General features: G+C 36.4%; 4 protein-coding genes across 4 annotated transcripts; 3 read left to right on the forward strand and 1 right to left on the reverse strand.

Annotated features, from left to right (window-relative positions):
- Positions 1–5,494: 5,494 nt before the first annotated feature.
- Positions 5,495–9,218, forward strand: LOC308635546 (uncharacterized protein C12orf71 homolog; the record flags this gene model as incomplete). The annotated part of the gene is made up of 4 exons (XM_081269954.1): positions 5,495–5,620; positions 6,910–6,971; positions 7,868–8,546; positions 8,958–9,218. 4 exons carry the CDS (start codon positions 5,495–5,497, stop codon positions 9,216–9,218), a joined length of 1,128 nt encoding a protein of 375 aa, XP_081126080.1.
- Positions 9,219–18,739: 9,521 nt separating this feature from the next.
- Positions 18,740–45,077, forward strand: SPATA22 (spermatogenesis associated 22; the record flags this gene model as incomplete). Its single annotated transcript, XM_081272776.1, has 8 exons — positions 18,740–18,847; positions 20,568–20,696; positions 23,820–23,874; positions 23,995–24,090; positions 29,301–29,637; positions 31,798–31,924; positions 41,854–41,951; positions 44,886–45,077. Exons 1-8 carry the CDS (start codon positions 18,805–18,807, stop codon positions 45,075–45,077), a joined length of 1,077 nt encoding a protein of 358 aa, XP_081128902.1. The 5' UTR covers positions 18,740–18,804.
- A 9,086-nt stretch (positions 45,078–54,163) lies between these two features.
- LOC308636952 (olfactory receptor 1468-like) lies at positions 54,164–55,102 on the forward strand (the record flags this gene model as incomplete). Its single annotated transcript, XM_081272818.1, has 1 exon — positions 54,164–55,102. The coding sequence occupies one exon, from the start codon at positions 54,164–54,166 to the stop codon at positions 55,100–55,102; it is 939 nt and encodes a 312-aa protein (XP_081128944.1).
- A 7,198-nt stretch (positions 55,103–62,300) lies between these two features.
- On the reverse strand, positions 62,301–64,022 carry LOC308635547 (etoposide-induced protein 2.4 homolog; the record flags this gene model as incomplete). Its single annotated transcript, XM_081269955.1, has 3 exons — positions 62,301–63,540; positions 63,589–63,757; positions 63,960–64,022. The coding sequence occupies 3 exons, from the start codon at positions 64,020–64,022 to the stop codon at positions 62,816–62,818; spliced, it is 957 nt and encodes a 318-aa protein (XP_081126081.1). The 3' UTR covers positions 62,301–62,815.
- Between the last annotated feature and the right edge of the window lie 8,067 nt (positions 64,023–72,089).

Raw genomic sequence — 72,089 nt, forward strand, 5'->3', positions numbered from 1 at the left:
CCCCTCCTTCTTTTACTACCGCCCTGTGTGACTTTCATTGTTCACATTTTGAGAAGCTTATGAGTGTTTAGTCTTAGGGTCTTCCTTTCCTCAATTTCAACCTCCTTATCTCCTTCCTCCCTTCCACAGACATTGAGCACATAGAATCCTCACTAGCTTAATGTAACCAAAAAAGATATGTGGATCTTTGGGGTCAAGGGGCTATTTATTGAAGAGTTAAAGACAGGAAACTATTACCATAAAGGCTTGAGGGTGAGAGTAGTCTGTAGTAAGTATACAAAGAGTTCTAAAGAATGGATAATTCAGCCTGAGAGAGTTGAATTGAAGTTTTCATAAAAAAGTATCACATAATGTCCATTTACATTGGTATTTCCCCTATTTTTTTAATTGTTAAAATATATATAAAGTGTACCTGTTTATCCACTTTTATGCATACAATCCAGATGTTTTGAGTATATTCATATCTCCGTATGTTGAGTCTACAAAGTAAAGCAATATATTAACATGAAATAGCATTAAAACATGCATAATGTAAACATCAAGTTAAGAATAGTGCTTAAAAGGGAAGTGGGAAGCAAATGGTACACCAAAGGGAGAGATCAGGGGCCTAAATTTTTATCCATAATATATTCTTTTTAAAAGGGGTTCGGAGATTGAACTCAGGGCACTCAACCACTGAGCCAGTACCCCAGCCCTATTTTGTATTTTATTTAGATCCAGATTCTCACTGGGTTGCTTAGCACCTTGCTTTTGCTGAGGCTGGCTTTGAACTTGTGATCCTCCTGATTTAGCCTCTTGAATTGCTGGGATTACAGGCATGCACCCCTGCACTTGCAATGAATCAAATATGGCAAAATGTTAAGGCCTGAAAAACTTAGTTATAATATGTGGTTGGTTGTTTTATCATTTTTTTCTACTTTAGTGTATTTTTCTTTGACCTTTTTATCTTGGCCTCAGTGTACACTTCCAGAGAAGGTGCAAGCACACTAAGAGCATCCATATATCCCTCAACCCATTGTTCCAATGTGGACATCTTACATGGCTAGCACAATGAGCAGACCACGATGTGAACTTTGGTGCAGTACCATTAACTAACACAAAGACAGTATTGGAATTACCCCAGTTCTTCCACTAATGTTCTTTTCCTACTCTAAGATCTCATGAGAAACACAAGTTGCATTTAAATGTACTTTCCCATGAGTCACCTGCAGTCTGTGACAGGACCTCAGTCTTCTCTTACCTTTCATGACTGACAATGATGAGATATTTTGTCAAATGTCCTACCATTGGAATTGTCTGTCATTTTACCATAACTGCAGTAAGGTGATGCATGTTGGCAAGAATCCACAGAGGCTTTGTTGAGCATTCCATGCATCTTATGGCAGGATCAGAATGCCTCTTTTTTATACTTTTAAATTATATCATAATTTAAAAAATGGAAGCTAGGTGCAGTGGTGCATCCTGTAACCCCAGCTACTCTGGTGACTGAAGCAGAAGGATCACATGTTCAAGGTCAGTTGGACAACGTGGCAAGACCCTGTCTCAACATAAAATTAAAAAAGGGTGTGGGTAGAGGTCGGTGGTAGAATGCTTGCTTAGTGTGTACAAGGTTCTATGTTTGATCCCTGGCACTGCTATAGAAGGAAGAAAGGAAGAAAAGAAAGAAAGAAGGAAAAAAGGAAGGAAGGAAGGAAGGAAGGAAGGAAGGAAGGAAGGAAGGAAGGAAGGAAGGAAGGAAAGAAGGGCAGGCATAGTATGTAATCTGGAATCTTGAAACAGAATAAGTAGGAGATTGTGGTCTATGTGTGGCGGTGCATAGTTGTAATCCCAGTGGTTCAGGAGGCTAAGGCAGGACAATGCCAGTTCAAAGTCAGTCTCAGGTTCTTTTTTTTTTTTTAAATTGGTTGTTCACAACATTACAAAGCTCTTGACAAATCATATTTCATACATTAGAATCAAGTGGGTTATGAACTCCCATTTTTACCCCAAATACAGATTGCAGAATCACATCGGTTACACATCACATTTTTACATACTGCCATATTAGTGACTGTTGTATTCTGCTACCTTTCCTATCCTCTACTATCCCCCCTCCCCTCCCCTCCCATCTTCTCTCTCTACCCCATCTACTGTAATTCATTTCCCTCCATGTTTGTTATCCCATTCCCCTCATAACCTCTTATATATAATTTTGTATAACAATGAGGGTCTCCCTCCATTTCCTTGTGATTTCCTTTTTTTTCTCCCTTTCCCTCCCGCCTCATGTCTCTGTTTAATGTTAAACTTTTCTTCCTGCTCTTCCTCCCTGTTCTGTTCTTAGTTGCTCTCATTATATCAAAGAAGACATTTGGTATTTGTTTTTTAGGGATTGGCTAGCTTCACTAAGCATAATCTGCTCTAGTGCCATCCATTTCCCTGCAAATTCCGTGATTTTGTCATTTTTTAGTGCTGCGTAATACTCCATGGTGTATAAATGCCACATTTTTTTTATCCATTCATCTATTGAAGGGCATCTGGGTTGATTCCACAGTCTAGCAATTGTGAATTGTGCTGCTATGAACATCGATGTGGCAGTATCCCTGTAGTGTGCTCTTTTAAGGTTTTCAGGAAATAGTCCGAGAAGGGCAATAGCTGGGTCAAATGGTGGTTCCATTCCCAGCTTTCCCAGGAATCTCCATACTGCTTTCCAAATTGGCCGCACCCGTTTGCAGTCCCACCAGCAGTGTACAAGAGTACCCTTTTCCCCACATCCTCGCCAGCACTCGTTGTTGTTTGACTTCGTCATGGCTGCCAATCTTACTGGGGTGAGGTGGTATCTTAGGGTGGTTTTGATTTGCATTTCCTTGACTGCTAGAGATGGTGAGCATTTTTTCATGTACTTGTTGATTGATTGTATGTCCTCCTCTGTGAAGTATTTGTTCATGTCCTTGGCCCATTTGTTGATTGGGTTGTTTGTTTTCTTATTGTCTAATTTTTTGAGTTCTTTGTATACTCTGGATATTAGGGCTTTATCTGAAGTGTGAGGAGTAAAAATTTGTTCCCATGATGTGGGCTCCCTATTTACCTCTCTTATTGTTTCTCTTGCTGAGAAAAAACTTTTCAGTTTAAGAAAGTCCCATTTGTTGATTCTTGTTATTAACTCTTGTGCTATGGGTGTCCTGTTAAGGAATTTTGAGCCCGTCCCCACAAACTGTAGATCAGAGCCAACTTTTTCTTCTATCAGACGGAGAGTCTCTGATTTGATATCTAGCTCCTTTATCCACTTTGAGTTGACTTTTGTGCATGGCGAGAGTAGGGGATTCAGTTTCATTTTGTTGCATATGGATTTCCAGTTTTCCCAATACCATTTGTTGAAGATGCTATCCTTCCTCCATTGCATGTTTTTAGCTCCTTTATCAAATATAAGATGGTTGTAGCTTTGTGGATTAGTCTCTGTGTCCTCTATTCTGTACCATTGGTCCACCCGCCTGTTCTGGTACCAGTACCATTCTGTTTTCATTACTATTGCTCTGTAATATAGTTTGAAATCTGGTATCGCTATACCACCTGATTCACACTTCCTGCTTAGAATTGTTTTTGCTATTCTGGGTCTTTTATTTTTCCATATGAATTTCATGATTGCTTTATCTATTTCTACAAGAAATGCCATTGGGATTTTGATTGGCATTGCATTGAACCTATAGAGAACTTTTGGTAATATCGCCATTTTGATGATGTTAGTTCTGCCTATCCATGAACAAGGTATATTTTTCCATCTTCTAAGATCCTCTTCTATTTCTTTCTTTAGGGTTCTGTAGTTTTCATTGTATAGGTCTTTCACCTCTTTTGTTAGGTTGATTCCCAAGTATTTTATTTTTTTTGAGGATATTGTGAATGGAGTGTTTTTCCTCATTTCCATTTCAGAAGTTTTGTCGCTGATATACAGGAATGCCTTTGATTTATGTGTGTTGATTTTATATCCTGCCACGTTGCTGAATTCATTTATTAGTTCTAGTAGTTTTTTTGTAGACTCTTTTGGGTCTTCTAGGTATAGAATCATGTCATCTGCAAATAGTGATAATTTAAGTTCTTCTTTTCCTATTTTTATGCCTTTAATTTCTTTCGTCTGTCTAATTGCTCTGGCCAGTGTTTCGAGAACTATATTGAATAGAAGTGGTGATAGGGGGCATCCCTGTCTTGTTCCAGATTTTAGAGGGAATGCCTTCAATTTTTCTCCATTCAGAATGATGCTAGCCTGAGGCTTAGCATAGATAGCTTTTACAATGTCGAGGTAAGTTCCTGTTATCCCTAGTTTTTCTAATGTTTTGAACATAAAGGGATGCTGTACTTTGTCAAATGCTTTTTCTGCATCTATCGAGATGATCATATGGTTCTTATCTTTAAGTCTATTAATGTGGTGAATAACATTTATTGATTTCCGTATATTGAACCATCCTTGCATCCCAGGGATGAATCCTACTTGATCATGGTGCACAATTTTTTTGATGTGCCTTTGTATCCGATTCGCCAGAATTTTATTGAGGATTTTTGCATCTAGATTCATTAGAGATATTGGTCTGTAGTTTTCTTTCTTTGAGGTGTCTTTGTCTGGTTTCGGAATCAGGGTGATGTTGGCCTCATAGAATGAATTTGGAAGAGCTCCCTCTTTTTCTATTTCCTGAAATAATTTGAAAAGTATTGGTATTAATCCTTCTTTAAAGGTTTTGTAGAACTCCGCTGTATACCCATCCGGTCCTGGGCTTTTCTTGGTTGGAAGTCTTTTGATTGCTTCTTCTATTTCATCTATTGATATTGGTCTGTTTAAGTTGTGAGTTTCCTCCTGACTCAGTCTGGGCAAATCATATAACTTAAGGAATTTATCGATGTCTTCACTATCTTCTATTTTATTGGAATATAGGGTTTAAAAATAATTTCTAATTGTTTTCTGTATTTCTGAAGCATCTGTTGTAATATTGCCTTTTTCATCCCGTATGTTAGTAATTTGAGTTCTCTCTCTTCTTCTCTTCGTTAGTATGGCTAGGGGTCTGTCGATCTTATTTATTTTTTCAAAGAACCAACTTTTTGTTTTGTTAATTTTTTCAATAGTTTCTTTTGTTTCAATTTCATTGATTTCTGCTCTGATTTTAATTAATTCTTGCCTTCTGCTACATTTGCTATTGTTTTGCTCTTCCTTTTCTAGGGCTTTGAGAAGTCTCAGGTTCTTAACAAGGCCTAAGTAACTAGCCAGACCCTCTCTCCAAATAAAATATATTTTAAAAAATGGCTTGGAGGGGGGTGCTGGGGTTGTGGCTCACTGGTAGGGTGCTCACCTAGCATGTGTGAGTCCCTGGGTTCGATCCTCAGCACCACATAGAAATAAATAAATAAATAAAGGTATTATGTCCAACTACAACTAAAAAAAAAATAAATATTTAAAAAAATGGCTTGGGGATGTGTCATAGAGGTTAAGCACCCCTTGGTTAAATTCCTAGTATCAAGAAAAATAATAGTAAAGATGAAAAACATAGAAGATCTTACACATAAAATGAGAAACTTTTACAACAAATTAGATGATGGAGTTATGGAGTCTGAGAAGTCCGGGAGCTGCCATCTGCCAGCTGGAGACACAGGAGTGCCAATGGTAATGTTCTAGTCTGAGTCTCAAAGCTGGTGAAGAAGGAGAGCTGATGAGATGAGTCCAGTCCAAGTTCAGAGGCAGGGAGCACTGATGTCCAAGCCCCAAGACAGTTGGGAAGAGCAGTCTTCTGTTTTATTCAGACCTCCAATGGATTTGAAAGAGGCTTGCCCACACTGGGGAGGACAATCTGCTTTACTAGACCTACTGGGTAAAATTTATTTATTTATTTGTTTATTTTGGTACTGGGTGTTGACCCAGAGGTACTTAACCAGTCAACAACATCACCAGCCTTTTAAAGTTTTATTTAGAGACAGTCTCGCTGAGTTGCTTAGGGCCTTGCTAAGATGCCGAGCCTGGCTTTGAAATCATAATCCTCCTGCCTCAGCCTCCCAAGCCACTGGGATTACAGGTTTGCACCTCCATACCTGGCTTACTGTTACAAATATTAATCTCATCTAGAAACATCCTCACAGACACACCCAGAATGATGCTTAACCAAATATCATTTTGAAATGGGAATGATTATTATGTGCAACTATATTTTGAATACATGAAACTTCTGTTTGGCTTTTATAGGGCATCCCAACCCAGAGTTGGTCTGGAGTCTCAGAAGACACTTGGACTTGGCCTGGACTTTTGGACAGTGCCAGAGCTGTGGAGACTATGAGACTCTTGGAATTCATCTTGCTCTGTGAGAAGGATATGAGCTGTTTAGGAGACAGGGGCAGAATATTATATTTTGGATGTGAGGTGTTCAGCATAAGCTCTTGTAATGCAAGAATATTCAGAAGTCAAAGGAGTAGATTGTGAGAGCTAAAACCTAATAAATTCATCTTAGTTTGAATGAACTGACTGGTGAGTCAAGGTAGGTGCTGGGACATGTTTGCAGGAGGTGAGTCACTGGGGCATGGTCTAGAAGTGTTCTTCCTGTGGTCCATTCCTCTGTCTGCTTCTTGACCCCTATTTGTTGTCAGCTTTCCTCCTCAGGGTCCTCCTGCCATGATGCAACGTGGACCCAGAGCAAAGGAGCAAGTTATCTATGACTTTTGAAAACCTGAGGCTCCCAAATACTTTCCCTTCTCTAAGTTGTTCTTGTCATATACTTTGGTCACACTGACAGAAAAAAATGAATAAAGCAAGGGAATGTGTCCTTTGGATTTCTATCCCCATTTTTCCTTCCACACTTGTGTTCTTCTGTTTCCACGGTAGCCAATTGTCTTAGTGTTCTGTTGCACTTCTGAGTTACTGGATTCAGTATCTGAAGGACTTCAGATAGCCTGTGTCTGCCTCAGGAATTGGAAGCATCTCTTTTCCTAAGGAAGACACTAGAGCCAGGTGTAATAGTGTCTACAAGGTACGTGAATATGAATGAGAGAGAGAGGGAGAGGGAGAGATCAAGTGAAAGCCAATGTGTATATTCTCTTCCCCAATGACTTGCTGGAGCATCATGGGAAATGCTGGACAACAGATACCATCAGATGGTGGGAAGATGGACATTTCAATAGCTGTATTCTTTCTAGAAGTAATTTAATATCAATTATATTTTAAAAGGATTTGTAATCTTGGATCTAATAACCTAACCTATAGGACTATAAAAGGAGAGGCAGAAATTTTTGGATAAGGGGTTTACTATCATTAAGAAGACTATTGTCAATGGTCTTAATCATGTGAGGTTCATTGATCATTAATAGGTGATCAGCAAAGAGACTTAATGGGAAAGTGGTTAGAATAGTCACATATGTATTTCCTGCTAGCTGTGTCATAAAATTTAATAATCTCACTTTGTTTGATGTGACATTCACAGACCTAAGATGTGTGCACACATGTACAATCCATCCATACATGTAGATATGAAGAAAAAAGTACTATAAAGGAATGCAGGAAACTATTTTCCTGATAGTTATTATTCCCCTTGGATGGTGGGATGGGGGTATTTATTTTTATCTTACTATTTTCCTGTTGTTTTCAAATTTTACACAACTATCTTTTATGACAAGCAGTTCTTTCAACTGTAGTAATAAGATCAAGCATGAGAGGAATCAGGTGGAGATGCTCAGTGCAGAGGGTTACTACTCAATAAGTTTTTAAAGAGAAAGAACTGGCTCTTCTGCCCCTGACTGGAGAGTGCAAATATAGGATGCACTTCTGCCTGAGTGTGATAGTTGTGAACAGAAAATGGAATGAGTATGATTTTCTAAAGTACATTCTTCTCAATATCACCGATTAATGCTTTTCTTTTGACATTTCCAGTGTCAAGGCAGACTGGGCATTTGAGCCCTTGGACTCCAAGGAGGACTCATCCTCTGGCAGCAGCTGCCCTGACACAGAGCACTGCATTTCAGAACCCAAATTTAACCAGAGCCTCTCTGTAGGCTCTTTCCCCTTTGAAGACAGCACTGACTGCGAAGATTTGACCTCTGAGGGTCTTTCTGGCCTCATCCTCCCTCCTGTCCAAGGGGCATGGGGAACCAAGAGTGTAAGGAGATCCTTGGGGAGAAGAAATAAAATCCAGGACAAGCCAGAGAAGCTTCGTGAAAAAGCCATCATGGAGATCTTGCACGCCTATCTGAGCTGCCTCCAGGAAGATTCACTAGCTGACTGGCCTCAAAGTGACGACTACCAGAGGATAGACAAGTGCCAACAGGAGATGGTCACTCAGGCCTTCAGCGAATTCGATGATCTCATGAAAAATATTAAGGCATTTCTAGACAATACAAATGATGACGAAGACGATTTCTCGGTGCTTTCTGGTCCTCCTCAGGAGGAGGATGTTCAGCCATCCAGAAGTGTCTCTTCCCATATGGATCAGGTCGTTCCTGAAGAACATGAGGCTTGTCAGGACTTGCCCAAGTGGAAACCACCAGAAAATGGAGATACCACACAGTTCCCAGAAATGCCTCTTGGGCTTGAGGATGTTGAAATTGTTGAGGTGAGCACAGATCTGCCCAGAGCAAGGGGTAGGCCCTGTGTGTGTAGGGGTGCCAGGTGGGACAGCATGGAGTCCTTGTACCTGCTGTGAAGCAGAAGAGGGACCCCAGTGTCTGAGCCAGATGAGCAATGGGAGAAGGACCACCGCAAGGAAAGGAGACAGGGAAGAGGTATTGGGAAAATGCCAAGGAACACTGAGAGAAAGGGGGGGGGGAGCAGAGAGATGTACTAAGGATTAAACAGACTAGTGTGTGTGCATGTGTGCGTTTCATGATGAAAGAGTAATAAAACTTTGCACTGACAGTTGGCTAATTTTGGTACAAAAGTAAATTAGAATTCCATAAATGAGTCAATATTGGCTCCATTACTGCTGACCCTTAATGTCTCTAACTATTCTTCATTGTCTTGGCAGATGGAAAGCCAGGAGACTGGCACTGCAGAAAGTGCCTCAATCTCAGCAGAGCAGTCAGACGAAGAGGACGTGCCTTCAGACGCAGAAAGCACTTCCTGTCTGAATTATAGAGGCTTCTTCCACTGGCTCAGGAAGCAAGTGGTCTCCTACCTGCCAGGGAGAAAGTGCCATGAGAGGGCCAACAAGGTCCCCATTCTGCTGGCACTAAAGAGAAGACATTTTGTTGGAGGCCACAGACTCCTACCTCAAGAATCCTTCTAGTTAGGAAACCCTATATACCCAGAATTTTAATTGTTTCCCCAGCCCGTATTTTAAAATTAGCATGCCTTTTTGTTTTCCCAATAAATGTTCTTGTTATCCATGTCTTATTCCTTTTCCAAGATAACATCTGGGCCCAGGTTGAAAGTACGTATATTGACTAGAAGACTGAAATTGATTCTGAGGACGTCACAGGGAGGAGTATTTTGCTTCCTAAATAGAAGGCATTCATTTCTCTCTCCCTATGTCCCTTCTTACTGTATTTCCCCCTATTTTATCTATTATTTCATGCATTTCAACCTCTTTTATCATTAACTCCTATCTGCAGTGTCAGAGGCAGCAGGACCCCTGTGACTCCCACATGGCAGGATGGTTTTGGTGGAACTTCTGGGTCTTGAGCAAGTGGCTTATGTCAGTGAGTCACTGGGAAGTGTCCATGTTAATCAATAGTGTTCAGACAATCAGAAAGCAGTTCTGATGTCCCTAGGGAACCAGATTGGTTCTATCATGTTAATCTAAAATATCCTGGCATGTTGTCTAGTTCTAGCAAGTTTACTGACACATGTGGCTCATGGGGAAGGAAGGTGAGAGCTACCATAAACTGTATTTTCTTATCAGGCTTATCTCTAAAGGTGGCCCATTCAGCTAAGATCTCTCTGCTCAAGAGAGTACTGGTAAGATCAATGTAGCATGGCCCATGTCTTAAATGGCCAGTAACAAATATGAAAAAACACAGAGAGGATCACCAAAACCAGGGTTTATAGATGGTAACCTTTAAAACAGACAGACTGCATGTACAAATTTCTTCCACTTACTTTACCTTTGACAGACCTACTCCAATTTCAAGATTGTGTAATAACCCAGAAAGCCATTCCAAAGCAAATTGTTACAGCAAAACACCTTAGACAGGCTCATACCTATAGGTGGTCCTTTCTTCAATTCACTTTCCACTGACAGACCAACTCCAATTGCAACATTTTCTAAAACACACAGAGACAACAAGAGAGGAACCCCCAGAACCATGACTAACAGATGGGAAACTTTAAATTGACCAGCCAAGATCTTTCCCAAGAGACTACCTACCGGATTAATGTGGTATTGGCCATGTCTTTTTTATTTATTTTGTGATGCTGGGAATTGAACCCAGGGCCTTGTGCATGCAAAGTGAGCTCTACCAACTGAGCTATATCCCCAGCCCACATGTCTTAAAAGGGAAGTGACAGATACAAACCAAACAAAAAACAGACAACCAGAGGGAATTCCCAGGCCCAAGACCAACCAACAGATGAGAATCATGATGAAAGGGGATCATTGATGAAGGAAAGTATTTGACGATGGGAAAGAAAGGGATCCTGTATAAAAGGCTGAAGAAATCATTCTTAGATACCTAGATAAATAAATTAACTCTGTTATTGTCTCTCCAAAGAAAAGGTTTTTCATTATATTTAATTTGATAAAGTGAAATGCCTGTAAATAGCTAGAATAGCTTGAAAAAATAAAAATTGTGGGGAGAAAGTTGCTCTAAATTTTGTGTCACTACTCATTGACTCACATCTGTCAACTCATAAAAAAATGTTAGATTACACTCTTAAGTCTACATTAGAATATGTTCTAGGTAAATTCACACTTAACAGAAATGATAAACATAATGAAAAATCATCATGGGCATCTAAGCATACTTTCAAAGGCAAAAAGATTTATAAGTGTTCTGATAGAGTAAATGAAAAAAATTTTAAATTTTATTTTCTTGGTTCTTCTTAGTTATATATGACAGCAGAATGCATTTTGACAGATTATACATAAATAGGATATCTCTTATTCTAATTAGATCCCATTCTTGTGGGTGGTCACGATGGTGGGGTTCACTTAGGTATTTTCACATGTGTTCATAGGAAAATTATGTTAGATTTATTCTACTGTCTTTCCTATTATTACCCACCTCCCTTCTTTTGGTTCCCCTTTGTCTAATCTACTAAACTTCTTTTCTTCCTTTCACCCACTTTATTGTGGTTTAGCTTCCACATATCAGTGAAAACATTCAACCTTCGGTTTTTGGGGATTGGCTTATTTTGCTTAGCATGATATTCTGCAGGTCCCTCTATTCATTGGAAAATGTCATAGTCTTTCTTCTTTATGCTTGAGTAGTATTCCATTGTGTATCTATGCCACAATTTCCTTATCCATTCATCTGTTGATGGGCAACTAGGTTGGTTCCATAGCTTAGCTATTGTGAATTGTACTGCTATAAATATTGATGTAGCTTTGTCACTGTAGTATGCTGATTTTAAATCCGTTGGATATATGCAGAGGAGTGGGATAACTGGATCAAATAGTGGTTATATTCCTAGCTTTTTGAGGAATTAAAAAAAATAGTTTTTGAGATTCCTAGTTTTTTGAGGAATCTCCATACTGCTTTCCAGTGGGGTTGCATCAATTTTCAGTCCCACCAACAGTGTATGAGCATTCTTTTTTTCCCCACATCCTCACCAACATTTGTACTGTCAGTTATAATATGAATTTCCTCTGGTTACTATGACAAAAATTCACAAATTTAACAGCATAAAAAATGGATGTCAATTTTCTTACAGTTCTGAAGGTTAGAAGTCTAAAATCAGTATCACTGAGCTGAAATTGAGTGGTTGGAAGGATTATATCTTTTTTGGAGGCTCCCGAGAAAAACCCATTCTTGGCCTCTTCCAGCTTCTGGTGGCTGTTGACATTCCTTGGCTTGTGGCTACATCACTACAATCTCTGCCTCTGTGGATACACTGCTTTCTCCTCTTCTGTGGGAGTGTACATAATCTTCCTTTTTCTTTCTTTCACAAGGACACCTGTGACTACATTTAGAACTTACCTGGATAATCCAAGATAATCTTTCCGTCTCAAAATCCTCCACTTCATCACAATGGTTATGTCCTTTTTTGCTGTATGAGGTATCATTCCCACATTGTAGAAGATATGAATATTTGTGTAAGAGGGTAGGAAGTCTGACCTCCTAGAATCACACAAGAATGTGCTCAGCCCTGGGGCATGTAATGAGACTGACCTTGGGTTAAGGAGCAATTTCAAACTCTTTCTGAATTAGTAAAGTTCAAACTTTACCTCTGAAGTTTTGATGTAGGAATTGGCTGAAATAGATGGACAATGGGCAGATTAATAAGAAAAAGATAAAATTTACATACATGCACTGGGATATCAGAGGAATGTGAAAATCCCAAACCCAACACAAATTACAAGCTTACATAAAGGGGTCATTTAGGGACATGGGGTTTTACCATCCACTTTTCCTTTAGGGATAATAGAGAAGAGTCATGCTGTTCCTTTGGAGTTAGCATGACACTGGTACAGATCCTTAAAACATATGAGCAATAGTATTTAAAGCATCTACAATAGCATACAAGTCATTCTGACCTCCATTAATTGCTTTTCCTTAGATAGAAACACCTTTGAAGATTCCTTCCCTCCTATCAATATTATAACCCTATGTTTAGGTTTGTTACTTCCTAGAAACAGGCCATCTTCTCTTTCCTAATCCAGAGAATTGGTCAGGAACTCCAAATTTTATATGTACAATATAGTCAACAGTAGCTGATCAGTAGGATCATATAAAAGTTGTAAAGTAATTTATGAACACTTGCTTTTTTCTTTCTAATCAAGATCCTTCATGGGCTATATTATTTAAATTTTTTTTCTGAATGCATTTTCTGGGTTTCCTTTAGGGTTTATTCAATTGCAAATGGCGGGCAATTCAATTGAAATCAACTTACACTGACAAAATATTGTGGCCTCTCATAACTGAGCAGTCATGGCTTCATCCAGGTACATAAGTGATGACACTATGACCCAATCTCTCTTTCCATGTCTTGCTTCTGTCCTTCACTTTGACTTCATTCTCTATAGTTTTAAGATATTTCCTGCCAGGTTCAATTCCATGAGAGAGGTCACATCCCTTTTTCTTCAGGTAGGAATCTCAGAATTGGTCTTGCATAGGGATTAATTTAACTGGCAGTTTGATCTGAATGCCTTAATCTACCTTTACCTCTAGGGTAATGTGATACCTTAGTTTGGTCAGGCCTAAGTCCTATATCCCATGGAGGAGGTACAGCTACAAAGGGGATCGAGGTTTGAGTTTGTTCACCAAAAATAGAGAATGGATAGCTATTATGTTATTTTCAATTATAATCCTAATTGTGCATATTTTGGGGTATGGTATGATATTTCCATTTGAACAATGTATACTGATCAAATCAAGCTAATTACCATTTCCATCTCCTTAACTTCATGGTTGGAGCCCTCAAGCTCATCTCTTGTAGTTATCCATAAAATACATTATAGGCAGTTGTGATCAGTAGTGCTTCCGCTGCGTTGTGTAACACTAGAACTTACTCCTTCTATCTCATTGTGTTTTGATGTCTATGATCCAATCTCCTCATATTCCCTTCCCTCCACCAATCCCAGCCTTCAATAATCACTATTCTACACTCATGTCAACTTATTATTAGGTTCCACACATGAAAGAGAACACATAGTATTGTCTTTTGGTATCTGACTTGTTTCACTTAATTCCATCCATTTTCCTGGAGGTGATAGAATATCATTCTTTATGGCTGAATGATATACCATGTGTATATGTCACCTGTTTATTATCCGTTATCCATTGATGGGCATCTAACTTGATTCCATATGCCATTCATTCTATTATATGATGTGAAGTATATTTTATTTTAGCCAGAAGAAATGGTTTAAATAGCTTATTGCATTAAATCAAGATTTTTAAAAAGGCTACGTTCTTACAAACCTGATTTTGCCTGATAGTCCTTTCCTTGACTAGAGGAAAGTTATAAAAAATTATAAAAAGTTATAAAAAATATAAAAAAGTTTATAAAAAATTTCCTTCAAAATGTATTTGCCCCTAAACTATTTTCCCTGCATCAAGCAGAATATTTGTCGCAGAGAGCTTTTCTATCCACTAGCAAGACTTGTAAATTTTTAATTGATAGATATAATTTACTTGCCATAAAACCCAGCCTTTCAAAGTGTACAAATTGTAGTATATTCACAAGGTTGTGCAACAGTCAGTACTAATTCCAGGACATTTTTACTATCTTATTAAAAAATTCTATGACCAGTCACTCCCTAGTCACCTGAGTTCCTGGCAACTAATTTAATTTTTGTTTCCAGAGACTTGCTTATTTCATATGTATTAAGTATGTCACATTGCCTCCTGAATGACCCAGTGTTTTCCCATATAGCCTTCGTTCTGATGTAGTGTGCCCTCTCCTCTTGGGAATATAATAAATTATCTTTTCAGTTGCTCCCGATTCATTGGCATTATAGGACCTAAATAATGACATAACCTATATTTAAACATTATATGAATTGAGTCATTCAGTATGTTTCATATCTAACTTCTTTAACAATGTTTTCAGGGTTCATCCATGCTATAGTATGTATCAGTAATTGATTTCTTTTTATTACTGAGTAAAGTTCCATTGTATGGATACACTACATTTATTTATCCATTCATCAGATGATAGACGGTTGGGTTATTTCCATTTGGGGGTTACAATGAATAATGCTGCTCTGAATGAGTTTCCATGCCTGAAAGTTTTTGTAAGGACATGTGTTTTTAATCTAGGAATGGAATTGCTAGATTATATGGTAAATCTACATTTTACTTTTTGAGGAACTGCCAAACTGTTTCCCAAAGTGGTTATCCCATTTTATAGTCATACCAACAATGCTAGGGTTGTAATTTCTCCATATTCTTGATGAGACTTATCTTTTTTATTTTAGCCATTCTAATGAGTGGTATTTTACAATCTTACTTGTATTTTACATTTCCATAATGATTAGCAGTGTTAAGCATCCTTTCATGTGCTTATTGGCTACACACACAAACACACATTCAAATCCTCTCCTCATTTTTCAAAACGCTGTATTTTTTATATTTTTATTTTTTATTTTTTTAGATGGACACAATATCTTTATTTTTATGTGGCACTGAGGATCGAACCCAGTGCCTCATGCATGCTAGGTGAGCACTCTACTACTGAGCCATAACCCCAACCCCACAATAGGTTGTATTTTTAATATAAGTTTTAAAATTCATTCTGGATACTAGACCATTATTAGATATATGATTGGCAAACATTCTGTTTTTTATTTTGGCTTCATTTTCACTTCCTTGATAGTCCCCCCCTTTTTTGGGGAGGGAGGCACTCCATCACTGAGCAACATCCCCAGCCATATTTTTGTATATTATTTAGAGACAGGGTTTCACTGAGTTGCTTAGTGCTCTCCATTGCTGAGGCTGGCTTTGAACTTGCAATCCTCCTGTCTCGGCCTCTGGAGCCACTTGAAACACACAAAAAATTTATTTTTGGTCAGGTTAGTGGTAAGAAAACTTTTCCACTTCCAACTAGGGTTTACTTGAATTTTCCACATCCAACTTGGGTACATTACGAATCTGCAAATTAATTGAGAGAATGTTTTCTATTGTGCTTTTGATGACAATGAGACTGGGCTGTCTATCTTCATAGCAGCTAAATTTGCAGGAAGATTTCTGGGAGATGTTGTGGTGTGAACTGATAAATACAATTAATAAGAGTGTAAATTATAAGTTATAGGTTAGTAAAAAATATAGATTATAGGTATAAGATTTTGATAAGTGAGATAAGACAATTATAAAGCAAAAACTGTTATAGACAGGCCTAAGACTCCATTTTGCTGCCTTCTATAAAAACTTACAAGAGCTGTTTCTGAGAAACTGAAATGAAAGCTGTTTTCTTATAAAAATTGTCTTTCTGTACTTTGTACCCTACAAATTGTACCCTATTCAGGATGCACAGTGGTGGTCGGTGGTCTTGGTGAGCTACATCCTGGGTGTGAATGCCCTTGTGGGTCTGCATGACTTTGCAATAGATTCTCACCCCTCCAACCCCCGCCAAAATTCAGGATGCAACTATCAGGCACCTGCTTGAACCCAGGACTGTGTCAACTGAACTGCAAAGCTATTGCTTTTTTTTTTTTTTTTAGCTTCTGGCTTGCTTGCTGACTGGAAAATTCCAGTCCTGCCTAGAGCCCACAGGTTCCACTTATTAATGTTTTAATTTCTATGATTGGCTAACTCACATGGCGATAAGCAAGTCACTACTAAGTTGTGGTTTTATCCTTATATTCTCTTTGGATGGACCAGGAAGCTGCTATCCTCCCACACAGCTTGAGTCTCCAAGGTGGGTGACAGTCCCTGGCCAGGTAAATAAAGCTCTCTTTTGATTTGAAATTTGGACTTAAGAGTGCTGAGGCGTCTCTCCATAACATGAGAGTTAATGGTAATTGTATTTTCTGGTGACTGTTCTTTGGTCAGATAAAGGCAGTTCAGATGTTTTCCTTCTGCATTGTCTTTAGCTCAAATACTTTTACTTTAAAATAATCTTTATACCAACTCTAGGAATTTTATCAGGTCTACATAAGTTTAACTTTTCTCCTCCTCCTTCTCCTTTTCTTTCTCTTCTTCTTTGGTTGGCATGCTTTGGGTTGATGTGTAAGAAACCATTACTTAATCCAAGTTCACAAAGATTTTTATCCATGCTTTCTTATAACAATTTTCTAGTTTTAGCGCATACATTAAATTGTTCCATTCATTTTGTGTTGATTTTTGCAAATGGTATGAAGTAGGGGTTCAGCTTCATGCTTTTGCAAATGGGTATACTTTGTACCAATACCATTTGTTGTAAAGGTGACTTCCATAATGAATTATTTTAGCACCACTGTTGAAAACCAACCAACCATGAACGAATTTATGGTTTATTTCTAGACCCCTAATTCTAATCCTGGGTCCATAGGTCTATGAGATGACCAGGAAGGAGGGAGCCATAATTTTCCGACGCAGCTGAGGCAGAGGATGACTGGACTGAACATCTGTCTCTGCCTCTCAAGTGACCCCAACAGCCTCCTTCCCTATCTGGGCAAAGGGCCACATAGGTAGGCAGGGCCATTCCCCCTTACAGGGTGAGAACTCAGAGAGAAACGCTTTAACATTGCCCTTCCCGCTGTTTTCAGAGGCAGGAACGCCAGACGCCCCAGCACCAATGCGCTCGTGGCGCGCGCACCTGCTCAGCCAAGTGCGCCTGCGTAGGTTTCGCTTGCGCCTGCGCATAAACCACTTTCTGTTCTTTTTCCTGAGGCGTGAAGGTTGGCTCTTGCTGACTGGGGTCTTTCGTCGACGGTTGACCGAGGCCGGGAAACTTGAGGGTTCAAGTTGTGTGTAATATTGTAGTGGGGTGGTCAAGAAGGGGAAACCCTTGCGTTGGGTCTAATTATAAACCGTTCTGGATCCCCTGGGTGGGGCAGGAACCTCGCCGCCTCTCCGGCAAGGAGAGGCCCAAACGTGCCCTTCTGGCTTCTACCTGAGGCAACGGTCTTTGGGGACGGAAGTGTACCACACAGCCGCTTCACTAAGCCACTCAGGTCCAACTGAAAGTAGGAATTGTGCGAGCCAGGGATCCAGGGGAGGATTTCTCACTTGAAAAATCAGTTTATTTTGATCGCGACACTTGAAGATGTAATGGCTCTTGTAGGCGCCCTTGTGTTTCGGATATAATTTGCATTGAGAAAAAGTGGCATGACTTGTGTTTTGGTTCCTAGAATTGAACCAAAAGTATTTTCAAAAGGGCCTATTGTATCTAGTTTAAAGTGAAGATAGAGAAACAAAGCAGAGGTAGCCCCTCACCTCATGTTTCCCAAGTTTTATTTTTACAATGATATTTGGAAGTTAATTTTTATCTAAGTCTGATTTGCATCATTCCTTACTTGTGTTTATGTCTATATGTATTATTGGGTAGGAAATTTGGAGCAGAAATGATCTTAATTTTTAAGTTTGTATCTTTCCTTTTCACTCATGCAATGGGCAAGTAGTTATTGAATTTGATTGAAATATATTAGGAGGCTATACTTGGAAAAATCACAAAAGCAAATATGTTGCAAAAGGAAAAAAATTACAGGAAAAAACCCCTTTACTTCGTTTGTTGACACTGCAAAAACTGAGTGGAAATTTATATTTATTTATTTATTTATTCATTTATTTGAATATTAAGTGAGGATTTAGTCTTTGATAGTCTCAAACTAATAGCCAAAGCATAGTGTCATGACGTGCAACACAGACTATGGTCTCCTATGGCTAGTTCTGTACTTTATATTTCCTACCTGTGAGTTTGCCAATGCAGTAATCCATTTCTCTCTTTATAGATCTGATTCAGAATTATGGTATGTCCTTGATTCTGAAGTAAATTGTATAGACAATATGAAAATATGCACATATTAGGAAGCAAGGTTATAATTATTTTGAACAGAGCTGGAAACATAAGTTTTGTTGTAAATACTTATTCAGAAGCAAAGGACTCCCTAAAATGTTTACATTATCAGATCTCAATGTAGTTTTCAAAGATAATTTTCATAATTAATATGCTGGGAATTTATTTTTTGTTACAATATGAGTTACAATGTTCTTTCTTTGAAGGTTTGGTCAAACAACTTCATTTTGTGAATGTAGAATGCAAAAAAAGATTATAGACTGATATAGAAGAAAATGAAGAGAAACTTAAATGAAAATTCAACTCGAAGTACAGCAGGTATTGAAAACTTTATTTTTGAAGCTTATTTATTTTGTATATGCCATTTAAAGCTTGTGTAGTGTGTAGGTGAAACATTTTGGAAGGAACTTTAAGAAAGATGAAACATTGAGTCTTGCTTCTTTTTAGGTCCAAAGAGGTAAAGTAAAACTTACTCAACTAAAAGTATTTAGTGACAGAGGTGGGAGTAAAATAAAAGCTTAGATTCACTCTGGTGTTCTTCTGCAGATCCTATGTGCTTGAGTTGTTCTTTGCTTTTAAGATAAAAACAAATACATAGATCTATTTTTAGTTATATTTGTGACTGACTTGTTAAAAATATTTCCAGAAATACATATGTTTCCTAAGAGCTATCATTTCTATTTTCCTAACTTATTAAATGCTGAGAACCAGGTCAAAGAATCAATATGATGCACAATGAAGATAATATGAATGAATATGATGCACAATGAAGATAATAATAACTATTATTTATGGTGAACATTTTTAGACATTTAATTATTCATATTAATTCATTTAATTCCTCCACCAACCCTTTAAAATAGGTTATTATTATTTTCCCTGTTTTTCCTATAAGAAACCAAGACACAAAATGGTTAAACAAGAAATCTATTAAATGTTAGAACCAGGATGTAATAGGAAGGTGGCTCTAGAGCTCATATCTTAATCATTATGTTATTCTCCATCTCAGTTTGTGTCATATTGGCACAAAGAGTTGAAGGAAATTGCCCATGTTTATACTTTGAAGTTGTAATCCAAATACATAATTATTACCTAGGTAGTCTCACTGAAGATCTCACATAATTTAGTGTTTCATTAGAAAGTTTTAGAGTCAGTACTCTGAAGTATAGTGATGGCAGATAGCTAGATGATGGTCTAGTGGCCAGAGATCTGAACTAAGATTTAGGAAGCTTGGGTCCTATCTGGATTCTTCCAGATACTTTCTTGGAAGTGATAGGCAAACTTTTTGGACTTCTTTTCCTCTGAGTTTCCTTATAAGATTTAAAATCTATGTATTGTGACTTTTGGCCTGACTTGAGATCCTAGTTCTGCTACCTTAGGAAGTAGAGTTAGTTTTTTTTTCTTTCTTGTTTGGATTTGATAGTGTCTCTCTCTAAGGCATTCTCAAAATTACATATAAAAATATCATTACAGACACTGGGGGTGCAGACTTTGGGTTCCAGACCAAATCTGTTGAAATAAAATTTTATAAGAATGGGTTTATGGTCTTAGTACTTGAGGTTAAGTGGAATTCTAGTTTAAATCTAAGTCAAAATAAACTTGAGAACCATACCCTAAAAGATGTGCTGGTATTATCCAAATAGTGATTGGGGTTTTGAAAAGCATGGTTCAGTGACCTCTGTTGTACACCATGGATTTTCTATAGTTGATAGGGTAATAGGTAAGCACATGAGAGAAATAAGGAAAACAGAAAGTGGGATGAGAGAAGAAATGGTAATAAGTTCCAAATAGGAGGAGTTAAAGCAATGTTAAGATTGAACAAAAAAGTACTTTTTAGAGAGATAAATGAAGCTATTTAGGATTTAAAAAAAATGTAAAAACCAATTCAAGGGCATAGAAATATGCCTCTATTAAGTATATTAATATATGGAAGTAAACATTAAAATTGTGCATTATAAGTAATTATTCTATAAGTAGATCTGATTATGTAGTAATTTATTTTCTGTTATGTACTAATTTATTGGTATATTCAATGTAGGCTGTTTGCCTGTACCATTGTTCAATCAGAAGAAGAGGAATAGACAGCCATTAACATCTAATCCACTTAAAAATGATCCAGGTATCAGTACTGCTTCTGACAGTTATGATTTCCCTCCAATACCAACAGGTAAGAAAAGGAGTAAGGTGAAATATTTCAGGAAACAAGAACTGGGATTGTAGAAAATTGCACGTTTTCTTTATAATGAGAGTAGAAATATTTTGTTCTTCTTTTACTATCCAAATACAGAAATATCTTGGCTTTTCCTTATCATTATGGTACAGGAGTGTGAATGTCTCTCTACAAGGGTTGCTTAGCATTTAAATGGAGTATCTTACATTTGTTCTAATGAAGTAGTAAACTACATTGCAAATATTTTTTTTCCTTTTTCAAACAGATATAGATTTTTGTGATCTGTACATTTGGAGAAACTCAAGTTGCCTCAGGAACAGGGATAAGTATGCATGGAACACAGGAAAAAATGTGGGAAAAAATTAGACTTTAGGAAGGGTAGAAGCCCAGGAATTTTTGGTGCTTGGTTCTGATTTCTTTTGTTTTTGCCTTTCTTATTTGCTGGTTCTTTACTTTTTGCTATGGTGTAAAAATTCATATATTGAAATTTAATCAACAATGTGATAGTAGTATTAATGGATGGGGGTCTGTAGAAAGTGATTAAGTCATGAAGGTTCTGCCCTCATGCATGGGATTCGGGACACACACTGTGCATGTTTCTGAAGGAGCTTTTTATTTCTTCTATCATGTAAGAGGTGCCATCTGTCAGATACCTAAACTATTGGTGCTTTGATATGGGTCGTCCCAACCTCCATAACTGTTCAAAAGTAAGCTTCTATTATTTCTAAAATACCCAGTAAAAGGTATTTTGTTTTAGCAACCTAAATGGACTAAGGCACTCCTATCCAGTTTGTTTTCTTATAGCTTCAACTAGCACATGAACCATGAACTAAGTTGCCATTGCTAGGAGTTTACATAATCTTTTAGTTCTAGCTTTTAGAGGTAATTGGTTGACTGTCTTCTGTATCTCTTAATTAAGTCCTGGAGGCAGGGAGGCTTTGGTTCATTTTATCATTTAAGCAAGACCACTAAAATCCTGGCTTAGCTTCTGAACCAGTTAGCTATGGTGGTGAGTGCTGGGAGATATGTTTGCTAACTTTGTACTTCCCTCTGGATGAAGGCTTGGAAAGGCAGACATTTTAAAGTATATTTGGTGCAAGATGGCTGTATACATTTAAACTTGGTGGATACTAAAAATTATTAATAGAATATTATGCAACTAGAATTTTAAAAGATCTTTATATACTTGTGTGTATATATATATACTTGTATTGCATATATAATATATATATATTATATACTTGTATATGTAACATACAAGTATATATGTTATATACATAAGTATATGTGTTATATATACAAGTATGTATAATACTATATATAATACAATATATCATATATAATATATAATACATATATACATGTTGTACAGAATTATATATACTAATATTATGTATAAAATACATATTATATTACTAGTATTATACTATATACAATGTGTGTATATGTATTATATATTATATATAATATGTTGTATTATATGTATAATTGTATTGTTAATTTATTTTATTATTTTCCCATAGACCTTAATGTAGCTCTAAAGTGATTTTTTCTTTCATGTTAGAGGAATTTGAGGTATAAAATTTCTAATATTCCCATTTTTATGTATAGAAAATTAGAAATTCACATGGGTAGGCACAAGTCAGCATTTATATAGTCATCCTCTATCATTTAAAAAATTTTCTACTATTCCTCTAAAGACTAGGAATGGAACCACCATATAACTGAGCTAGTTTCTTAGTATTTTTCCTTAAGAATTACAGTTACTATACTGTAGTGAAACACGTATAACCATGTTTATAGCAGCACAATTCACAATAAGCAAATTATGGAACCCTCCTAGGTGTTCATCAGTGGATGAATGGATTAAGAAAATGTAGTGTGTGTGTGTGTGTGTGTGTGTGTGTATGTGTGTGTGTGTGTATGTATGTATGTATATATATATATATATATATATATATATATATATATATATATATGCATGCAATGGAGTTTTATTCAGCCATAAAATAAAAATGAAGTTATGCCATTTGTAGGGAAATGGATGGAACTTCAGAACATTATATTAAGCCAAATAAACCCAACTCAGTATCAAGGGTCATCTGTCTTTTCTCATGTGGAAGCTAGAGAGAAAAAAGGAAAATAAATGTGTGGGGTATGTGTATGTAGGGGGGGTGGAATCTCATGAAAATTAAAGGGAAATCAGTAGAGAAGAGGAAAGGGACCATGGAGGAGGAGGAAGAGCGGGAAAGGGGAAGTACTGGGGATTGATAGTAGCCAAATTATGTTGTTACATTGTATGTATTTATGAATATGTAACAATAAATACCACCATTATGTACAACTATAATGTACCAATAAAAATATGGAAAAAATAAAAAAAGTTCACCACCACTTAAATTTTTTTCTAAGTAGCATGAATGTTGACCTTGAAAACTAATAAGTATGAACTACTTCATAAGGAAATGTTCATTTTACTCAATTCTGAACTCTTCAAGCTCTGACTGAGATTACTATTTGTCACTGATATAATAAGATCTTACACTGGATAAGGAAAAGGACTACATCAGTGTTTTTCAAATTTTTGTCTTGACTCAAGAGTTGGGCTGGGATATAACCAATCTGTAAAAAAAAGAAAGAGACTAGAGTATAATAGAAAAGATCAGTGTGTGACATACATAATAAGGATAATATTTGATGGTGAAATGTTGTTATATTCTCTTATCCTCTTTTTGTTTGCCTCTGTTCATCTCTCTTAACACACATTATGTATGTGTCTGTTATGGATTATGATGATCTATTTCTTGCTGTGGGGTGGAATAAAAAATTGGGATAGACTGCATTTATGTTATAGAGTATAAGAAACAACATTAGAATTTTATGCTACAAAGTATAAGATTCTATATTAGAATTTATTATTTTTGCTTACAGTACAAAGGGGAGGAAAGATATCTATGAAAATCAATAAGGAAGGCTACTGGCAAATTCAACAATAAAGTGCTATTGAAAATAATTCCTTTCTCTTAAAGTTTTTACATTTCCTAAGTTAAATAAATATGAATTAGTTATTTTGAACAATGTTACCTATTTTACTTTTGTTTGTGTTCTTATTCTTTTGAGATTGGGCCTGGGAGGCTATGAATCAAGAGTGGGCTCCTTTAACAATGAACACAAGGTATGTGGAGAAAAATATAAGCTAAAAAGTGTGTTCTGATGCCATTTTTCTGTGTGTGTTTTATATTTATTGATTTGAAAACAAACTATTTACATTTAACAAGACATATTTCCTTGAAAGCCAAATACCACCTTCAGTTTCTCATCCCCAGAGAAGTCAAGATTCTATTCCTAAATCAATTCAGTCAAATACTGCAAGAAGCCAAAGTGGTTGGAGGTGAGTCTACTTAAAATTTGTCTTCTATTCTTTTTGTCTTTTCTCTCTCCTCCTCTTTTAACTTTTCTTCCTTTTTTAGATAGAATTGCATTTTGGAGATTTCTATGTTAGTAACTATGGACATTCTCATTGTACTTTTAAATCATCTCTAGATTATATACAAAACTAATATTAATTCTGTGTAAATAGTTGTCATACTATATTGTTTAAGAAATAATGACAAGGAAAAAGTCTGTATTTGTTTAGTACAGATATTATTTTTTTCCAAATATTTTTGAGCTGTGGTTGGTTGAATCTGTAGATGTGGAGATCTATGAGTACAGATGGCTGACTGTTCTCTGTTTTTCTATACATATTTACCTTTGCCAGTGAGTTTCATATGTGTAATCTCATATTGCTTTTTAGCATCTTTCTGTTTCTTTTATTTATTTATTTATTTATTTATTTTTTATTTGTTTTATTGGTTGTTCACAAGATTACAAAGCTCTTGACATATCATATTTCATACGTTAGATTGAAGTGGGTTATGAACCCCCAATTTTACCCCAAATGCAGATTGCAGAATCACGTCGGTTACACATCCACAATTTTACATAATGCCCTATTAGTAATTGTTGTATTCTGCTACCTTTCCTATCCCCCCTCCCCTCCCCTCCCATCTTCTCTCTCTACCCCATCTACTGTAATTCATTTCTCTCCTTGTTTATTTTCCCATTCCCCTCACAATCTCTTATATGTAATTTTGTATAGCAATGAGGGTCTCCCTTCATTTCCATGCAATTTCCCTTTTCTCTCCCTTTCCCTCCCATCTCATGTCTCTGTTTAATGTTAATCTTTTCTTCCTGCTCTTCCTCCCTGCTCTGTTCATAGTTGCTCTCATTATATCAAAGAAGACATTTGGTATTTGTTTTTTAGGGATTGGCTAGCTTCACTAAGCATAATCTGCTCTAGTGCCATCCGTTTCCCTGCAAATTCTATGATTTTGTCATTTTTTATTGCTGCATAGTACTCCATTGTGTATAGGTGCCACATTTTTTTTATCCATTCATCTATTGAAGGGCATCTGGGTTGGTTCCACAGTCTAGCTATTGTGAATTGTGCTGCTATGAACATCGATGCGGCAGTATCCCTGTAGCATGGTCTTTTAAGGTCTTCAGGGAATAGTCCGAGAAGGGCAATAGCTGGGTCAAATGGTGGTTCCATTCCCATCTTTCCCAGGAATCTCCAAACTGCTTTCCAAATTGGCCGCACCAATTTGCAGTCCCACCAGCAGTGTACAAGTGTACCCTTTTCTCCACATCCTCGCCAGCACTTGTTGTTTGACTTCATAATGGCTGCCAATCTTACTGGAGTGAGATGGTATCTTAGGGTGCTTTTTTATTTGCATTTCTCTGACTGCTAGAGATGGTGAGCATTTTTTCATGTACTTGTTGATTGATTGTATATCCTCCTCTGAGAAGTGTCTGTTCAGGTCCTTGGCCCATTTGTTGATTGGGTTATTTGTTATCTTATTGTTTAATTTTTTGAGTTCTTTGTATACTCTGGATATTAGGGCTCTATCTGAAGTGTGAGGAGTAAAAATTTGTTCCCAGGATGTAGGCTCCCTATTTACCTCTCTTATTGTTTCTCTTGCTGAGAAAAAACTTTTTAGTTTAAGTAAGTCCCATTTGTTGATTCTTGTTATTAACTCTTATGCTATGGGTGTCCTGTTAAGGAATTTGGAGCCCGACCCCACAATATGTAGATCGGAGCCAACTTTTTCTTCTATCAGATGCAGAGTCTCTGATTTGATATCAAGCTCCTTGATCCATTTTGAGTTAACTTTTGTGCATGGCAAGAGAAAGGGATTCAGTTTCATTTTGTTGCATATGGATTTCCAGTTTTCCCAACACCATTTGTTGAAGATGCTATCCTTCCTCCATTGCATAGCATCTTTCTGTTTCAACTTGAAGAACTCTAGCATTTCTTGTAATATATAACCTGTTGAGATCTTTCAGTTCCTTGGCAATTGCTGGTAATTTAACCTAAGCTTAATAAATATTTGTGAACCAGATGTTCCCATGTTTATAGGCATTTGGTGAAGGGAGAAGAGAATTTTAGTTTCTTTCTATTAAAACTAGCATGTTGTCTTTTATTTTTGTATCAGTGTGCTTCTCTACTCCAGTAGCTTCCATTCTCTTTAATGATTTTGGCTCTGAACCTAAGTTCTAACTTCTCTGAGGTTTCTAGTCTCACTTCTCCAATAATTATGTCCAGCAATTTGTAGGATTTTCATAATTTTTAAATATGTTACACATATTCTTTTAGAGAATGTTAGAACAGTATGTATTATAAAATTTACAGTATAAATTTTAGAAAATGTTAAAATAATACACATGAATTTTTGATTGATTTTCATGATGTTTTATGGTAGTCTAAGGAGCTTTTATTTTCTTGCTACTCTGAATTGTGAGTGATTGAGTATAGTTCAGTAGGTTATTCAAAGTGTAGGAGGTTTATTTAGACTAGCAATCATCAAAAAACACAAATAATAATAAATGTTGGCAAGAATATGGTGAAAAAGGAACTCTGTTGGTGGGATTGTAAATTAGTACAATCACCATGGAAATCAGTATGGAGTTTCCTCAAAAGACTGGGAATGAAACTACTATATGGACTGGGGTTTTGGCTCAGCGGTAGAGCACTCGCCTGGCAAGTGTGGGGCCCTGGGTTTGATCCTCAGCACCACATAAAAATAAATAAATAAAATAAAGGTATTGTGTACAACTACAACTAAAAAATAAATATTAAAAAAGAAACTAACATATTACCCAACTCTACCATTCCTCAGTATTTATCGAAAAAACTAGAGTCAGCATACTGCAGTGATACATGCATACACATGTTCATAGCAGTGTAATTCACAATAGCCAAGTTATGGGAACTAGCTTAGGTATCTGTCACCAGAAGAATGGAAAAAGAAAATGTGGGATTTGTACACTCTGGAGTTTTACTCAGCTATAAAGAAGAATGAAATTATATAATTTACAGGAAAATGGATGGAACTTGGGAGCATTATGTTAATCAAAATAAATCATGCTCAGAAAGTCAAAGGGTCATGTTTTCTCTCGTGTAAACTAGAGAGAAAAAAGGAAAAGAAAAACAAAAGGTAGAAGGAGCTCATGAAATTAAAAAGGAGATCAGTAGAGTAGAGAAAGGGGATCAGGGGGAGGGAGGAGGTAGGAAAATAGAGATACTGGGGAATTAAATTATGTTATGTGCATGTATAATATGCCACAAAGTATATCCCACTATTATGTATAATTATAATGGCCCAATTAAAGAACTAAATGACAAAAAAGTGTGACAGTTTTCATTAGCAGAGGAATTCACCATAAAACTAATGATGGTTACACATCAAGACCTTAATTATATTGTCCCCTTCAAAGTCATATCCCCATCCATGGGCCAGAGAAGAAGGCAGCAAATTCAGCCTTATAAAGTGGCATCTCAGCCTTAGGGTCATCCACTATATTCTGATGATACATCTGGGGCTACAGGCCCTGGCTAGTGGGTGGCCAGCCCTACTTTCACATCCATATGGACTCAGCAACAGCTTGCTGTTGGGGACTTTGTTGACTATCTGGACCTATATTTTCTTCAACAAGAATGATTAAGGGGAGATGCTGCTACTTCCCTGCTTAGAAGCCCCTGCAACTTGGACTTTATGGTCTGGTTGGGGTGTTGAGGACATGGCTGAGTTGGATTGACTTTTGAGACACGATCTCTGTGTGGGCCCACTGCAAAGGTGCAAGGACTATAGTTCTCTCAGGAATAGTTCCCAGGCCAGTAATATCTTAATGAGTAAAAATGTTGCTAATGTTAGATGAACTATTAAATAGTTGTGAAGCTAAAATAAATCTTTCTAGACTATAAATAATAAAAATAATTTGAATAGCCATGAGAGAGGAAAGACAAAATTGTATTTCTGTACTCTCTACTGAAATAAAGTAACAAAATTGTTGTCATAGGAAAAGGAGGTGATCAGTGTTGGAAAAAAGTCTTAGGAGTGTCAGGCAGTTAATTAATAATAATCCTAGTCATATTTTTCTTGGATATTATAATGTTTATGGTATAACTTAAATTTTTTAATTGTGATTTTTTTTATTCCAACTTGTTCACATTTAATTTTGCACTTAATTTATTTAACTGTACTTTCCAAATTATTCAAGCTTCGGGTTCCAGAAAACCTAGATTTGTTCCTATCACTAGCAAATCTAGACCTTTTTTTGGACTATTTTCTTAAACAAGAGATGGGTTGTATTGATTGTGATATTTCCAGGAAAATTATTCAGAATTAAGAACTTGTGGGGCTGGGGATGTGGCTCGAGCGGTGGCGCACTCGCCTGGCGTGCGTGCGGCCCGGGTTCGATCCTCAGCACCACATATAAAGATGTTGTGTCCACCGAGAACTAAGAAAAAATAAATAAATATTAAAAATTCTCTCTCTCTCTCTCTCTGTCCCCCTCTCTCTCACTCTCTCTTAAAAAAAAAAAAGAATTAAGAACTTGTGACTTGCACTAGCTTTTTCCTTTGGAACTTTAATATTTAGAAAACACCCTTCTGATTTTAGCCTCATTAACAACAAGTTCTGATCAACTGCTACAACTCCATTTAGATTAATGTAGTTAGTAAATACTATAACAGATTGATTAGTATGGCTTTTTAGATACACAGTAAAAGCACAAAATATCTAATTAGAGCTATCTACCCTGTGTATATTCATTTTGCTTGTGATTTAAAATCATTGATAAACCATGGTTTAACTTTAAAAATTTACTTTGTAGTAATTTAAAAATAAATGTATAAAGAATTAATAAGCAAAACCTTTCCACTTGGAGACAACCACTGTCACTTAAAGGCTGGCATAGTTTAAAAATATATGGTGTAGGTTTCTCTTGGTTCTAAACTTGTTAGTAACTTGATATATGACTTTGTGTATACTATTTCCTCACTAAGGCTCTTTGTCCTCATCGGGAAAGAGAGGTAATTTATTGTAGAGTTGTCGCAATGATGTGTTTGGAATTTCAAACTAGTTAGTTACAAAGTAGTTTGTAAACCAGGAATTGCCATATAAATAAAATTTTTATCATTGTCTTTTAAAAAAGTATAAAGAAATAAATGTTTTTCCTTTTTTCCCTTCTTTTTCTTTTTTCCTATTATATCTACAGAGATGACAACAAAAATACCAGCTTGAAAACTTGGGATAAAAATGACTTTAGACCTCAATGTAAAACAACAAAACTAGTGACAAATGATGGAAAAAATTATTTTCCAGTGAATTTGGGAGCTCAGATACTACAGAAACAATTAAGGGTATCTGAAACTCCTAATTTATCTCATAACAGAGAAACTGAGGTTCTCAGACAAATGTGTTCATCAAAAGTTTCTGGCTCTACAATAAAAGGCCCAGACAAAAACAGTGCATTACAGACATTTAAGCCCAATTTTCAACAAAATCAATTTAAGAAAAAAATGTTGGATGATATTCCAGAAGAAAATCTGAAGGTAAACATTTAAATATTAATGAATGAATTACTTATTTATATTTTTAAAATATGAAATAAATAGCTATTAGGAAAGTTATAGAGGTAAGAATATTTGAAATCAATCCCCTAATATATGTTACTTGTTTAGCATAAATATCCAGTTCCATTGGAGGGATGAATATTAGATTGTAAAATATTTTCTTAGCAGGTAACTGCTCTTTTTCATAAGTGCTTCAGAGTTTCCTAGTGGATTCTGTGTTTCACTGCTTACTGATTATTAGCATAACAATTTATTCTTTGCTTTCAGAAATTATCCAACTCTGTTTATCATTCTTACATATTTTTTCCCCAACAGAGAGAACAGAAACATTTTTCTGTAAAGGGCCAAATAATAAGTATTTTTGGCTTCATGGGCCACACTATCTCTGTTGCAATTATACAACTATGTTATCCAACTCTGGAGCAGCCATAGACAGTATGAATGGGTATGTCAGTGTTCCAGTAAAAGTGTAAAGAAACATCAAAGATTAGATTTGGAGTTCAGGCCATTGTTTGCTGATTTTTGTTTTATCATCTGGATCTATTCTCCTTTTCCAACCTCAGTATTTCACATTCCACTAATTCTTAAATGTACTAGTCATTCCAAACTCTGCACAGTTCTCCAAACAAACATGGCATGATTTCTAATTAATCCTTGCTTTGGTTTGTATTCTCTATATCTGTACCTCAGCTTCATATTCTCTTTATGCACAGTATTCTACTTATTTTTATAAATGTCTTCTATATAGTATGTGTGCTGGTTATTCTTCCCTTTCTCACTCCCCTGGCCCATTGGATTCTTTATCTCTTCTTCTCTGTACCTTAGAAGGCTGAATCATCTATATAGTACCTCATCCTGGGATTTCTTATCTGCTGGCTTTTGCTAAAGATCGCCCAATGGGAGTCATTGGGAGGACATCAAAGGGTGGGTGGAGAGGTTGTGTTTTCCCATTTTTCTCCCTACTTAAATGTCGTACTGATGGAAGTGGCTGTGTCCCTACATAACATAGTCTTTTCAGGAGTCTGGCTTTCATGGATTGGATAATTTTATTTCTTTCCTTGTTCTTTCAGCCTGGGAGTGGTAATAATTTCATACTATTGTTAATCTTTGGGTGCTTAAGTTTGTTTTGTCCCTATGTCTGTAAAAACAGTCTTTTCAGTAAGCCATCAGGGTAAATTCTGTTTTTGGAAAGAAAAGAGACTCTCTGGAGACCAGTATAGCATGAGACCAATATAGCACGTTTTATAGTGATTCTCAACTTTATGATTCCTTGTACATAAATGATATAGTCACCTTAGTAACAGTGGCTCCCTATGACATTCATCTTCAACTGTAGTTTTATTAGAATTGTTAGGAGGAAGAAAAGGGGCAAAGTAATTGTATTTTTTTAAAAAAGAATCCCATCAGGTGTTCTTACAAAACTCATCCCGACAAAATTGTCCCCACCCTTGAAAATTAGTATCTTACATTGTATTCTTAGTTTGATCTGTAAAAATGCTAAAAAATTTCTACCTTAGAATCTTTACACTTGCTATTCTCTCTGCCCCACTTCACCACCCACTAAAAATAATAATCTCTCTTTTTGTCCTTTTATCTTGTTTTTTAAAAATGCATAGAATATATCAATTCTTAATGTTCTGTTATGTATTTATTTATTGTATGAATCCTCATTTAAATTATAAAATATGTGGAGGCTGATATCTTCTTAGTTTTGTTCATTATTGCTTCCTTAGAAGCTATGTTTGGCACACAGTAGGTGCCCAGTAAACACTTTTGAAGTGAATCAGTGAATGTGTCTGATTCACCTCCTTGTGTGTGAGCACATTGGAGAAACTGTTTTACTCACAGGTCTATCACGGGATGTGGCACATGATGCTTATTGAATGAATGAACAAATGAATGAGTGGATGAGTGCTGTATAAATGATTCTCTTCTTGATTGCCTCTGAGTGCATCCTGGTTTATCCTCCTATATTATACTAATGATGTTTTTAATTTGGGGAAGTAATTGTACTGAAACTTTTAGTAGTTCTTTTTACATATTTACTTATAAAGACCTAGAATCTTTACATAGAAGGTAAAAGTATGATGAAGAGAAATAGAAAAATTTTTCTAATGTTATGTTTTTATTTTTCAAAAGGAAGCCTCATGTCAGTTACAGTTTAAGGAAAAAAATAATTCTCTAAGAATTATTTCTGCAGTTATTGAAAGCATGAAGTATTGGTGTGAACATGCACAGAAAACTGTACTTCTTTTTGAGGTGTTGGGTAAGTATAATACTTTAAAAATATGTCAGGTCATACTATCTGGACAAGTTTTTAATATTGATAGGAATTTCTAAGGGATATTGAAGAAAAAATTTTGTGAAAGGAAAGTATGTTTTATTAGAATTCTTTAAGTTCTTGGTTGGGTGTGTCATTGATTTGTATGAGTTAAGTATTTGGTTATTTGTGGCAGTATTCTTCTGATTTATAATGTTATAATTGAAAAGACGTTTGCAGGTAATCTATCCTCTTGAGTTATATGAGGAAATTGGGCAAATAATTAAAATATATTTGATTAAAATTATGAAGCTAGTTAGCAGCACAAATTAATCTAGAATCAAAAACAGCATACTAATGGAGCACAGCCACATCAATGTTTATAGCAGCACAATTCACAATAGCTAAACTGTGGAACCAACCTAGATGCCCCTAAGTAGATGAGTATATAAAGAAAATTTGGTATATATATACACAATGGAACATTACTGAGCAATAAAAGAGAATAAAATCATGGCATTTGCAGGTAAATGGATGGCCTTGGAGAATATAATGCTAAGTGAAGTTAGCCAATCCAAAAAACCAAATGCTGAATGTTTTCTCTGATATAAGGAGGCTGATTCATAGTGGGGTTGGGGAGGGGACATGGGAGGATTTGACAACTCTAGATAGGGCAAAGGGGGTGGAAGGGTAAGGGCAGGAGCATGGGAGTAAAAAAGATGGTGGAATGAGATGGATATCATTATCTTAAATACATGTATGAAGACACGAATGGTGTGAATATACTTTATTACAACTAGAGATATGATAAATTGTGTTGTATATGTGTAATATGAATTGTAATGCTTCTGCTATCATATATAACAAATTAGAATAAAAACAAATTAAAAAAAAGAATCGATCCAACATGGTGGCGGGTGCGGAGAGATCAAGTCTCTCGACCTCTTCAGCTGCGTGGGCATAGGGAGTCTTAAACCGACTAAATGCTGTTTGCTCAGGATCGCTAGGCAATGCTGAGTTGACGTGGATCTGGGGCGAACAGTTTGCACCTCTCAGAACACACACTGAGCCCGGAGTAGCTGAATTCAGGCTCCCGTTTGCCTGCGTCTCACAGACAAACCGCTGTGACTCAGCGCTAAACGCTCCCGCTGAATCAACTTGTCGGTTACTCCTGAACCTGCGGAGGTTAATACCAACCGAGCCTTTATAGGCAGTGGCCACAGGATTGAGACGGGGCTTGGGCGAGCCGGTCAGGACCCACCCGTTGCATCAGACACCCGGCAAAGAGAATGAACTGTTGCCATTCGCATGGGATATCACCATGGCAGAGAACTGATGTCACCAGAATGCGGCGGAGGAAATAACTTCATTGAAACTGGCGGCGGCAGGTGTGTAACCCCATAGCCCTCCCTCTCCACACAATGGGGAAACCTCAAGGGCCCCTCCCAGCTCTCCCGTGAGTGTGATAGTCAGACCGAGGGAATCAGGATCGACGCGGGACCCGCTGCACGGGACCCCTGGCTACCGCTCCCACCAGTGCTGACAACTGAGGTCTCTTGCACCAGCTACCTGGGGCGTGGCTACCGGAGGTTCTCAGCCCCATGCTCCACAACCTTAGGGTCTGAGGGAATGGCAAGCAGGGAGAGTGTGCCCAGTCGTTCAAGAAAATAGGGCTCCCGGGAGCAGCAGACCTGGCATGTAGCCAGTATTGTGGTGAGCGTCACCCGTGAGCGGGGCCTGGCTGGAGGAAAAGTGGGGAAGTGACTAGACACAAGAAAAGGCCCTACGCACTCAGGATTGGAGACTGCCCAGTAGGCGAGGAGGAGCTGCTTCACAGTGATTGGTTCCTGCGTATAGAGAGGAGAAGCTTGGCCCGGTGGGCACAGCTCCACCTGCTGGAAGAGAGGTTAATTGAACTCTAAGACTGCATTTTTCAATTTTTTTATTATTATTTGTTTTTTCTTTTTCTTTTTTCTTTTTTTAATATTTTTTTAATTTTTTAATTTTTATTTTTTAAAATTATTTTTATAAATTTTTTCTTTTTTCATTTTCTATTTTTTTTCTTTTTTCTTTTCATTTCTTTTCAATTTCCTTATTCCCCTTTCCTTGAATTCTACCTGTTTACTCTCATTCTCTTTAGTGACTTCTTCCCTCCCCTTCTAATACCTTTCCTCCCAAGCATCACGACGCTGTTTATGTGTAATTTACTAAATAAATATAGGTAAATGTTCTGAGGCATTATATAGTGCTACCAAGTCCCTAGCTACCCCCAAATACCCCAGACCATTCTCCTGTTAATATCCCTCGTCAGTAGAGCAACCTTCCAAGGTTGCCAAGAGATACCAACCTCAATACCATCACATCATTCGACCTAAATATAAGTCCCAATACCAAACCACAGACCACTATATGCCATCAGAATCCGTACATGGTTTAAGAAACGAAGAATCTGCTTTAATCTGCATCAGAAAAATGGTCAAATAAAGAACTCAAGGAATACCTTAGACAGATGGAATGGAATGTTAAAGAGGATATGATACAGCAAATTCAAACAATGAAAGAACCCATTGAAAATGAATTACATAAACAGATAAAAGAAGCAAATAAGCATCTTTATCAGGAGATAGAGATTATTAAAAAATCAAGCAATAATTCTAGAGATGAAGGAAACTATAAACCAAATTAAAAACTCAAATGAGAGTATCTCTAACAGAGTGGAGCAAGTAGAAGCCAGAACGTCAGATAATGAAGACAAAATATATCATCTTGAAAAGAGTCTAGCCAACTCAGAAAGGCTGGTAAAAAATCACGAGAAAAACTACCAAGACATATGGGATAACATAAAAAAAAAAACTTAACAGTCATCGGGATAGAGGAAGGTATAGAGGTTCAAACCAGGGGAATGAGAAATCTGTTGAATGAAATAATTATGGAAAACTTTCCAGATATAAAAAAGGAAACGGATGTACAAATTGTAGATGCATACAGGACACCGAGCATACAAAATCACAGTAGACCAACACCAAGACACATTGTTATGAAGATATCCAATATACAGAACAAAGAGAAAATATTAAAAGCTACAAGAGAAAGGAGGCAGATTACATTCAGGGGTAAACCAATAAGGTTAACAATAGATTTTTTATCACAGACGCTGAAAGCAAGAAGATCCTGGAACAACGTATTTCAAACACTGAAAGACAATGGATGCCAACCAAGAATTTTGTATCCAGCAAAATTAAGCTTCAGGTACGACAACAAAATAAAAATCTTTCATGATAAACAAAAGTTAAAAGAATTTGCAGCCAGAAAACCAGCATTGCAAAGCATCTGGAGCAAAACACTACACGAGGAAGAAATGAAAAACAATAACCAAAACCAACAGTGGGAAGTACCTCAGTAAAGTGAGAGGGCAAGGGAAAAGCTAATCATGGAGAAACAAACCAAATTAAAAAAAAAAAGATAAATAATCAAACATGGCTGGAAGTACAAACCATATATCAATAATAACTCTAAACATTAATGGCTTAAACTCACCAATAAAGTGACATAGGCTGGTAACATGGATTAAAAAAACAAATCCAATAATATGCTGCCTCCAGGAGACACATCTGATTGGAAAAGACATGCACAGGCTGAAGGTGAAAGGTTGGGAAAAAAAATACCATGCACATGGTCCTCGTAAGCAAGCAGGGGTGGCCATCCTCATATCGAATAAAATCAACTTCAAGACTAAGTTAATCAAAAGGGATAAGGAAGGACATTATATACTGTTAAAAGGAACCATTCACCAACAAGACATAACAATTATCAATATTTATGCACCAAATAATGGTGCTGCGACGTTCATAAAAAAACCATCCTCAAGTTCAAGAATCAAATAGAACGCAACACAATAATTATGGGTGACTTCAACACACCTCTCTCACCATTGGACAGATCCTCCAAACAAAAGTTGAATAAAGAAACTATAGAACTCAATACCACAATCAATAACCTAGACTTAACTGACATATATAGAATATATCAACCGTCATCAGGAGGATATACTTTTTTTCTCAGTAGCACATGGATCTTTCTCAAAAATAGACCATGTATTATGCCATAGGGCAACCCTCAGTAAATATAAAGGGGTGGAGATAATACCTTGCATTTTATCTGATCATAATCAAATGAAACTGGAAATCAATGATAAAAGAAGGAAGGAAAAATCCTACATCACATGGAAAATGAACAATATGATACTGAATGATCAATGGTTTACAGAAGACATAAAGGAGGAAATCAAAAAATTCTTAGAGATAAATGAAAATACAGACACAACATATCGGAATCTATGGGACACAATGAAAGCAGTTTTAAGAGGGAAGTTCATTGACTGGAGGTCATTCCTCAAAAAAAAAGAAAAAAAAAACAACAAATAAATGAGCTCACACTTCATCTCAAAGCCCCAGAAAAGGAAGAGCAAAACAACAGCAAATGTAGCAGAAGGCAATAAATAATTAAAATCAGAGCGGAAATCAACGAAATTGAAACAAAAGAAACTATTGAAAAAATTAACAAAACTAAAAGTTGGTTCTTTGAAAAAATAAATAAGATCGATAGACCTTAGCCATGCTAACGAAGAGAAGAAGAGAGAGAACTCAAATTACTAACATACGAGATGAAAAAGGCAATATCACAACAGATGCTACAGAAATACAGAAGACAATTAGAAATTATTTTTAAACCCTATATTCCAATAAAATAGAAGATAGTGAAGACATCGATAAATTTCTTAAGTCATATGATTTGCCCAGACTGAGTCAGGAGGATACGCACAATCTGAACAGACCAATATCAATGGATGAAATAGAAGAAGCCATCAAAAGACTACCAACCAAGAAAAGCTCAGGACCGGATGGTTATATAGCGGAGTTTTACAAAACCTTTAAGAAGAATTAATACCAATACTTTTCAAGTTATTTCAGGAAATAGAAAAAGAGGGAGCTCTTCCAAATTCATTCTATGAGGCCAACATCACCCTGATTCCGAAACCAGACAAAGACACCTCAAAGAAAGAAAACTACAGACCAATATCTCTAATGAACCTAGATGCAAAAATCCTCAATAAAATTCTGGCGAATCGAATACAAAAACACATCAAAAAAATTGTGCACCATGATCAAGTAGGATTCATCCCTGGGATGCAAGGATGGTTCAATATACGGAAATCAATAAATGTTATTCACCACATCAATAGACTTAAAGATAAGAACCATATGATCATCTCGATAGATGCAGAGAAAGCATTCGACAAAGTACAGCATCCCTTTATGTTCAAAACATTAGAAAAACTAGGGATAACAGGAACTTACCTTGACATTGTAAAAGCTATCTATGCAAAGCCTCAGGCTAGCATCATTCTGAATGGACAAAAGTTAAAGGCATTCCCTCTAAAATCTGGAACAAGCCAGGGATGCCCTCTATCACCACTTCTATTCAATATAGTTCTCGAAACACTGGCCAGAGCAATTAGACAGACGAAAAAAATTAAAGGCATAAAAATAGGAAAAGAAGAACTTAAATTATCACTATTTGCAGATGACATGATTCTATACCTAGAAGACCCAAAAGGGTCTACAAAGAAACTACTAGAACTAATAAATGAATTCAGCAAAGTGGCAGGATATAAAATCAACACGCATAAATCAAAGGCATTCCTGTATATCAGCAACAAAACTTCTGAAATGGAAATGAAGAAAAACACCCCATTCACAATAGCCTCAAAAAAATAAAATAAAATACTTGGGAATCAACCTAACAAAAGAGGTGAAAGATTTATACAGTGAAAACTACAGAACCCTAAAGAGAGAAATAGAAGATCTTAGAAGATGGAAAAATATACCCTGTTCATGTATAGGCAGAACTAATATCATCAAAATGGCGATATTACCAAAAGTTCTCTATAGGTTTAATGCAATGCCAATCAAAATCCCAATGGCATTTCTTGTAGAAATAGATAAAGCAATCATGAAATTCATATGGAAAACTAAAAGACCCAGAATAGCAAAAGAAACTCTAAGCAGGAAGTGTGAATCAGGCGGTATAGTGATACCAGATTTCAAACTATACTACAGAGCAATAGTAAGAAAGACAGCATGGTACTGGTACCAAAACAGGCGGGTGGACCAATGGTACAGAATAGAGGACACAGAGACCAATCCACAAAGTTACAACTATCTTATATTTGATAAAGGGGCTAAAAGCATGCAATGGAGGAAGGATAGCATCTTCAACAAATGGTGCTGGGAAAACTGGAAATCCATATGTAACAAAATGAAACTGAATCCCTTTCTCTCGCCATGCACAAATGTTAACTCAAAATGGATCAAGGAGCTTGATATCAAATCAGAGACTCTGCGTCTGATAGAAGAAAAAGTTGGCTCCGATCTACATATTGTGGGATCGGGCTCCAAATTCCTTAATAGGACACCCATAGCACAAGAGTTAACAACAAGAATCAACAAATGGGACTTACTTAAACTAAAAAGTTTTTTTCTCAGCAAGAGAAACAATAAGAGAGGTAAATAGGGAGCCTACATCCTGGGAATAAATTTTTACTCCTCACATTTCAGATAGAGCCCTAATATCCAGAGTATACAAAGAACTCAAAAAATTAGACAATAAGATAACAAATAACCCAATCAACAAATGGGCCAAGGACCTGAACAGACACTTCTCAGAGGAGGACATACAATCAATCAACAAGTACATGAAAAAATGCTCACCATCTCTAGCAGTCAGAGAAATGCAAATAAAAAACCACCCTAAGATACCATCTCACTCCAGTAAGATTGGCTGCCATTATGAAGTCAAACAACAAGTGCTGGCAAGGATGTGGGGAAAAGGGTATACTTGTACATTGCTGGTGGGACTGCAAATTGGTGCGGCCAATTTGGAAAGCAGTATGGAGATTCCTTGGAAAGCTGGGAATGAAACCACCATTTGACCCAGCTATTCCCCTTCTTGGACTATTCCCTAAAGACCTTAAAACAGCGGACTATAGGGATACTGCTACAACGATGTTCATAGCAGCACAATTCACAATAGCTATACTGTGGAACCAACCTAGATGCCCTTTAATAGATGAATGGATAAAAAATGTGGCATTTATACACAATGGAGTACTACTCAGCACTAAAAAATGACAAAATCATGGCATTTGCAGGTAAATGGATGGCACTAGAGCAGATTATGCTAAGTGAAGCTAGGCAATCCCTAAAAAACAAATGCGAAATGTCATCTTTGATATAAGGAGAGCAACTAAGAACAGAGCAGGGAGGAAGAGCATGAGAAGAAGATCACCATTAACCAGGGACGAGGGGGGGAGGGTAAGGGAGAGAGAATGGAAATTGCATGGTAAAGGAAGGAGACCCTCATTGTTATACAAAATTACATATAAGAGGAAGTGAGAGGAAAAGGGAAAAAACAAGAGAGAGAAATGAATTACAGTAGATGGGGTAGAGAGAGAAGATGGGAGGGGAGGGGAAGGGAGTGGAGGGGAGACGGGATAGTAGAGGATAGGAAAGGCAGCAGAATACAACATACACTAGTATGGCAGTATGTAAAAAAGTGGATGTGTAACCGATGTGAATCTGCAATTAGTATATGGGGTAAAAATGGGAGTTCATAATCCCGTGAATCAAATGTATGAAATATGATATGTCAAGAGCTTTGTAATGTTTTGAACAACTAATAATAAAAAATAAAAAATAAATAAAAAAGAATCTAGAATCTGAATCTCCTTATTCTAAATCTAGCATTTGGAGCAAAGCTCATCCAAATATAAATTAAATCATATTTGAAATACTCTGAAAGAACATTAAGAATACTTTACTGATAAGAATAACCACCCTGTAACTAATCTTTTTCTAAATTAGCATTTAAAAGTAGGTGAGTTTTGTAGAGTGTTTCTGGAACTTGATATTACCTAGAATGAAGGGATAAACAAGTAAGATTTGAGATTCAAAACATATTTATTTCCATTATTTAAGTTTAATAATAATATTTATTTAAATTACAAAATAATCCAAACATATGGAAACGTACAGAGAATATAATAAATATCCATATGACCATGTCATAGGTATATTTGATGCCCCTGTATATTTGCCTCTCTAGAGAGAGCTACTGTAGTATCTTTTATGTCCATGATTTTTATCATTTTATAGTATACATTTGATTCCATAAGCTTATATTTTTGGTTTATGTATAATAGAAATACAAAGCTTTTCAGCCAGTATTGTTTTTGAGATTTAGGTATGGTGTTTCTTCATTGTTTTAACTTCTATCTTGGGTAGTTCTTTCCCTCTGAAATAAAAGTCTTATTTCTGCTGCTCCCTGAAATATATTCAAAGAAGTGCAGTTTTAATAATAGTAATGACAATTGCAGATTTAATAATATCTATGGTAGGCAGACTGTTAGCACCTCAGATGTCTGTGTCCGAATTCCCAAAGCCTATGAATATTACCTTATGTGGTTGAGGGACTTGGATGATATGGTTAAATTAAGGATCTCAAAGTGGGAAGATTGTCTTGGAAATCTTGGTGGGCCTGACATAATTACAAGGGAAGCAGGAAGGTCAGAGTCAGGGAAAAATTGGAAGATATTATCCTGCCAGCTTTGAGTTGGAGGAAAGAGTCATAATTCAAAGAATGCAGTGTCTAGAAGATTTCAAAAGGAACACGACCTTGCCTGACCTGTTTTGGATTTACACCACATTGTCACATTTTTAGATGAATTTCTTTTGGTTGCTCTTTCCAAGAAATAAACTAATGGACTTTTGGGTATCATTATTTCTGAATGGTAACATACCCATCACTGAAACCCTGATCTGTGTATCTGGGGAATGGAATATGCCTTGGCTTAAGTCACAGGTCACCCCTGGATCTGTGGATGGGGACAAAGCTCACCCACATCTAAAAATGGAATAGATGTGGTTTCCAATAGAGGTTTCCTAAAGGAAAATCTGGATCTTATTAGGATAAATGTAAGTGAACCTCAAAACATCAAATGCCTACTACTAGTACTTAGTAGATGGTTACTGAAGGAATAAACAATGTAATTTGATAAAAATTTCTGAAGATAAGCATGGATTAGTATTTGTATTTTACAGGTAAAGAAATAGCTTTGTAAAGAGGTTGAACAGTTTGCTCAAGGGGAAGGAATTGGGAGACATAGGTAAAAGGGTACAGATTTTCAGTGTTGTAGAGTTAACCTAGAGATCTAATTAATGTATTCATGGAGGAATATAGTTAATGAATTGTATGTTGAAAAATTGAAGAGAATAGATCTTAGGTGCTCTTTCCACATGAAAAAAGGTAACTATGGAAGGTGATGGATATGTTAATTTTGCTTATCTGTACTAATTATTTCACATTTTCAGTACCGTATATGTATGTATCTTGTTGTATACCCTAAATAATACATTAAAAATAAATTTAAAAACCAATTTTCTTGAAGTTACAAAATATTAGTAAGTTGAAGAACTTGGACTGGAATGCATGACTTCTGATTATAATTTAGTGTTTTTCCATTAAGCTGTCATGCTTATTATAATAATGTACTTATTATTACAATACAGTAGACTGGTCTGGGGATTTAACCTCTATAGAGAACACAGTCTATGGAAAAAGCTTCAAATGGCCCACCATTGTCAATTGTACAAACTTGACATATAATCTGTTTCTAAATAAGAAAGGGCTCAAATTTTTTCTTTTCCATAAAATTGTTTCAGAAATATCATTCCTTTTAAAAATGTCCTCTTTATTACTGTAAATAGAACTTTAAGAGGTTGATGTGGGAATTATTTAAACATAACTTTTTGTTACATTTTATTTTATTTATTTGCATTTCTAATGTTGATTTTCCCCCTTATTTCAATGTGGTTTAGCTGTCCTCGATTCGGCTGTTACACCTGGCCCATATTATTCAAAGAATTTTCTTATGAGAGATGGGAAAAATACTCTGCCTTGTGTATTTTATGAAATCGTGAGTATTTTTAAAGCATTCTATGCAAAGACCATGCCAACAAAACAAAAAATGCAGGCTGTGATTTCATTGTATTAGAAATTCCATTTGTTTAGTACTTTAAACATTTTGTTTGCTTGTAGTTCAGATATTAAAGTTATTTACTTAATCTGGAGAGCTTCCTATGTGTCAAGCACTGCATTGGGTGCAAAAGATATAATGTGAAATACAAGTGATAAATGGCTCCTTCTCTTAAAGAATTTCTAATTTCAAATAGAAAGACAAATACATAAATGTTATAATGTTATATGATAGAGGTATAAGAAGGGTGCTACAGATGTAGATAAGAAGAGTGGGCCAGATCAGAGAAGGATGTTCAAAGAGATCATCACCTGTATTATCTTAGATATTTAAGAACCCATAAGAACCAAATAAACCCAAGTGTTGGTGGGGCAATAGGTGGGGAAGATTCATTTTAAGGTGAGGGGACAACATATGGCAAGACATGAAGCTAAGAGAAAGTCTGACTTGTTCAGGGAGCTGCAAGTAATATATAATTACCACAGTGAGAAATTAGTAAGTGAAGGGGTTGGGGGTATGGGATTCTGAAGTTAAAGCAGGAGTGGCTTGGGATATAAGCAAAGGCTAGGTAACAAAGGCTAGAGATCCCAAAGGACGCTGGAGATCTTTTAAGACCTACATGTTTTATGAAAGGTATTGATTTTAATTCTGAAATTGGCCTCAATTCTGAAATCACACTTGGATTCCAATGTTTAGTATACTTCAGTATTTACCAGCCTTATGACATAAGTAAGCTGCTCAAACTATTTGAGCTTCAGGTTTTTAAATATCTGCAAATGGGGTTGGGGATATGGCTCAAGCGGTAGCGCGCTCGCCTGGCATGCGTGCAGCCCGGGTTCGATCCTCAGCACCACATACAAACAAAGATACTGTGTCCGCTGATAGCTAAAAAATAAATATTAAAAAAATATCTGCAAATGGGGAGATGAATTCCTGCTTTGAAAAGTTATTGTGGAGATGAAACGATAAAACAAATGCACAGTGCCTGACTCAAAGTAGGCAATCAAGAAATAGTAATTGTCATGTTAATTATTTTAATATCTTGGAAGTTTATTTTTTCCAGTGTAAGTATTTTTAAAAACCCTGTTATTGAGCTATAATATATACAGAAAAGTACACTATTTCTAACTGTGTAGTGCTATGAAGCATCAAAGTGAACACTTCCCAAGTTAAGAAGTAAATGTTGTTGTCATCTCTGAAGCCCCATTGAACCTCTTCCCATAAATAGTATCATATGGTATATCTTTTGAAAAATGTATGGTTGTTATCACTCAAGACAATGTTTGTAGGATTCATTTATATTATTGAATGTAGCTATAGTTCATTTATGTTGCTAAGTATTTAGTTATGCAAATATTCCACAATTTGGAATTTTATTTTATTGTTGATGGGCATTTGGGCTAGTTAAAAAGTTTTTTTGCTGTTATGAATAATAAGTATAATGAATATGAACATTTTTGTATATATTTCTTGTGCATATGCATGCATTTCTGTTTGGTGTATCTGTAGAAGTAAAATTGCCACATTATAGAGCTAATATAGTGGTTATTGCCAAAGGATTTTCCAAGGATTGTATCAGTTCATACACAATCAAGGATTGTAGGAGAGTCATGGTTTCTTTGCATTCTGTTTTTGTGTGTGTGGTGCTGGGGATTGAACAAGGCAACACTATACCAACTGAGCTATATCCCCAACCCCTCTCTGCATTTTTATCATCATTTAGTATTGTCTTTTTTTATTATAGCCTTTCTGAGCAAGATAAATGTTACCTCATTTCTCTGCCTGGTGACCAGTGTTGCTGAGCACGATTTCATGTTTATTGGCCATTTAGATAACTTCTTTTGTAAAGTATGATAGGTCTCTTGCTTTTTTCCAATTGAGTTAGTGGTCTTTTAATTATTGATTTATGTGATTTTTTTGAAAAGCTGTTCTAGGTACAAACTTTTTGTTAATATTTATTTCAAATATTTTTCTCATACTCCATGGTTTGCTTTTTTACTTTTAATGGTGGCTTTAATGGAGGGAAATTGTTCATTTTATTGTAGTCCATTTTAAAAATCATCAAGTCTTTTTCTCTGTTTTAAGTCATAACCTTTTAGTTAAAGAAGTTTCTGAATGCTTTAGTTTTATTCATGATTGAGGGGGTGTGGAGATTTCTGGTCTTTTATTCTGATTAACTAGTTCCCTTAAATGTGTAGCTTTGTTTTGGTTCCAACCCTAAACCTGGGGTGGGGTGGGAGTGATTGCTAGAATCTCTTTACTTGGGATCATCAGACTACATTTTTTGTTTTCCCAGCTCTAAGACTGTTAAAATCTCTGTTCAGTTTTTAGATTCTAAATTATCTTTCTGTAATGGCAGATATCTTAAGGGAGAATGCATCCCCAAATCAGACTTCATTTTGAACTTTCATGCTGTCCAGATGAGGTTTATGTAACTCCTCACTGCTTTGATATGTCTGATGCCTATGCAGGGGATTTTAAACATTTTTTTTTTTAGTCCAGCTATTCTACTTCTCAGCTGGTAGTTAGTTGATATGAACCACCTTTTCTGCCATGTACTGAAAGTGGAACTCTTGACAGTCTGACAGAAGAGTGGATAATTTATGGGCCATTACATTAAGAATTATTAAGTTATTTAATAAGTAGCATCTTGCTATCTTGTAAGAAGCCCTATCCAAGTTCGTGTCTTTACTCTGTGATAGGGCATCCATATATGACTAACTGTCATAGACTTTGTCAGTAGTGGGGCCCTGACTCAGGTGAGGAAAGTATAATATTTGGAGTGATTCTTTCTAGTTGTTACATTATTTGTTAAAAAATTAAAATTTAGATGAAGTAACAAGTTTTAAAAAATATTTATGTTTTGAAAAACAGGATCGTGAACTTCCGAGACTGATTAGAGGCCGAGTTCATAGGTGTATTGGAAACTATGACCAGAAAAAGAACATTTTCAAATGTGTTTCTGTCAGACCAGCATCAGTTTCTGAACAAAAATCTTTCCAGACATTTGTTAAAATTGTAGATGCTGAGATGAGTTATTATACTAAAGTAATGAATGAAATTTAGATAGTATAAATTAAAGCATTTTCTGATATTGTTTAATTTATTGTTTGTATAGTTATGGAGCTACTGTGTTTCTGTGTTTTACTTCTTGAATTAAAATATTTAAATCCTTTTAAAATGTGGAAATAGTTTTTGAAAGATGGGATGTATTTACTAAAATTCAGTGATCATTTTAGATAAAAATGCCCACTATAATAGAAATAGATGGATACTTTCTCACCTTGGGATAATAACATATATGAGGCAGCCCAAAAGCCAGTGTCTCACTGAAGGGGGATCATTGAAGACATTGTGACTATCAGTACCATTCTTCTTAAGTACTATTATTAAACATTTTCTGGAACTGCTGGTTTATGTGGTTCATTTAATTAGTTCATTTTTTTAAAATTTCAAGAACAGCATTTTATTCTTCTGGTGTATAAAATTTGAGGAAAAAGTTAAATCAAGGATTTAAAAGATGCTTGCTTAATATAGTTTTAAACTATAAAATTATTTCTCTGGAGGCAACTAACCTTACATAGCTTCAATCACAGTTCAACAGAGATACCAAGAAACACATCCTGTGTTCCTTTTCCTTGATATCAATTTATTTCATTTCATTCTTTCCTTCTATTCTGTATCTTATATCACTTTCCTTTCTTCTTTTCCAACCTTCTTTCTGCCTTTTGGACAGGCTGTTGCAGTCGGATCCCAGTTGGTGTCTTTCCTTGGTCTGTAGGATAGTAGATAGATGAAGAGGTATGGACTAGTGATATCTCCTAATATGTTTTAACAACAAGTAACAAGGTACTAACTCTAGTGCTAGGTATTTGAGTTCTTTCCCACTAGTTACAATCTTCAGCTGTACTAACCTGCCTGCCATTTCTCATTCTTAAATGCTTCTTTTTAAAATTTGTTTTAATTAGTTACACATGACAGTACAATGATCTTGACAATCATACATTTGAATCAGATGGGATATAATTTCTCATTTTTCTTGAAATGCTTCTTTTTCTTCCTTAAAACACAAACCTGTTTTTATATGTTAATGACATGTTTGTCTCTTAAGAAAGATATGGAACGCTTCATGCATTTTATTTTGGTGCAGAGGCTATGCTCATCTTCTCTTTATCATTTGGATTTTAGTTCATTTGGATTTAAAGCACTACTTCAAATATTTATGAGAATCTACTCTATGTCAAATATTTTTTCAAGTTTGCTTGGAACAAAGTACTAAACAGAATAACAAAAATTAAGAGTACCAGAAAAGTCATTGTAGTCTCTTATTATAGATTATGACTTGTACTTTGAACCAGAAACCCACATATGGTGCTGTTTTTCCCATAGACATGATTCAGAGTTCTGGGAATCAAAGGGATGATAACAGGATGTCTTTCATTATTAAGCCAAATAACACACTCACAGAATTTTTGCTTCCCACCACCACAGTTTGGGGCTTTGTTGGTTTAGAGATTATAGATTTTACTTTCTTTCATAGCCTGTTAATGCCCCCCGCCCCAATTTTTTTTAAAAAGCAGAAATGTGATGGACATCATTATCCAAAGTACATGTCTGAAGACAGGAATGGGTATCAACATATTTTATATACAACCAGATATATGAAAAATTGTGCTGTATATATTTAATAAGAATTTTAATGCATTCCTCTGTTATTTGTTTTTTATTTTTTATTTTTTTAAAATTTTTTTAAAAATCTTTTTTCTAGCTTTTGGATCTTCCACTCTTTTTTTTTCAAAGAGAGAGTGAGAATTTTTAATATTTATTTTTTAGTTCTCGACGGACACAACATCTTTGTTGGTATGTGGTGCTGAGGATCGAACCCGGGCCGCACGCATGCCAGGCGAGCGCGCTACCGCTTGAGCCACATCTCCAGCCCTGTTATTTGTTTTTTAAAAAATCAATAAAGAGACTTGAGACAAAGTCTTAAGTGCAAGTTTGAGGATTATATCTCATTGTGAGAAATGAGAAATAGAGGAATATTAAATAGGGAAGAAGATATACCCAATACTAGGAAGGCTTGATGACTTGGCTCCATTAAGAGTGACTGAAGCCTGTATTCATCAGCATTTAGCACCTGTAAGAATTGATATTAACTCCTCTGCACTTACCAGTTCTGCATGTGTGAGAGTTGAGCTGTTTTTTACATGATATTCCCTCCATGGAATCAGAGGGACCTCATGGCAGGACATAAGGAGCATATGGAACATGTCTGAGGGAATGCTGTCAGACTAACTACACAGGCTAGTGGTTGAAATCTGTGCAGAACTGCTTACTGCAGCCATGTCTTAAGTAAAAGATGATGGCTGAAAGAATTTTAAGTGGTACACAAGAAGTGTCTGCTATAATTCCCAAGGAAGGAATGCTTCTACCAAGAATGCTTCAGTGGTTTCATTCTGTCAGTTAGCAATTTAGGGTTCTTTATGTCACTGAACAACAGACAAATAATGAGAGTTAGTATATTGCCTGCGGCAATCCAATCCCAGTTAATAATGGAAATTTGCCTTTTTCTACATAATGAGGAAAGGAAGAGACCATTCTGATATCCAGGAGATTCTGGGGGAGGGTGTCAAAAGTAAACGTTAATGGGAAATTATTATAGTAACCCAATAAAGGGGGAAAAATACTGGGGATTCAGATTCCCTAGGAATGAAGGTTCAATGTAGCTAGTTATGAAAAAGGAAACATGGAAGAGGTTTTGAAGAAGGAGTTATAAATATCAATTATAGTTTCATGATCAATTTCAGGGTAAGGAAAAACTGGCTGCAAGATAATCTGACAGAGACTGGTTGGGAGCATGGTGGTGATGGGTGCTATTAAAATTTTTCTAAAGAGGTAAGGAGCTAGAATTAATTCAGTGGGATGCAAATTTGGATTTTCTTTTCTATTTTGGCCTGAGGAAAAATGGAACAAAATTTGTGAGAGTCCATCTTTTATCCCTGTCCTTCCTATATGTCTACATGTCTTTGGGTTGTTGAATTCTAATCCCTGTAAATAAAGAAGGCTTATTTCTCTCCTGTAGTGTGGTTATGAGGAGTTCAGTTGTAGTGAGAGATTCTTTTACCCTTGAAAAATTCTCGAAATATGTGTCTTTCATGGTGTTATTCAACTCAGAGATTACTTATAGCTTCTTGTCCAAAGGGTAAAACATCAACTCTTATGCTCCTGAGATATTCACAGTCTGGCTTTTACTTAATTTATGATTTCTTCAAATACTATTCTTTATCTCCCAAAATGTAGACTGCAGTTTTACAAGACTACTCCATTCCTTAGGCAGGCAGTGAGAAAGCATGTGTCATGGAGCTTTTCTCCATCCCCACCTTTCCCCAAAGTATAGTCAGGTGTGATCAGTGGCTGTAATCAGTCAAAAATACAAGAGAACTTTTCCTAGGGAGGTACTGCGTAATTATTTTGTTTTTAATGAGTTCCTCCAGGATGTGGACTCCTCTGGGATGCAGAGCCCCTTAGGCCCAGGGATAAGTACATTGAGAAATGTAAGCAGGTGCGGTACAGACATGGGTGACGACTACAGGCTGTGACTTCATAGCCCATAATGAATGAAGGGGAGCAATATCTTGGCTCTGGGCCCTAGAGTCATCCTCAGACACTCTGGGTAAGTAGTCAGGAGGGTGAATGAGCTGGTGTCTTAGTGTCTGTCTGCTTGAGGCTCTTGATTCCCCAAGTTGTATGATATTCAGGATACCTTTTTGTTTTAAAGATCAAAGAAGTTGATTTTTGGGAGAAATGTGCGTGGCGGGGTCTCCTTATTTTCTGCAACTCTCTTCAACCTTTCTAGTTGTGTATACATAGTGAGATTACAACTAGCAGAGCAAAGGTTTTTTAAATCTTATTTAAAAGAAGTGTGCATTTGTGCTATTTCAAACTAATATGAATTCTGACAAAGAGGTGGCTTCACAGGTCAGTTAGCGAGTTCTCTCTCAACTCAGATTTATATCTTTATTTTTTTTAATATTTATTTTTTAGTTCTCGGCGGACACAACATCTTTGTTGGTATGTGGTGCTGAGGATCGAACCCGGGCCGCACGCATGCCAGGCGTGCGCGCTACCGCTTGAGCCACATCCCCAGCCCCTCAACTCAGATTTAAAAATCCAAAAATATTTGAATATTTTAGTATAAGTCTATCTCACTTGATATAAATAACACACAACCTGAGAACTGGATTTGCAACACAAAAAGATGATTTTGTGTATTTCCAAAGGGGTCACCTTTTGATTTCTTCTAGTGAGTGACTCCCCTGTTTTGTTCACTATGTGGCTTTAAAAGTTGCCTCAACTTTTCAGAAGTATGTGCACAGCATAAACCAAAGTACACTTGCATTTTTATTAAAGGTGTCCCCAAAGCTTTTCAGTCATCACTCTTATCATTTTTCACAGCTGTCTTCTTTTATATTTATATATATATATATTTATGTAAAAATATTATATTTTTATAGTATATTAGTAAAAATATGTATGTTAGTATGTATTAGTAAAATATATATGTATTAGTATACATATACATATAGTATTAGTAAACATTAGTATACATATACATATTAGTATTAGTAAAAATATATTTTTACACACATATGTATATATATAAATTAAAATATGTGTATATTTTAGTTGTAGGTGGACACAATACCTTCATTATTTATTTATTTTTATGTGGTGCTGAGGATTGAACCCAGTGCCTCACAGATGCTAGGCAAGTGCTTTACCATTGAGCAACAACCTCAGCCCCACACAACTATTTTCTTAAAGGAAAAATTATAACAAAATTCTCCTTCATCCATCAACATTAATGACCATTCAACAGTAAATTCTTACCAATAAGATTTTAAACACACTGGGCTCAGAGCCTGTGGGATTCCTGAAGCACAAGAGGCCTAACATCATTTTCCAGGGTAGAGATTTCTAAAACAAAAGCAAGATAAAGTCCACAGTTGACTTAAACTGTATGATCCAGATATAAACAGGACCCTGCCCCAACTACAGGAGATATGAAACCAGGGTTGCTGGCACATGGAATCAAGAACCACCTTCTGAGTGTAGAGTACAAGGTAACCTGCTGTAAGCATCTTCCAGCTTCCTTGCAAAATAGCCAGCAAGAGCCAGGAACCAAGATCCAAATAGGGAGGCAGAGGGGGGTCACAAACTGGCCCTCAACAAAGAGGGCTAAGCATTCGAGCTGCTGAGAGGTAGGGAGAGTAGCTTGTTCTTTCCCACCCATGATAGTGATGACATGGGAGTTAGTGGCTCCAAGCACTTAGAATGGGCAAAGCTATTCCAAGTCCTTTCATGAACATGTACTCCTAATTCCTGTCACAGTTCCACGACGGTGATTATGATATGTCTTGGACACTCTTTAAGAACTGAGAACCCCAAAGATGGTTGTGTGTGTGTGTGTGTAGGTTATATCCATTGATATTTACATGGTGGTCTGGCCACCACTGCCCCAGACCTGAAAGCACCCTGCTCACAGGCACCGAGGGCCAGGGCCAGAGCCAAGTGCAGGAGCCGTGCTGCTGACAAGTGAGGCCCCAGCCTCAGACCATGTCTACTTCTCACAATGCCCTTGAACAGAAAGTTTGCAGACTCTTCCCTGAGCACAGCCACCACCCTCCCTTCCTGCTCTTCCCATTCTTCTTTTCAGGATACTTCTTCAGTTATGATAAATTCCTGTTTTCCATCAATTTTCCACGTTGTAAAAATATTCTGACTAAATTTTCCCACTTAACAATTTTTTATTAATGATAGTATTCGTTAGTATTACTATGCAATGTATTCTCTCAAGATTGTATCATTTAGCATGCCGATGTGTCTATGAGATAGACATTTACAAAGGTTCTTTATCTTTGTCTATATAATTGAATTATTCAAGGAGCTTTAAAAATGCCATAGTCCCCCTCAGAGAGATTTTGATCACATTTGATGGGGGATGGCAAAAAATTGGTACTTTAAAAATAAATATTAACTATCCACGATAAGAAAAATTAAAAATTTACTTTAGTGTTAATTAAATCTTACATGAAAAAATAAAAATGTTTGTTGTTATTACTCAAAGTATAGTCTATAGATTAGTAGAGTTAGCACCACCAAATGTGAAATTTTATCTTTTAAAATGTTGAATTTTATGCAAGTCCCACACAAAAACTATTAAATCCAAACCAAAATTTAACAACCATGTGCTTCATATGTTAGATTGCCATTTTGGAAGCACTATCTTTTGTGAGTCTAATATACAGTCTAGACTCAGAACTACAGATGTAGAGGTGAGAAAGATGAGAGATGGCATTATGGGAGCAATAAAATGCTTATGCCCAATCAGTGGCACCATCTGAGAGTGGTTCTGTACTTTGTGATTCCAGTTAAGACCCCTGAAGCCGAAGATACATCCCACTCATTTCCCAGGGAAGCAACATTCTCAGGAATTAGGCATATAAAATTTCATTGATCACTTTCCTATCTGAAATACCTGTATATTATGGCAGATGTAAAAACCATTAATGTGACTATGTTAGACATCATCAGCAGGGTGAAAATTCCAGCAATTGGATTCAGTATGTCTGTTTAGGGAAGGAACTTCCCATGTACCTTAATGTCCCCCTTCATTTTCCTTATCTCTGAGGTACTCTGAGTATGGATATCTGGAAAGGAACTGGAGTGAGGTCTCAAATGTAGAAAATATCCTCATTACTTTAATTCTCCCTAAATCACTAAACCTCTCTATTGGATTAAGATTTTTCACACTGATATCAATGAGTCATGTGAATAACAACACAAGAAGCAAAATGTCAGTGTGGTGAGGATAAAGACTAATGTGATTGAGTTATCTAATATTCTACATGGATCTGAAGCCATGTATTCTGTAATAAATGGTCAAAATATAATGCACACAGTTCAAGCTAGTGAGTTCCTCTGGGAGGATGTAGGTAGGAGTAGTGATTCTAACCTCAAAGGGAATTTGTTGCCTTTGAACTTTTCCTGATTTTATTATTTATTATAAGCTTACAATCAGACTAGTATTTTAATGGATTATTTTTAGTTATACATATATTAGGATTCATTTTTGATATAATTACAAAAGCTTGGAATATTTTGCCCTAATTCAGTCCCCAGTGCTTTCGTTTTTCTTCCCCACTCTGACCCGTTCCCTTCCTGTAAGGGAAACAAAAGAAGATGTACAATGTGCAAGGCTGAATGGCAGAATGCTCCTTGTCCAAGCTGCCAGCTTTATTTATATCAATAGGTTACATTAGGTCACTGGCATCAGTAGTACCTTATTGTTCATTATGTCATTAGGCAGGTTACAGAGTTAGCAGCATTATGCAGCTTATTCCTCAGTTACATACTATAGTTGCAATGTTAGGAGCTTTGTGGAGCTCTCAAGAAAGTCCATTGTTTAAAGTTACTGTTATGTGGACAGGTTCAGGTGCAGCAGAGCTTGGTGAAACATTGTGGTTATTTAAAAGAGAGTTTCTTTATTTCTAGGAGCTGTGTGCCTGAGATCAAGGGGGAGGCTGATAAGACTCTAATATAGAGCCTTCTCATGCAGAGCATTGCTACAGCAGCCAGGCATTTCCTAGCAGCCAGGCATTCAGTGCCTTTGCACAGAAACTTCCTTAGCCATCAAGCATGCCACAGTCATGAAGCTGTCATCAGAGACCCCAATCCTAAACACAGAACTCTTACACCTTCCTTCTACTCTAATGATTTCTCTGCTATTAACCTATAGTTGTTTGTTTTTCTTTTACCTTTTTTTAGTCATAGATAGACACAATATTTTTATTTATTTATTTTTATGTGGTGCTGAGGATTGAGCCCAGTGCCTCACACTTGGGAGGCAAGCACTCTACCACTGAGCCACAACCCCAGCCATAGTTGCTTGATTTTTAAATTAGTGCTTTGTGGATATACATAATGGTTAGATACACTGTGGTATATTCACAAAGTTAGGTCAGATTCATTACAAAGCTTCTGTGAATTTTGCTGAATGTATATCTCAGCCTTAAGGACAGCCAACAAATATACACGAAACACTGGCCATATTCTGGTACCATGCCTTATATTGGCTCTGTTGCTGTCATGAATGTAGACATAGTCTTTCCTTCATGGAGTTTATGCTCTGGTGGGAAGTCAGCTAAAAATAAGAGATTGATGAGTGGGATAAGAGTGGGATGAAATTTGAGGGAGAGAGAGCATGGAAGCAGGGAGATGAAACAATAGGCTGTTCTAAAGTCCAGACAAGGTATGTCCTCAGCCCGGTCCAGATGTGGCAGTTGGGATAAAAGGTAGATGAATTAGAGAATTAAGTGGTATGCCGACAGCCTGGTCCAGCTTGTGGCACTTGGGACAGAGTAGATGAATTAGAGAATGAAGTGGCAGAATCTGTAGGGCTTGCTAGGTGAGCTATTGATGGAGAAGGAAATGAACAGATACAATACAGCTTTTGGGTGTCTGACTTGAGCCTGGATATTTTTTATTGAGGTATGAGAGACTGGAGGAGTGGAAAGGGAGAGGGTAGAGTGCATCATGAGTTTTATTTGGGATCTGTTGAGCTGCAGATGGTTGTGGTATACCCATGGGAAGCTAATCAGTAAGCTGTTGGTGACAGGGAACTGAAGGCGATAGAGCTGTTCATCATCTGTTTAGATGGCAATTAATGCCATGAGATTAGTACGTACAGGGCTATATCTACGGAATTATAAGAGAGTGTTTAGGAAGAGCTCAGAAACAGTGATATGTAAGACACTGTCAGAGAAGAAAGCAATCATAATTATTGACAATAAATGTCCATGGAAGTATCATAAGAACCAAAGTGATCACACAGAATCTAGTAGATGAGATAATTTCAGAAGGGAGAGAAGAGTTATCATTGTTCAATGATAAGTGAGGAACCTAAGTCTGAGAGATGGCTTGGATTGAGTGGTGTGTCATAATCTCATTGTAGATGTGGTTTTGAATACTGAGTGCATGATCAATGAGATCAAATATGCAAAGAGACTGCACATCATAGAAATAGGTTTGGCTTATTATTTATATTTTAAAAGAACCCTATTATTTTCTCTTAAAGATACTGGAGATAGAGCATGATAGGAAGAAACCAATCTATCATCTCAGAATTCCTCCTCCTGGGCCTGCCCATCCAGCCAGAACACCAAAACCTATTCTATGCCTTATTCCTGGCCATGTATCTTACTACTGTCCTCGGGAACCTCATCATTATTGTCCTCATTTACCTGAACTCCCATCTCCACACTCCCATGTATTTGTTTCTCAGCAACTTGTCCTTCTCTGACCTCTGCTTTTCCTCTGTTACAATGCCCAAATTGCTACAGAACATGCAGAGTCAAGTTCCATCCATCCCCTATGCAGGCTGCCTGACCCAAATGTACTTCTTTCTGCTTTTTGGAGACCTGGAAAGCTTCCTTCTAGTGGCCATGGCCTATGACCGCTATGTGGCCATCTGCTTTCCCCTGCACTATACTACCATCATGAGCCCCAAGCTCTGTCTTTCCCTGGTGGTACTGTCCTGGGTGCTGACCGTGTTCCATGCCATGCTCCATACCCTGCTTATGGTCAGATTGTGTTTCTGTACAGAGAACGTGATCCCCCATTTTTTCTGTGATATGTCTGCCCTTCTGAAGCTGTCCTGCTCCGACACTCATGTCAATGAGTTGGTGATATTCATCACAGCAGGCCTTATTCTTCTCATTCCATTTGTCCTCATTCTTCTTTCCTATGGGTGCATCGTGTCCTCCATTCTCAAGGTTCCTTCTGCTCGAGGTATCCATAAGGCCTTCTCCACCTGTGGCTCCCACTTGTCTGTGGTGTCGCTGTTCTATGGGACAGTCATTGGACTCTACTTATGTCCATCAACTAATAATTCTACTGTGAAAGATACTGTCATGGCTCTGATGTACACGGTGGTGACTCCTATGCTGAACCCCTTCATCTACAGCTTGAGGAACAGAGACATGAAGGTAGCGATGGGAAGAATCTTTAAGAAAATTCCCTTTAGCCTATGATGGTAATGCTTGGGAACATTGCATCATTTTCTGTTGCAAATGATGATTTTGATATATTGATATTGATATTTGAATGCTATTCCAGACCTTTCTTCCTTTAAGAGAAGTTACTATTTAAACATAATATAGCATAATTATCCAGTAAATAAGACAACTATAGTTGATGTGTATTTTATATAAAAGGTTCTTAGAATCTTCTAGTAGGACTTTTCTATTTGTTAAATCTAGCTGAGGGTGAGGAGGCATAAAGTAAAAAACCTTTTAATTGAAATTTCTCTCTGTAACTGCTAAGCCACTAATTAATTTGTGTTGTTTTTTATAAGCACTGTCTTGAAAAGCCATATCAGTTATAAGCCATATTTACTTCAAATGATATTCTCTCCTTTCATGCTAATACTAAATCTCAATATGTGTACTATTCCTTATTTTAAATTTGACTTTCATTACTGAATAAAAAATTTCTTTTTTTCTTTCTTAGAAGTGTTCACATCCTTGTTTCTCTTAATCTTTTTAAAAAAGCTTCCTTATTTTCATGCCTTCATTGTATTTTTTTTAACCTGATCTTAACCTCAAGTGAACTTTCAGTTTGCTCTGTTATAATAGTTTTGCTTGAATTTATCTGAGAACTCTGTAATGTCTGGGACCCTGAACATCATTCCTTTAAGCATGGAAGGAATATTTGAAGGATGTTTAAGAAATTCAGAGTTTGCTTATCAACTTCACTCTTTGATGATCTCTTTTTCCTCCTTGGTATTTTAAAAATCCATCATTAAACTTTACATCTGTCATGTTATTTTACTATTGTGAAGATTTAAGCATGGAAGGAAACTATTACTGTTAAAGACTGAAAAATGTGGAATTTGAACTTGCCAAGGTTCCAGTGTGGCAATGAATTATCATCCAGTTTTAATTTGTTATTTAATACTGATTACTGACTTATTTTAATATTCTCATCGTGTTGCTAAAGCTACGCTAATTGCTATAATGGATAGGCTCTCAAAATTCAGTTAGCACTGAAGTGTGGGAAGCACATGTTTCATGCTATCCAGCTGATGAAGGCACTGTCATCTTCAACATATGGTTTCCAAAGGCACCTCAAGTTTTGCCATTCATTTGGAAAAAGATAATGGGTAGAGGATTACATAGAAGAGTTTTATAAGCCAGGCCTAGAAGTTGCATATATCATTCTGATCTACATTTTTCTCTCCAGAATTCAGCCATATTCCTCAACTGAGATGCAGTTTGGGGAGGTAGTGAGAGAATTTTTTTTTTCACCTGAATTCTATACAGAGAGTCAAGATTTTTTATGGTCCGTTTTTTCCATTGAAAAATAATAATTATACAGAATAGGGGGATTCTTTGTGGAACATTTGTATAAGCACATAACAAAATTTGATCAGTTTTATTCCCTATTCCCCAGTATAGCCTCTTCCCTTCTTCTTTTCCCTCTCTCTGATCTTTTCCCTCTAGCCTAGTAATGTCCCTTGTATTTTCATGATGTCCTTTCTTTTTTTTATGTAAAAAAAATGAGATCAAATACTACAAAGAGACTTTTTAATTTATATATGACAGCAGAATGCATTACTATTCCTATTACATATACAGAGCACAGTTTTTCATATCTCTGGTTATATACACAGTATATTCACACCAATTTGTGTCTTCATACATGTACTTTGAATAGTAATGATCATCACATTTCACCATCATTAATTATTCCATGCCCCCTCCCTTCCCCTCCAACCCCTCTGCCTTATCTAGGGTTCATCTATTCCTCCCATGCTCCTGCTCCCTATCCCACTATGAATCAGCTTCCTTATATCAAAGAAAACATTTGGCATTTAGTTTTTTGGGATTGGCTAACTTCACTTAGCATTCATCATCTTCTCTAACTTTATCCATTTACCTGCAAATGCCATGATTTTATTCTCTTTTATTGCTGAGTAATATTCCATTGTTTATATAGGCCACATTTTTTATATCCATTCATATATTGAAGGGCATCATGATGTCCTTTCTTACTCCTTATTTTTATACCTTTATTTATTTTTTGTGTGGTGCTGAGGATCGAATCCAGCCACAACCCTAGCCCCATATTACCTCTTATTTTCTGTCTTCTGCATATGAGAGAAAACATATGATCCTTGACTTTTTGAGTCTGACTTAATTCACTCAACATGATGCTCGCATTTTCCTGCCAATGTAGGAACCATGAATTTTTGCCTTATGTTTAGGTGTCTTGCTACATTAACTCAGGGAAGTTATATGAAATAACTAATAAAGTCCAGAAAGGAAGACTAAAGGGAGTCACTAAACTATGTACATTTGGCTAAAGATACCATATGATTTATTGTCAAAATGTATATGTTTCTAAAATTTTTATTGTATAATTATAGAATCGCAACTTTAAGACAAATCACCAAAATGTCATTTGTACCTCTCCCAGATTACCCTAATGGTATAATTTTACACACTAGAATACATTATCAAAACAAACATATTGATGTTTGGTGCAAGGTAATTAACTGGACCACAGAATATACTTGGATTTCACCATTTTTTTTCATGCATCATTTTACAATGTGCCCTTCTCTGGAGTTTATGGTATTTATCTCATGTATGGATTCATATAACTCTCCCCACAATCAGAAACTTGGGTTGAATAGTGTACAACTAGATATGAGGGTGAATTCATGGTTGATATTACATGTCAGAATGAGGAGCTTTTGGATAAGTGGGCACAAAATAAAAAGGCATTTTTATTTTTGGTATAGATTTATTAGAATTCTTAAAATAAAATATAAGTTTTAAAATTGTTTATGTTTAACTTAAATGTTGAACTGATACCTTAAAGCATAAAAATTGTACATAATAGCATGGGGTGGTGATACATGCCTGTCATCTCAGCTACTTGGGAGCCTGAGGCAGAAGGATCACAAGTTTGAAGCCAGGCTCATAATTTAAGCAAGATCCTGTGTCAAAATTAAAAAGAAAGGGCTGGGGAGTGGGTCAGTGGAAAAGTGCCCTTGGGTTCAAACCCCAGTACCAAAAAAAAAATATTTATGGTGTATCATGTAATGTTTGGATACATATATTTATTGTGTAATATTTAAATAATGTCAAGGGGCTGGGGTTGTGGCTCAGTGCAAGAGTGGGTTTGAGTCTCAGCACTGCATATAAATGAATAAAACAAGTCTATCGACAACTAAAAATTTTTTTTAAAAAAGTCAAACTGAATCCTCAAATATTCATCATTTCTTTATGGTAAAAATATTCAGAATTCTTTTTCTGTTTATTTTTTTAAATTTACAGTACATTATGGTTATCTATAGTCACCAGAGCATCTTACTCCTAACTATAATTTAGTACCTATTAATCAATCTCTCCTCATCTGGCCCTACTTACTCCTGTCCCTTGCCTCTATTGATAAATGATTTTACATAATTATGGGTTACAGTGTGAAGCTTATAAATACAGTCATACCGCACATGATGACATTTAAGTCAATGATGCAGTAAACATACAAAGGTGGTTCCATAAGTCTATATTATTGAATGACATCATAGTTGTGTTAGTGTAAGTATATTCAATGATGTTTATCATTGTTAGCACAATGATAAAGTTGCTAACAACACACTACAGAGAACATGACCCAGCAAAGCTGTCTTTAAGAATTCAGAATTTATGGGAAAATATGAACTTTACTAAGTAAACAAATACTAGACCTGCCCTATAGAAAATACTAAGGAAAATTCATTAAATGGAAACAAAAGTCTACCAGTTAGTAGCATAAAACTTACAGGAGTTTAAAACCCAATGGTATAAGTAATACTGAGAAATATTCAGAATACTCTGAGACTGTGAAAGCAGTTAAGTAATTTTATACCTAGTACAAGGGGCAAATAACAAATTATTAATTGCAGCAATCATTGAAATAAACTGTCAAAAGATATATATTACAAAATGATGTAAATTCAGACATTAAAAACTCAAAATGTAAGAGTTTCAGTGTAAAGTTGTTATTTTCAATCCAAATTAAGTTGCTGTCCATTTGGAATCAACTATTACAAATGTAAGATCTTCTCTGTACCCCCAGTGGGACAGTAAGGGAAAGATCTCTGTGAGACACACAAGAGAAAAATAAAAAACATTCAAAACATACCACTCCAGAAAACCATCAAATCACTAAGGAAAGCAACAAGAGTGGAAGAAGCATAATATCTACAAAAACACTAAGCAAATACCAAAACAATAATAGTAGTGAGTCCATATCCATCAATAATAACCTTGAATAAAGAAAATAGATTAAATTATTCAATAAAAAACATTGAGTGAATGTACAAGACAAAAAACAAACAAAAAACCAAGACCCACCTCTATGCTTCCTATAAGAAACACTTCACTTTTGAAGACACACTGAGACTGAAAGTGAAAAGATAGAAAATATACAAATATTTATGCAAAAAAGAGGAGAGAGAGCAATATGTTTATCTGACAAAATAAACATTAAATAGAAACTATCAAAAGAGATAAAGGACATTATGTACTAATGTAATGATCAAGTTGTCAAGATGTTATAAGAATTTTAAGTATATATGGAATAACAATGGGACACCTAACAATGTGAAGCAAATATGAAAGATCCTCTCATTTTAGGCCCTTTAATAGGGGGTTCTCAGCACAGCACTTTCAGTATTGGACAGTATCCAGACAGAAAATAAGGAAAACTGGACTTCAACAACATTTTAGACAAAATGGAGCTATTGGACATATAGAGGAACATTTCATCCAACAGCAACAGAAGGGATGTTCTTCTCAAATGCACATGGAACATTCTCCATATCATATGTTAGGATAAAACACATCTTAGCAAATTTAAGAAGACTGAAACCATACAAAAGGCCTTTTCTGAATACAATGCTCTGAAACTAGAACTCAATAATAAGCAATTTCAGAAAATTCACAATTACATGGCAATTAAGCAGCATGATTCTGTGCAACTAGTGAGTCAGTGAAGAAATTAAAAGGGGGAATTTAAAAATATCTTGAGGCAATGAAAACAATACCTTGAGGCAATGAGAAAATTATGGGATGTAGCAAGAACAGTTGTAAGATAACAGTTCATTGGAATAAACACCTATATCCAAGAAGAAGGAAAATAAACTACTTTATACTTCAGGAAAATAGGAAAAGAACAACAAATCTTAGTTTGTTAGCAAAGCAAGGGTATAATAAATATCAGATCAAAATAAATGAAATAGAGGCTAGGAAAACAATACAGTGAAACAATATCTATGTCAAGGGTTTATTTTTGAAAAAATAAAATTAACAGACAATTAGCAGTCTAGACTGATGGAAGGAAAATGAAGTTAATCAAATAAAATTAGCAATGAAAAAATAAACCTTATGACTGCCTCCTCAGAAGTACAAAGGATCATGAGATGGTTATGAACAATTATATGCCCCAAATTGGATACTCCAGAGGAAGTGGTAAATTGCTAGACACAAAGAACCTACTAAGATCAATTCACAAAGAAGCAAAAAATTTGAAAAGACAAATAATGAAGAGAAGAGATGGAGTTGGTTAAAAAAAAGTCCCATCGGAGAAATATTTCCAATTTTTACAAGACCAGAGTTACCATGAAATTATAGTCTGACAGGAACTTCCTGACAAAAGAAAACTACAGGCTAATATGCTTGATGAACACAGATGCAAAATAATCAGGTGAGTTCCACAGCACATTAAAAAAATTATTCATCATGACCAAGTGGGATTTATTTCTGAGATGGAAGGATGGCTCAGCATTTGCAAATTATAAAAGGGATACACTTCATTAACAAAACAAAGGACAAAAAATCATGTGATCATCTCATTAGATGCAGGGAAAACAGAGAGAAAATTCAACATCTTTTCATGATAAAAATCACAACTAGTTAGGTATAGGAGGAATGTATCTCAACACAACAGTGGTACAAATATGGGAAACCCACAGTGAGCTTCATATTGAACAAGGAAAAGTTCAAGAGTGTTTCTTCTAAGATCTAGAATAAGACAAAGATGTCCATTTTCACCACTCTTGCTCAAGATAGCACTGGACCATGCAAATGACAGGAGAAAGAAAAATGAGGCATCCAGATTGGGAAGGAGGAAGTAAAATGATCTCCATTTGCATATGATATGATCTTTTGTATTGGCATATACTAATTTAAAGAAAAATGGGTTTCAGTTTAGAATATTTATACATGCATATAGCACTTGATTATTTTCTGTTGCTCTCCCTTCACTCACTCCTCTGATCCCCTCCTCTTTTCTAATAGTCTCTCTTTTCCTTTCATGCCATCATTTTTATTTTTTCTAGATTTCACATATGAGAGAAAGCATGTGATACTTAACCTTTTTTAGTCTGGCTTATTTTGCTTAATATGAAACTCTCCAGTTCTATCTATTTTCTTGAAAATGACATGATTTCATTTTTCTTTGTGGCTGAAAGAAAAATGAAATCATGTCATTTGTGTATGTGTACTACATTTTATTTACCACTTTGTCTATTGACAGGCACCTAGACTAATTCCACAACTTGGAAATTGTGAATTGTGTTACAATACACATTGCTATGTGTGTATTCCTCAAGCACTGACTTTAACTTTTTTTTGGTAAATGCTAAGGAATGGGATAGCTGAATCACATAGTATTTTGATTTTTAGGTTTTTGAGGAATCTCCAAACTGATTTTCATAGGGTCCACACTGGTTTACATTCCCACCAACAGAGTGTAAAAATCCCTTTTCCTCTCAATTTCTTTTTTTTTTTTCACTGATCACAGGTTTAATGAGTTTAATAAGTTTACCCCTTTAGTTCCTATTTGCAGCACCCAATATTCCTTTGAAATACCAGTAAGACCCGGCAGTGACCAACAGTAAATTTCCACCTTCCAGAGTTGAAAAGTTCAGTTTCTCTGAGCATTTCTGTGTTACAGTGGCACTTGTCCAGAACTGGTACCTCCCCATAGCTGGGGAGCTTTAAATGTACCAGTGAAAAAAGTTTTTTCCCCTTCAAGGGGAAGGAAAAAAAAAAGATAACTCCTCAAAACCAAGCCAATCTGGCTGTGAGGTCTTTCATTCTGTCCCATCTCTTCAGGCTCTTTTTTTTTCTTTGCTTCTTTTTCTTTTACTTTTTTGCAGTAGAGCAAGAGAGACCAAAACCTAACCTGAGATATAAGAAACAAGACAGTGATGGCTATAAAGGGAGTAAATAAGGAGCAACTGAGATACTCCTTTACCTCCCACATCCAATGTATGTGCTTCACAGAAAATCAACAAAAATAACAAACCCACAAAATACAACAACTAGAATTACAAAACCCATTCATCCAAGGTTGCTAGAAGGCAGGAAGGAGAGGTGGGAGGGTAAATGGCACAGGGAGAAAAACAAAGTATTTAAATCAGTCCAGGCACAGGGGCTGGCAAATGCTAGAAAATAGCTGCAGAAAAACCTGTGGTCCTTTCAGACTCACGGTAGTATTAAAAATCCACATACTGGTGTCAGAAAGATCCTGCCTCCCATGTACCAGAGACAAAAATTCCTCAAAGAGAAGGGAATACACAGAGGGCCCTTGGCAGAGTGGGTCCTGCCTTCCCTAGCCAGGAGAGGATAGAGAAAAGAGCTGCCACAACTTTTTTCCAATCCACCCATCCCCTTTAGATGACAGGCAACTCAATGGCCCACAGCAGCCTTCAGTTTTGCAGGAGATGGATGCGGTGAAGGGAACTTCTCTGCAGACATTGAGCTACTCAGGGCAGACTGCAGATAGACTGTCTTGTGGAAGAGTCTGTTGCTTAAGAAGACCACTAAGGAGAACAGGCGCAACTGGAAAAGGTATGCTTTTCCAGGGGTCTTTGCTTCATTAGCACTGATAATGAATAAAGGAAAGAGAATAGAGAAGAGGCAGCCACTGATAATGTATGAAGACTGCATTGCTGTGAGAAAAGCCAAGGGCAAACCAAATCCAAAGTAGTAAGACCAATTCCTTTCTATATTTGACAATCGCTGGTGCATTTCAATTCCTTTATTGAACCAACGATATTCAAAGCAGTACAGTGAGTAGAGAAGGGACATATGCAGCAAACTGACCAGCTGACCAACAAGATGAATGGGAAAGAGACTCACAAACATTCCCTGGATAAGGAAAAGAGCCTGTAGCAAAAGGTTGAAGAACATGTCAGCAATTATCTTACTGACACTAGGGAATGGATGAGGCTTCCTCCCTGATACCTCAAATGCTAGGTCAGCAATATCTTGAAACCAAATGGCATTCACGATTTTGCTAAGCACAAACAGGGGAAGCACCCAAAGAGCACTGAAAATTGATGTGAGGAAGAATTCCAGCCACGACCAAACATCTCCATGTAGTGATGGATCACCAATAATTTGGGCTGTTACTGACTGAAGCTGTTACTGAATAAACACACGGTAAAACAAGAGGAGACTGAACCAGAATACTCCACCATTCCAAGCACAGCACTGGAAAATTCTACCAACAATACGTGGCTCACTCTCTTGCTTCCGCTCTATACTCTGGGCTCTCCTCTGTGCCAGGACACTACTTGCCCTTCTTCGACGTTGCTCCTCTCTTTTCTGCTGGATTCGAGCGTCTAGCTTTGAGGTGGTACAAATACCTCAGATGGAGTCTTTAATTCCCCTGCCAAGGTCCTGGAGAAAGGTTTTGACACTGTCAGCCATCTCCTCACTACCCAGACTGTCAACTACATGGAAGAGAGAGAAGCACCCCAAAATTTCTCATCATGAAGGACCAGCAGCTCCCTCGCCCACTGAGGACCGTATAGGCCCCTCAGCGCACAGCCGCCTGCTCCACCGGGGCCCCCGCTCCCAGGGCCCGGGCCGCTGCGCCCGCACTGGGCATGCCCGGGCCTCACTGGGGCGGCTGGGAAGTCGCTCCTCTCAATTTCTTACCAGCATTTACTGTTATTTTTGTTCTTGATGAGTGTCATTCTGTCTGGAGTGAGATAGAACTCAGTGTAGTTTTGATTTGCATTTCTTAGATGCTAAAGATGTATAAATGCTGGCCAGTTTACTACCACCACCACCACCACCACCACCACCACCACCCCCACCACCCCCTCCTCCTCCTCCTCCTCCTCCTCCTCCTCCTCCTTCTCTTCTTTTTCTTCTTCTCCTTCCTTCCTTCCTTCCTTCCTTCCTTCCTTCCTTCCTTCCTTCCTTCCTTCCTTTTTTGAGAAGCATCTTTAGTTCATTTTTCCCCTTATTGATTAGGGTTTTTGTTAAATGTTGTTTTTTGTATACTTGATATATTCTGCATATTTATCCTCTGTCAAAAGAGACGATAACCTCTGGCAAAGATGTTTTCTCATCCTGTAGTTTATCTGTTCACACTGTTGTTTCCTTTGCTTGTAGATGCTTTTTAATTTCATGCCATCCTATTTAATATACATCAATAAAAATAATGAATTTTAAATGATAAAGCTCTGTATAGTAAATAAAAGAAACTTGATTTCTACCTAGACAGACTTTTACAGAAATTGTTTTTCATTTAGAGTAACTATGAAATACAGTCAACTGGCAACTTAACCAATAGATTATAACAAATAGTCTTTGTTCTAAAAGTGTATTTGCATAATCTTATTAATTAGAAATTGGAATAAACCACTGTAATAAGATGACGTTAATTAATCGGGGTGAGTATCGAGAAGAGATATAGCTGGGTCATATGCTGGTTCCATGTATAGTGTTTTAATGAATCTCTATACAGATTTCCATAGTGGTTGTATGAAATTAGAGTCCCACCAACAAGTGGGACTCTCTACATCTTCTCTAGCATTCATTATGTATTTGTGTTCTTGATGACTGAAATTTTGACTGAGGTGAGATGAAATCTCAGTGTAGTTTTAATTTGTATTTCCCTAATTGCTAATGATTTTGAACCTTTTCTTCATGTATTTGCTGGCCATTTTGTATTTCTTCTTTCTTGAGAAGTGTCTGTTTAGTTCATTAAACCATTTATTAATTGGTAATTTGATTTTTGGGTGTAAAATGTTTTGAGTTTTTTTATATTGTAGATACTAATCCTCTGTCAGAAGAGGAGCTGGGAAAGATTTTATTCCGTTCTATGGGTTCTCTCTTCACATTTCTAATTGTTTCCTTTGCTGTGTGTTTTAATTTGATGCTGTTTCATTTATTAACTCTTGGGATTATTTCCTGAGCTTTAAGGGGTTCTATAGAGAAAGTCATTGCTTATGCCTAAAAGCCTGAGTGTTGACCCTGTATTTCCTTCTAGGAGATACATAGTTTGAGGTATAATTCCTATGTATATGATCGATTTTGAGTTGATTTTTTGCACAGGGCGAGATATAAGGGTCTGGTTTTTTTTTTCTGCCACATACAGATAACCAATTTTCCTAGCAGTTTTCCTTTCTTTAAAAGGCTGTCTTTTTTCCAATGTGTATTTTTGGCACCTTTGTCAAGGATCAGATGACTATATCTGTGTGGGTTTGTCTCTGTGCCTTCTATTCTGCACCATTGGTCTATGTGTCTGTTTTTATGCCTGTACTATGCAGTTTTTGTTACTATAGTTCTGTATTCTAATTTGAAGTCAAGTATGTGATGACTTCAGCATTGATTTTTTTTTGTCTTAAAATGACTTTGGATATTCTGGGTCTTTTATTCTTCCAAATGAATTTTAGGACTATTTTTTATAGTTCTGTGAAGAATGTCATTGGTATTTTGTTGGAAATTGCACTGAATTTGTATATTGCTATTGGTAGTATGGCCATTTATCAATGTTAATTATCCATATCCATGAAAATGGGAGGTCTTTCTATCAATTGAGGTCTTCTTCAATTTCTTTCTTCAGTGTTTTTATAGTTTTTATTGTAGAGGTATTTTACCTCCTTTGTGGTTATTTATTCCTAGGTATCTTATTTTTTTTAGGCTATTGTGAATGGAATTGGAAAAACATTCTGTTGATGATGAACCCAGAGATATTGTTTTGTTGTGTAATGTTGACCTTAATTCCAAATGGACTTCCTAGTGTATTTTCCCTGTGCTTTCCTTGGCTGAGATTAGTGGGATTTATGCTGTGCATACAGTGTTGAAGCCCAGGAGGTCTGATTTATCTGTAGGTTTTGCAAGACTGGGGTCCTTCTTGTTGTTCAGTCATGTATGTTGTAGAGAGTGAAGTATTTGGGGTGCACTTTCTCCAGTTTTTGAGGTTACTCCTCCAATTTTGTCAGTGATGTGCATTCTGAAAGGGTGTAGGAGTGACCCGTGATGAGGTTTTTCATAGGTGCTACGTCCTTAACTGTTAATTCTTTCTACCATTGCTAATGGCATGAATGTCCAGAAGTGGGACTTCAGGCCCCTCTAGCTTTGTCCATTTCGAGCTGGGTCATCAGTTGATGGTTATCTCCTCTACTATTTAAGTTGAATATCCACCAGGATTCAATTAGGGTTAGGTTGTGGTTGGAGTAAGGCATAGTTTCTCTCAACTGAACTCAGAGAGAAAGCAAACAGCCACACAATGTGTTTGAAGTCTTAGGATTTATCTTAGTAACACTCAGGATAAAACAAGCAACAGTAACAACACCATAAAAACAAATAACATAAAGGCCAATGAACAGCAACAGTAAGTACAATGTCAATAACAATAGAAATGAAAGGGGCAAAAATAATCTAGAACACAATGAACAATTCAAAATGAATAAGAATAAAATTAATAATAAAATGGGAATGAAAAACGAAAGACTTAAAAAAACAAAAGAAATGAGAAAAGATAGAGATTAAATTGTATTAATCCAATTAAATTACTAAAACAATAAAATTAATTAAAAGTAAGAAAAGAATGAGAGGACAAAAAGAAAAAGAAATTTAAGAAAAAAAAGAGAAAAAGAAAAACAAGGGGAAACTTGCTTGTAGCCAGGGTACTGAGAGTGGAGAACTTCTTTCAGGAATCCCTAATATTGTAATCTGCCAGATATGGGGTGAGTAGTGGTCATAGCTAAGGGAAATTGTAATTTATCTCTGCTCTCACCAAACAGGTCAGTGCTATATGCAGGGAGAACCCTGCCCAGAGTCTTCCCTCAGAGCTGGTTAAGTTAATATTGTCTGCGGCAGGCCTGAATACACTCCAGAGGCATTTTGTATGCATACCAATCATGTGGTGTAAATGGGAGCTGTCTGTAAGCCTTTTTTGTAGACTGGCCAAGTGGGTACACAAACTCACTCTGTACTCACTGCTGAGAGCTTAGGGAGATAGCAAATGTTTGAACCACAGCATATTCCCAAATGCCTCGGTGTGCTAAAGCAAATAGACCACCATGTCACTGTGTTCTACCAGAGAGGGGCTCACAGTTACCAGGATAATGAAGGGCAATAATTGACATATGCATTAAGAAAACCCATGAGTCCAAAACAGACCACAAAGAGTCTTACCAGGCAGGCAAGGATCTGGAAAATGGAATCCAGAATGTCCAACCTTTCCCAGGCCTAGGTAACTATAATACCTTAAGGGAACTATTATTAAAAACTTGGGGAATCTTATTGAAGCAGATAAGCTTCATGAAAATTGGGCTTGACATATCAGAACCCCCTCCAGTCATAGTTAATTACAATCTCTAAAGGGAACTACTGTTTCCAGACCACATAATCGCACTTTCTGTGACCAGGTTGCCATGACCTTCCTTCATCACTGAAACTTTTTCATAATTACCCAACCAATCCTTGTTATCAGGACATCGAGAACCATACAAAGTATACTGAGGGCTATTCACAGAGTGTAGTAAACCAATAAAAGGGATATGTGAAATCAACCCAGGGACAAGGGGACTCAAAACCCTTAAAAACCCAACTTTGTTAGGGCCATATTGACCTCCCAGAGGTGGCCCTAGTTAGACTGTCATGGCCATTTTTACCTCCATCTTTCCTAATGAACTCTGGCTTGTTACTCTGTGTGACTCACTTGAAGTTCTTCCTGCAATATTGCAAGAACTAGTGGCTAGAACCCCCATGGCTGTTTGGGCTCCTTGGGTTAATCTTCTTCTCTGTAACAATAGGAGCCATCTGAGTATGATTCTGGTTATAGCACTCTGAGAGATGGTCAGATATATAAGAGATTGTTCTGTAAAGCTAGTTTGTTATGCAGGAGGAGTCACATTCAGTCCAAACCCTAGTACTGGATTTAAAGCTTATAAGAACCATGGGTTTTTTTTCCCTAGGGCTAGGATTGCCTGTCTACTATTATCATCAGTGTTGGCTGCCCTCTCCAGCTTATCTGATGCTTAGCCTGGGATTCTTCTCCCCTGCTGTGGAGATGTGTTTGAAGTTTCAGATTGCTTTGTATTATATCTGAGTTTCCTTTCTGTTTCTCTGTTTAGTGTTCCCATCACCTGTTTGTTGGTATCCAGAGCTCTTCTCTTTCTTGCTTCAAAATACAGTTTCTCTTTAGTTGCCCTGACAGTTCTTACTTGCAGAGTCACACAGAAAATACTTCTATTCCTCCATTTTACCTCAGAAATGCCCTTGTGAGGGCTGATTATGTATCTCATTGCATGCACCAGACCCTGGGTTCAATCCCTAGCACCAGAAAAAATAATAAAAAGTCTATGATGCTTGAATGTGAGTGGCATCTTATAGACATGCTTTCTCTTTCAATTCTGAGCAATTGGTGTCCTCTCTCTTTAATTTTCAGCCTGGCTGTAGGATTTTCAGTTTTATTTATCTTTTCAGAGATCTGGCTTTTGGTTTCATTGTTCATCTCTACTGATTTTCCTCTTTTCAATCATACATTTCTTTTCTCGATTAATTCCCTCTTGTTTCTAGGTTCTCAAGATAGAAATGTGTATGATTGATTTCAGATTGTTCTTTAAAAATATATATCTATTCAATTTTATAAATCTCTTTCTAAGCACTTTTTTTGCTGCATTCCTCAAGTTTTCATAAGTTGTGTTTTCATTTTCATTCAGGTCAAAATATATTTAGGGATTATTGTCTTGTTGTAAAATTGACCTTTTTGCTACTATATAGTGGGAAAGGCCAAGAAAAAGAACTCAAAAGTATACTTATTGAAAAGAAAGAAATAAACCATTTCTATTAAGAAATAACATGTTTGAATATGAAGAATCTCTAGGAATCTAAAGCGGTGTGCTAAAACTAACTAATACGTGAGTTCAATAAGGTCATAAGATATGAGGTTAGCCTATTAAAATGTTGTATTTTTTGTATGTGAATATATAATATTAGTAAATTAAAGTTATATCAAATAGCAATGGACAGAAATAGGGAAAAAATCTAAAACACCCATTAAAATAGGACTAAGTTCTTTAGCATTTAAGTACAAATCGTACACTATCCATGTCTCCTCCTTTATCTACAGGTGATACATTCCAAGACTCCCAGTGGTTACTGAAATTATAGATAGTACTGAATTGTATACATACTATTATCTTGTACTATACATATATGAAGTTTAATTTATAAATTAGGCATGGGAAGAATTCCCAAAATAACTAAGAATAAAATAGAACAATTGTAATAATATACTTGAAGAAAAGTTATGTGAATGTGATCTGTCCCTCTCTAAAAATATGTTAACTGTTGTGTACTCATTGTTCTGTTTGTGATGTGATGATGCAATGCCTCTCCATTGAGATGAAGTGAGGTGAGTGATGAAGGCATGTAGAATTAGGTTACTACATGAGGTTTACTTGAAAACAAGCCCTGGGAAACCGCCACATCAAACTGATACCTGAGATGGCTACTGAGTGACATAAATGTTTAGCAGTTACAGTGTGGATATACCAGACAGAGGATGATTCATATCCCTGGCAGGATACAGTGGGACAACAAAGATTTCATCATGTTACTCAGAATGGCATGTGTAAATATAAAACTTAAGAATTGTTAATTTTTAGAATATTCCATGTAATTTTTTTTAACCATGGTTGTATACAGGTGACTGAAACCATGGAGAATGGAAACACAAAGGGGGAATTTCTGTATGTGCAAGATCTATATCTTGAAAAATATGAAACACTGATTTAAGACATTAAGACTTTAGACATGGATATACTATTTTTCTGAACTAAAGACTCAGTATTTGTTAGATGTTGATACCTCAAAAATTCATCTTGAGATTCAACAAAATGCCAATCATGAATCCAATAGGAATTTTTGTGTTTAAATTGAATATAACATTTATGTGTAAAGCAAACAAACTAAGAATCAAAATCAATTTTGTAAGAGAGGAACCAAGAGGGAGAACTAACACTGATTGGCTTCCAGTCTATTAAGTGACAATAATCAGGTAAGTATGATATTAGAAAAAATAAAATATACATCAGTATGGAGAATACAGATACCACAGAGAATGCACAAATAGATCTACTCTTATATACTTCACTGATATTTGAGAAATGCTAAAGTAATTCAATGGAATGTAGCCTTTCCTACAAATGGTGCTGAAAAAGTAAGATTTTCATATGCAAAAACAAAATTTAAAAAGTGAACCTCACTCTGCCCTTCTTACTCTATAAAATAACTCAAAATGGGTCACAGACCTGGCTGGTGTTGTGGCTCAGTGGCAGAGCACTTGCCTAGCACGTGTGAGGCACTGGGTTCCATCCTCAACACCACATAAAAATAAATAAATAAAATAAAGGTATTGTGTCCATCTACAACCAAATTAAAAAAAATGGATTGTAGATCTTAAGGTTCATGTGATTATTGAGGTGATTTCCTATGACATCTTTCTCTGGAATCAGAGAAATCCCAGAGCAAAAAAAAATAGAAGCAGGTGGAGAAGGATTGAAGTGAGGTGTTGTCAAGTTGCATTTACTAAAGCTGGTTGATTATAGTACAGAGTTGGATCCTGCAGCTGTGACTTAAAGATGAGACTGATGAACCTAAAATGGTGTACCACAGTATGTAGTTCTCAAAGTTTGGTTCTTTTACCAGAATATGTAGCAATTGTTTCACTGAATTGGAAATTAAGCCCACCATGCAGACATTTTTTTTTGTTCTTATGGAAAACAATGTACCAAAAGCAGAGATGTCATTCTATCTGGGACGACTGAACTCCAGCATGAGAAGTCCTGTTGGCTCTACACACCTGGAACAAGAAGGACTGTGTCTGAAATCTTGGGGAATTTCTTGGGTTTCACATACTATTTTCATGTCCAAAAATAAATGTTAATATAATCTATAACAACCCCCAAAAGAAAACATGAATGAGGATGAAAAGGATAATTTTGAGGAGGACAATTCATATTATGAACCTAGGTAAACAAACAACCAAACAAAAAACCTCATGCAGCTGATGATTTATACAAGGGAAACCTAGAACAAGTAGTGAAGAGGGAATAATGTCAGCTATAGCCTTGTGATCAATTGCAGGGACATAGAACATAGTATTAGGAGGTCATTTGACACATAGGGAGAGTTGCTGGGAAGATGGTGGGTACTATTAATGTTTTTTAGAGGTAAGGAGGCATAACTGACTGAATAGGGTGGGAATCTGGGCCTATCTTTATCTATCTTGACCTAAGGAATAGTTGAATATGATCTGGTGGAGTTCATTTTTTCTCTTATACCTGCCTTTTCCATATATTGAAATACATGGAAAATTGGGTCATAGAAGTCTGATCCTTGTTAGCATTGTAATCCCATTACCTAGGGCTGCTTGAAGTGAGTCATGTTGTATTTTGAGACCGCCATTGGGGAATCTTTCCCTAGCAGTTGTCTTTCTTAGTGGTATTAGGATTCAGTCCTTAGTAACTAGAGTTCATCTATTTCTCCCATGCTCCCCCTCCCTACCCCACTATAAATCAGCCTCCTTATATCAGAGAAAACATTCAGCATTTTTTTTTTTGGATTAGCTAACTTCACTTAGCATTATCTTCTCCAGCGCCATCCATTTACCTGCAAATGCCATGATTTTATTCTCTTTTATTGCTGAGTA

This window comes from Spermophilus citellus (genome assembly GCF_964194105.1).
Source record: "Spermophilus citellus genome assembly, chromosome: 17".
Classification (NCBI taxonomy): domain Eukaryota; kingdom Metazoa; phylum Chordata; class Mammalia; order Rodentia; family Sciuridae; genus Spermophilus; species Spermophilus citellus.